The sequence below is a fragment of the Crinia signifera genome, chromosome 8 (genome assembly GCF_055691185.1).
Source record: "Crinia signifera chromosome 8, ASM5569118v1, whole genome shotgun sequence".
NCBI lineage: Eukaryota > Metazoa > Chordata > Amphibia > Anura > Myobatrachidae > Crinia > Crinia signifera.
Genome location: NC_139224.1, coordinates 17108555 through 17180643, shown reverse-complemented (window position 1 = coordinate 17180643; position 72089 = coordinate 17108555). Strand labels below are relative to the sequence as shown.

The 72089-nt window shown below is 49.7% G+C and overlaps 2 protein-coding genes and 1 pseudogene across 7 annotated transcripts; all 3 read right to left on the bottom strand.

The window, feature by feature from the left end:
- Nucleotides 1-1420: 1420 nt before the first annotated feature.
- Nucleotides 1421-5534, bottom strand: INKA1 (inka box actin regulator 1). The gene is made up of 2 exons (XM_083155855.1): nt 5171-5534; nt 1421-2363 (listed from the first exon to the last, which is right to left on the bottom strand). Exon 2 carries the CDS (start codon nt 2358-2360, stop codon nt 1485-1487), a length of 876 nt encoding a protein of 291 aa, XP_083011981.1. The 5' UTR covers nt 2361-2363; nt 5171-5534; the 3' UTR covers nt 1421-1484.
- A 22070-nt stretch (nt 5535-27604) lies between these two features.
- Nucleotides 27605-51948, bottom strand: RBM5 (RNA binding motif protein 5). Of its 6 annotated transcripts, none has more exons than XM_083155849.1 (25): nt 51795-51948; nt 46423-46492; nt 46148-46313; nt 45329-45493; nt 44549-44618; nt 43930-44003; nt 42612-42695; nt 42439-42499; nt 42166-42231; nt 41676-41854; nt 41367-41464; nt 41166-41253; nt 40733-40795; nt 39991-40051; nt 39834-39910; nt 39445-39547; nt 39276-39367; nt 39019-39195; nt 38798-38944; nt 38644-38721; nt 38368-38550; nt 38215-38289; nt 36774-36871; nt 36561-36690; nt 27605-28006 (listed from the first exon to the last, which is right to left on the bottom strand). In XM_083155849.1, exons 2-25 carry the CDS (start codon nt 46437-46439, stop codon nt 27881-27883), a joined length of 2478 nt encoding a protein of 825 aa, XP_083011975.1. In that variant the 5' UTR covers nt 46440-46492; nt 51795-51948; the 3' UTR covers nt 27605-27880. The 6 variants fall into 6 exon arrangements, with proteins under 6 accessions (XP_083011975.1, XP_083011977.1, XP_083011976.1 ...); XM_083155851.1 differs by having other exon boundaries at nt 38644-38718; XM_083155850.1 differs by having other exon boundaries at nt 39834-39913; nt 39997-40051.
- On the bottom strand, nt 29954-30072 carry LOC146028099 (5S ribosomal RNA; annotated as a pseudogene).
- Nucleotides 51949-72089: the final 20141 nt, after the last annotated feature.

Genomic DNA, 72089 nt, shown 5'->3' with positions numbered 1-72089 from the left:
TATATGTGTACCCACCGCACAGATGTACACCTATATATGTACCCACCGCACACATGTACACCTATATGTGTACCCACCGCACAGATGTACACCTATATGTGTACCCACCACCGCACAGATGTACACCTTTATATGTATCCCCTGCACAGATGTACACCTATATATTAAACCCCACACAGATGTACACCTATATATGCATGTAATGTGCAGTTGTACCCATGCAGACACACACAAGCTCTACATATATGAACTGTGCAGACACACACATATATACCGTGCAGACACACACACACATACACATATATATGTACCATGCAGACACACACACATTCACATATATGTACCGTGCACACACATACATATGTACCATGCAGATACACACACATATATGTATGTATTGCATGTACACACCATCATACAGGATAGACGGATTGTGCTGGCATATGAGCGCAGTAATGCTGGGTACATCTTGTGCGCCTAATGGCAGCACTAGTGGAACTATAAGTAAAAGCATGCTCTGACAGAGGCACGCCAATGTGCGGAGTATGATCTGTAACATGACAGACGGCACGCCCAGCGCAGGTTCTCCAAGAATAGCTGCATTGTCTGTATGTGTGTGGGTGCATATGTACCCCTGGTGTATACACACAGGCCGTGCCAACCATGTAGTCAGAGCTGCTGGTGCTGATGTATGTATGGCTGTAATAATACCCCTCCCACTCGCTGGCTGTAATGATGTCATTATGGTGTGTCCTCTCCCACTCGCTGGCTGTGATGTCATAATAATCCCAGTGACAAGCGACAGCCTCTGATGTCTGGCAGTATAACGGAGAGCTGCCCGAGGGTTGTCATATTGTGGTTACAGTTCTGTTACCAATAATGATATGTACAATATAAGTGCCCTAATCCCAATCAGATTTGACTCGGTACCCCCCTAATACAGGGCAATGCCTTTATGTGTAGTAAGCCCCCCAAATGGCCAATAGCCCCCTTATATGTGTTATCTCTGTGGTCCATGTTCTTCCTGCAGAGATAAATATCTGTCTTGTATTCCAGCTTCTGTGCTCTATACATGCAGTTATTATCATCATTGTAACAATGGGCTGGGGTCTTCCTGTGTGATTGTGGATTCGGGATCCCCGGTGACTGTTGGGCAGGCCATCTGTGACCCCCGTCAGGTGCTGCATTTACATGACAACAGGGCAGTGCGAGGGGGGTTGTGTATTGACTTGTGCTAAATTGGCTCGTGTAAGAGCTGCGATGTCCCTGCAGCATTTGTCACTCAGAAGACCCCCATTTGGCTGCAGGAGACACCTCCACCCCTGGCTGTACCCCCTCCCCCCCACCCTTGGCTGTAGAAGACCCGACAGGCAGACATAGATTTTATGAAAAACGTTTATTACAAAAAAAAAATTATTATAAAAATACAATAATATAAAAGCTGTATAAATAATAATCGGGAAAATCACGCGTCCGTGCAAGAGTCAGAAGAAGCTGGCGCCATCGCTGCAAATGATTGGCTGGCGACTGCGGCAATGTAAACCGCCGGATGACACCTCGGCAATGTCTGAGAGGGACTGGTGGTAATAAGGGGAGAGCGGCCGGCAGCCCAGCTGGGGACAGGATAAACGCTTTACAGCTTCTTGTTCAGTCCGCCCGCGGGCGCGGGACATGTTACCCAGCCGTTTCTTTACGTTACCGGACAGGCTTACCAGGAAGCCATGGGGCTTGTGTAGCCGGCGCGTCCGCTGGTCGTCTTCCTCTCCGTTCTCTGGCAGGTCCATCCACTGCTTCACCAGATCCGCAAAGCTGTTGTCTCCCAGTACCAGGGGCTGGCGGCTACGGCTTTGTGACAGCAGGCATCCCGTCCAGTCCTGGGAACCCATCCCCATGCCAATGCCCCCCCACTGTTCCAAGCAAACATCCGAGGTGGATTTGGGTCTTATTCTCCCTTGCCTGGCATGAAGTAACCCGCCAGAGGATAGGCGCGAAGAAGCCTGTGCGTTATGTCTGCGTAATACAGGCGGAGGGACGCTCTGCTCTTCATCTTCCACCTCATCCTCCTCCTCCTCTCCCCGCAGAGAGCTCCCGGACACCTCAGAATACCCCGAGTCCCATTCCAGGCCGCGCTGCCCGCAGCTGGCCGGAGACACATCGCTGGGCAGATCCATGCAGCAGGCAGAGTCCGCCTCTGATAGATCGGAAGTACGGTGGAAATTGCGGATGTCGCGCCTCAGGGGTCGGCGGATGGGGGGTGCAGGGGGTTCCCCGGTGGCAGGGGGCGGAGAGGAGCGCTTGAGATCCTGCAGGACGCGTAACACACACTCCATTGGCGTAGACGGAGAAGCGGGCGTCTTCATTCACTGCAGGAGAGACAAAGAATAGGAGATAAGAAAATGGCTACAAACCTCTCTAGTTACCCCATTAGTCAGCACCCCCTCTATGGGAGACAGCGTACATCAGCTCTTGGCTCACCCTCCTACACACGCGGGCGAGCTGAGACACGATGTGACTGGGCTGGTTCTGGCAGTGGGTGAGTGGGACTCGCAGCAAATCCCTGGCACACGCCTGATAGTAACGGGGAGGGGGAACTACATGCAGAATACATGGCCTGGGGCATAGAAAGGAGAATAATGCAGACCCAACCCCCCTCCCCGCAGGGAACAAGCAGAGACACGAGCCTACACATAGCGTTCAGCCTCAGGGTATGCGGACAGGCAATCCCGGGCCCACACCTATGGCAGCCATGGAATTAACCTCCTCACTGCCACAAGCTCCTGTTTGCTTTGGCTGCCTGAGCCCCATCTGCTGAACATCTGTGCGTCCCAGGCTTTGTTCTCTGGCAAATGGTAATATAGTCTGCAGACTGATGCTTATGGGCTCCCCGCCGTGGCTCTCTCCTACAGGCATGCAGATGCAGGGTAGCACAGTGGTCAGCATTGCTGCCTCACAGATCTGTGTGTGCGCAATATGAAGTCTAAAGCCAGGGAGGGGGTTATATAAGGGTGTTAGAGAATTTAGAGTGTAAGCTCCTCTGGCAAAGGCTCATATATGACAGAGGGAATGTCTGCCACGCACCCCACCAATCATCCTGCCCCAACCACATGTATCACCTGATGCAATCCCGCTCCTGGCCCGGGAGCATTTCCCGCGTTACTCACATGCCCGTCACCTTGTCTTCCTGCCCCTGTCATCTGTGCCATGACTAACCCTGTGCCAGCAATATGCAAGCTCTGACAGGAAGGCGGCCCAAGTGCATACAATAGATGGCAAGCTCTTGGGGTGCTAATGTGCTTTCTTATTAGGGTCACTTTGAGGCATGTTTTTGATTTGGCTGGACTGATCCCTAACCTCTGCCCCACTCAGACCTCCACCCTACTCACAGACCGCGGCCCCACTCACAGACCTTGGCCCCACTCACAGACCTCAACCCCACTCACAGACCGCGACCCCACTCACAGACCTCTACCCTACTCACAGACCGCAACCCCACTCACAGACCGCGACCCCACTCACAGACCTCTACCCTACTCACAGACCGCAACCCCACTCACAGACCACCATCCTACTCACATACTGCGATCCCACTCACAGACTGCGATCCCACTCACAGACTACATCCTACTCACAGACCACCATCCTACTCACAGACTGCGATCCCACTCACAGACTGCATCCTACTCACAGACTGTGGCCCCACTCACAGACCTCCACCCCACTCACAGCCTGCAACTCCTAATTGTTTGCTCAGCACACATAGTGGGGGTGGATGGCGCAGTTGGAGGGTTTGTAGTGTAACATTGAGTATGGATAAGAGGTGTATGGGGAAGGCTGTACGGACACTCACACAGCCACTGATAATGTACTCGCTGGGTACAGCCTGTATGGGACATTCCTCTATGCTGGTTGCTAACACTGTGCCCCTCTGTGGTGTCCATAGGAGGAGAGGGAGCATTATTAGGCTGCAGGGTGGACATGACCATTATAAAGAAGATTTCCAGAATCTACGTGCAAATCCCTGCACAGGAACATTCCCAGAGATTACACCCAGGAGTGATAGGACAGGCAGGGACACGTTCTCCCCTCATCCACCCTCCACACCTCACTGGCTGCATGCTCAGTCTCAGTATCTGCAGCAATGTGGCAGAGGCCCAGTACAGAGCAATGTCCCCCCCCCCCCCCCCTCCATAGGCAGCACACATGGGGCTGTTACATATACTCAGTCTCAGTATCTGCAGCAACGTGACAGAGGCCCAGTACAGAGCAATGTCCACCCCATAGGCGGCACACATGGGGGCAGTTACATATACTCAGTCTCAGTATCTGCAGCAACATGACAGAGGCCCAGTACAGAGCAATGTCCACCCCATAGGCGGCACACATGGGGGCAGTTACATATACTCAGTCTCAGTATCTACAGCAACATGACAGAGGCCCAGTACAGAGCAATGTCGCCCGTCCACCCCCATAGGCAGCACACATGGGGCAGTTAAATACATGTGACACTTAGTCTCAATATATACAGCAATGTTGCCCATAGGCAGCACAGATACCTACAATACTCAGTATCAGTGTATGTGACACAGTGCACAGTACACAGCAATGTTTCCTCCCATAGGCAGCAGTGACAGATACTCCTGTTCTCTGTATAAGCTTCTCCCCCTAACAGAATACATACAGGATGTATACGAGATACATACATACAGGCTACATCCAGGATACATCCTAGATACTTACAGGATACATTCAAGAATTTCAAGATACATAAAGGGTACATGCAGGATACATACAGGATACATACATGAAACACACAGGATGCATACAAGATACATACAGGCTACATCCAAGACAACATACATCCAGGATACATTCAAGATACATAAAGGATACATACAGGATACACATGGGATACATAAATTAAACACACAGGATGCATACAAGATACATGCAGGATACATTCAAAATGCATAGAGGATACATTCAAGATACATACTGTACATGATACACATGGGATACATACATGAAACACACAGGATGCATACAAGATACATGCAGGACACATAAAAGATACATACAATATTCATAAAAGATACATACAAGTAGCACACAGGATGCATACATGATACATAAAAGATACATACAGCCCACATGCAGCTATATAGTAACTTACCAGCTGGAGAGTGGGAGAACTCTGCATAGCCCAGATATCCGGAGTGCCAGCCCGGGGTGAGGGCACTGTGCAGGGCAGGAGGATCAGTGTCAGCCCGGGGTGAGAGCTCTGTGCAGGGCAGGAAGATCAGTGCCAGCCCGGGTGCTCTGTGCAGGGCAGGATGATCAGTGCTAGCCCGGGTTAGGGGCTCTGTGATGTGCAGGAGGATCAGTGGCAGTACGGGGCAGGGCTCCGTGCTGGGCAGTTGTAGTGGCAGTCCGTGGTAAGGGATCTGTGCTTGGCAGGAGGATCAGTGCCAGCCCGGGGTAAGGAAATGAATCTGCTGCTCTTGACTCCGATCTTCAATTCTCCTTCTTAAGACCAAGCCGGCCCCTCCCCTCTCCCATCCTGTCCCAACAGCAGCCAATCACTGACTCCGCCTCGCACCCCTCAGATTTGGGGATAATTTGAAGAAACCTGATCTAGGGGATGGGATGGAGGGGGGTGTAATTACATTACTGTTTATAGCAGCTGGAAATAATATAAGTGATGGGAAGGGGGGAATACTCTGCCTGTATCCCAGATGTGACTGCTGGGATACAGGCAGAGAGGGGACTGTTACCCTGCTGTGACTGCTGCTGGGATACAGGGAGAGAACATACTATTACTAAGATGTGACTGCTAGGAAACAGTCAGAGAGGGGACTGTTACCCTGCTGTGACTGCTGCTAGGATACAGGGATAGAGGAGACTGTTACCCAGATGTGACTGCTGGGAAACAGTCAGAGAGGGGACTGTTACCCTGATGTGACTGCTGGGATACAGGCAGAGAAGGGACTGTTACCCTGATGTGACTGCTGCTGGGATACAGGGAGAGAGGGGACTGTTACCCTGATGTGACTTCTGGGAAACAGGCAGAGAGGGGACTGTTGCCCTGATGTGACTGCTGCTGGGATACAGGGAGAGAGGGGACTGCTACCCTGATGTGACTGATGCTGGGATACAGGGAGAGAGGGGACTGTTACCCTGATGTGACTGATGCTGGGATACAGGGAGATAGGGGACTGTTACCCTGTTGTGACTGCTTGGATACAGGCATAGAGGGGACTGTTACCCTGCTATGAATGATGCTGGGATACAGGTAGAGAGGGGACTGTTACCCTGATGTGACTGCAACTGGGATACAGGGAGAGAGGGGACTGTTACCCTGATGTGACTGCTGGGAAACAGGCATAGAGGGGACTGTTACCCTGATGTGACTGCTGTTGGGAAACAGGCAGAGAGGGGGCTGTTACCCTGATGTGACTGCTGGGATACCGGCAGGGAGGGGACTGTTACCCTGCTGTGACTGATGCTGGGATACAGGGAGAGAGGGGACAGTTACCCTGATGTGACTGCTGCTGGGATACAGGTAGAGAGGGGACTGCTACCCTGATGTGACTGCTGGGATACAGGCAGAGAGGGGACTGTTACCCTGATGTGACTGCTACTGGGATACAGGGAGAGAGGGGACTGTTACCCTGATGTGACTGCTGGGAAACAGGCATAGAGGGGACTGTTACCCTCATGTGACTGCTGGGATACAGGGAGAGAGGGGACTGTTACCCTCATGTGTCTGCTGCTGTGTAGACGCATAGCAGAAGAGATTTATGACAGTCAGACATAGGCAGAGGAGATCCATGTGAGGCAGAAATAGGGCAGAAGAGAACCAAAAGGGGCAAAAAACATAGGGCAAAATAATAATAATAATAATTTTATTTATATAGTGCTCTTTCTCCAATAGGACTCAAGGAGCTTAACAGATAGAATAAATGAAGTACATAAAAGCTTTTCATAAACAATACTTAAGGGACTGAAGGAAACTCTTGAGTAAATAGGAAAGTCTTGAGTCTGTTTTTGAAGCATTCTAGAGTGGGGGACTCTCGAACTGTGCATACACAGCAGTTAATGATGGACATGATTGTGTCCATTCACACGGGACGGCCATGGGGGTGTCCATTTCCACCATTCTAAACTTCTGTGTGCGGCACAGCTTCTTGGCCGTGCGGGGTTTCACCACCCGGCAGGAGCCTGAGCGTGTGAAAGGGGTCTTAGGGTTGTTATTGGGTTTTCAGTGCCTGGAGAAAAGGACCAGTACAGCTACGTGTCATCTGCATAGCAGTGGTAGACAAAGCCATGGCACCTAATTATTTCACCCAGTGGCAGCATGTACACTTCAAAAAGCATGGGGGATAATATAGAACCTTGTGGGACACCGCACGGCAATGGCACGGATGAAGATGAGTATACTCCAGATGAAACTCTCTGTGACTTGCCAGTGAGAAATGATTTGAAACCAGCTTAGTACTGTGCCATCCAGTCCACATAAATTTTCCAGGTGCTCAATCAGAAGCCCATGGTCCACAGTATCAAATGCTGCAGAGAGATCCAGAAGGATTAAGATTGAACAGTCACCTCTGTCTCTTGCCATCACAAGATCGTTTAGCACATATACCAGGGCTGTTTCAGTGCTATGTCTTCTCCTGAATCCTGATTGGAATGGATCATACATATCATGAGATATCAGGCAGGTTTCTAGTTGATTTGCAACCACTTTTTCATTGACTTTTCCTAGAAAAGGAAGGCTTGATACCGGTCTGTAGTTGGTCATGCAGTCTGGATCTAAATTAGTTTTTTGAAGAAGAGGTCTAACAATCTCTTCCTTTAGAGGTTGAGGAAAAATCCCTGTCTGCAATGAGCACTGAACAATTTTTGCACAGACGGGGCCAAATATATCCATGCACCCTATTAGGAGCTTGGTTGGGGCAGGGTCCACATCACGGGTAGTGGGACGCAAAATCTGGACAATTTCAACAATGTCCTTTACATCCATTGGGTCAAAGCTGGTCCATGAGGATAGGTGGCTTACATTGTCAGGCTTGATAGTTTGGCACTCTCTGACGGAACTGTGGACCCAAGAGGGGCTGATACAGGGCAGAATAGACCCAAGATGGGCTGATACAGGGCAGAATAGACCCGAGAGGAGCAGACACAGGGCAGAAGAGACCCAAGAGGGGCAGACACAGGGCAGAAGAGACCCAAGAGGGGCAGACACAGGGCAGAAGAGACCAGAGAGGGGCAGACACAGGGCAGAAGAGACCTGAGAGGGGCAGACACAGGGCAGAAGAGACCCAAGATGGGCTGATACAGGGCAGAATAGACCCGAGAGGAGCAGACACAGGGCAGAATAGACCCGAGAGGAGCAGACACAGGGCAGAATAGACCCGAGATGGGCTGATACAGGGCAGAATAGACCCGAGAGGAGCAGACACAGGGCAGAATAGACCCAAGAGGGGCAGACACAGGGCAGAAGAGACCAGAGAGGGGCAGACACAGGGCAGAAGAGACCTGAGAGGGGCGGACACAGGGCAGAAGAGACCTGAGAGGGGCGGACACAGGACAGAAGAGACCCGAGTGGGGCAGACACAGGGCAGAAGAGACCCGAGTGGGGCAGACACAGGGCAGAAGAGACCAGAGAGGGGCAGACACAGGGCAGAAGAGACCAGAGAGGGGCAGACACAGGGCAGAGAGGGGCAGACATAGGGCAGAAGAGACCAGAGAGGTACAGACATAGGGCAGAAGAGACCAGAGAGGGGCAGTATAAACCCAGGAGGGGCTGACAGTGCAGAAGAGACCTAAGAGGGGCAGACATAGGACAGAAGAGACCCATGGGGAGCAGACATGAGGGACACAACACACATCCATAGGCCCAGAGGTGCTGGCTGACTGTAGCACAAATGAGGCAAGCATTACAGATCTCCCTGGGGCATTTGTTACTTTAATGGGATGGTCCCATTCATATGATAATACTCCTGCATCTACGGTAAATGTGGCCCCAGGCTGAGTGTATCTGAGGAGATTAACATCCTAATGGCCGCTGTAATTAGTGTACACATCACACAGACACATGGGCACTCGCTCTCCTAAACTGATATACGCTGTTGTTCTAGATATGGAAATTGACCATTCATGTTATTCTCTGTGTCAGAGAAGAATATAGGGGTTTATTCTAGTTCATTATTTTTGACAAAATCCTTCTTAGATGGACAAAACCATGTGCACTGCAGGGGGGCAGATGTAACATGTGCAGATAAAATTAGATTTGGGTGAGTTATTTTGTTTCTGTGCAGGGAAAATACTGACTGCTTTATTTTACACTGCAATATAGATCTCACTTTGAAGAAAAACCCCACCCAAATCTAATTATCTCTGCACAAGTTACATCTGCCCCACCCGCAGTGCACATGGTTTTGTCCATCTAAGAAGGATTTTGTCAGAAAGAATGAACTAGAATAACCCCCATAGAGTGAAGGGCCCTGCACTGACACATTGGATCGCCTGTTGCACTGACACATCGGATCGCTTGTTGCACTGACACCACGGATCGCTTGTTGCACTGACACATCGGATCGCTTGTTGCACTGACACCACGGATCGCTTGTTGTACTAAACATCGTATCGCTGGTTGTACTGACACATTGGATTGCTTGTTGTACTGACACATCGGATCGCTTGTTGTGCTGACACATCGGATCGCTTGTTGTGCTGACACATCGGATCGCTTGTTGTGCTGACACATCGGATCGCTTGTTGTGCTGACACATCGGATCGCTTGTTGTACTGACACATCGGATCGCTTGTTGTACTGACGCATCGGATCGCTGGTTGCACTGACGCATCGGATCGCTGGTTGTACTGACGCATCGGATCGCTGGTTGTACTGACGCATCGGATCGCTTGTACTGACACATTGGATTGCTTGTTGTACTGACACATTGGATTGCTTGTTGTACTGACACGTCGGATCGCTTGTTGTACTGACACGTCGGATCGCTTGTTGTACTGACACATCGGATCGCTTGTTGCACTGACACATCGGATCGCTTGTTGCACTGACACATCGGATCGCTTGTTGCACTGACACATAGGATCGCTTGTTGCACTGACACATCGGATCGCTTGTTGCACTGACACATCGCATCGCTTGTTGCACTGACACATCGCATCGCTTGTTGCACTGACACATCGCATCGCTTGTTGCACTGACATGCGCCTCTGTATGGGGGTGCGGCGTAACCAGAAGTTTCCAGGCCCCATTACCATCCAAGTGAGGCTGATTTACACATTGGCCAGGGGTGGCGGGAGGTCCCATCTGCGCTCATTACACTGCATACTACACACGTGTGCCACGTGTTCCGGGCTACAGAGAGCTGACTGTAGTCACAAGACAGAGCACAATGATTAGTGAGCGTTACAGGGCTGCTATGTATACTGCTGAGTGCTATATGTTGGGTAACGGCCTACAGAAGGCCATGTCTGTTATGTGCAGCCGTCTGCATCACCCGAGGCTCATAAAATGCAAAAAATCCTATTGAAAATCTTGTTGCAGCCTCCAAGCAGACTTGAGCGTGACGAAGGCACATTCCGCCATATTCCAGCCCTGTACGCCTTCCCTCGCACGCACAGGACACTCAATCGAATCTCTCTGCACGTTACATCTGCCCCCCTGCAGCACAGCATGGTGTTACCAAGTTGTTTATTTTGCTGTTTTTGCCTTGCTAACAAATCTGATCAGGCCCAATGTCTGGATTTTCTTGTTTTTCCGCTACGGGAAAATAAAGCGCTAGATGCGTTTTACCTGCGATTGAGACTTTGGGTCTGATTCAGAAGCGCGGGTAAATCACGGTTTCAGTGCTGTCAGGGGGAGCAGTCAGGACACAGGCGTGTCCTGGCTGCTCGGGGGGAGGAGCCGCGACTGCGTGACATCACACACATGGTTCAACTCAATGAAGGTCGACACACATTGCGTCAACCACTGAAGGTCGACATTCCTTAGATCGACACCTGAAATAGGTGGACATGGCTAAGGTCGACAGAGCTGGATCAACACAGGCATTAGGCAGACATTTAAAAGGTCAACATGAGATTTTCAATTCTTTTGACCTGAATGTCGGCAAAGTTGACATGGACACCGTCTACGCGTTCCATATCCGCTCGCCATTCTTCGGGCACGATGCTGCGCTACGCCCGGCGCACTATTATATTCTCCCACCACATTGTAGGGAATGGTAGCAAATTAAATACCGCCTGTTGGCACATGACCTTTTGTCTGTCGACTTTCCCATTGTCGACCGAATGATTGTGTCGTCCTTCATTGGGTCAACCTAGTGACCGTATCCTGCACACATGGCCTGCGTCTGTCCAGGTTCTGCCCCGCGATGTGCCCCTGGGGCAGGCAGGGTGGCCTTGCTCTATGCTGGGCGGCCCTCACGCCACCTAGCGCCAGGAGAATTCCCGACATTGGCCCATGTCATAAAAACCGTCTTCCCTGCCCGCGCTACTATCCGTATTCTATGTCACAATCACCAGTCATTCATTACCGGCAGACAGCGTCACACTGCTTGTCCACTTGGGACACCGGGAACGTGGCCACAGACGGTTCCATTACCACAGGCAACCAGTAACGGGCAGTATTGGGGCTCATTCTACCAGGTCAGTCAGCGTTTCCTGAGTGCTGTCCTGGTCCTCAGTCCATTCTCCTACACTACAGGAGCGGCATCCCCTATATAGGCGGAGTTATGTGCAACAACGTTCCATCCCTTTAGCGCTTCTACGTTGTTAGGGGTTTTCAGTGTTACTATTGCTATTCTCCATTGGTTGAGTGTTTTGCTCTATCTTTTTTTTTTTTTTGGGGGGGGGGGGGGGGGTGTCATTTATTAATGGGGGTATAGAGGCTACTGCAGCAGGAAGACAGCTTTGGCGTAAGTACAAAGATCCTCCTATTCCTCCTCACAGCTATTTACTCAGATCTATAACCGCTTACTCCATCCCTGTGACCTCAGGCTTGTTTGTATACTACTGTATCAGGGCGCCATCTGCTGACAAAGCAGAGTATGACATAAGATGGGAGAGCGAAACATTGGTGTAGGATCACCTGGCCTCAAAGGGGGTCCTCAGAACCGCAAAGAGGTCACCGAGCAGGAGCACAGGTGTAGTTATTACTCATGTTTGTAATCGGTTCTTAGGGCCTTATTCTAGTTCACTTTTTCTGACAAAATCCTTCTTAGAAGGACAAAACCATATGCACTGCAGGTGGGGCAGATGTTACTTGTGCAGAGAGAATTAGATTTGGGTGGGGTTTTACTTCAAAGTGAGATCTATATTGCAGTGTAAAAATACAGCAGCCAGTATTTACACACACACACACAGAAACAAAGTAACTCACCCAAATCTAATTCTCTCTGCACAAGTAACATCTGCCCCCCCTGCAGTGCACATGGTTTTGTCCATCTAAGAAGGATTTTGTCAGAAAGAGTGAACTAGAATAAGGCCCTTAGTGCTGCGTTCCACTCCTTGGTGTGTGTGGTCATGATGACTGTTTGAAATAAGGTGCTCAAAAACGTTACTATGAAAAGGTGCATAGACAATAACGCTAAACGGTACGTTGTGCAGGTACATAAACACACAGATATTTGACCCTTCCCTATGTCATGTAAAGTATGTTGTGTACTGTTTTTATTGTATGGTCGAAGCTGGAGTTGTATTGTATTGTAGCTGGAGCAGCCATCAGAGTCCCCAATGCAGTTGCCTGAACAGTGGCAGCCATCAGTCACAAAATGTCACAGTGAGTGGTAGTTAACGGAAACAAATTCCTGTGTATTATCCATTGTGTATTGATACACCTGGCAATAAACTGATTCTGAGATTGGTGTTGTGCGATGGGGTTGTGGGTTGGGATTAGGGGTTTGTGTGAAGACGGCCACTATCCAGATACCCTGTGGGTGTGTGTGGTTATTTCATCCAATGGGTGACACGGCTGTCGGCATGCTTGTTGTTACTGGGGGTGGGAGAGAGCGAGTCTCCTACTCGGTGGGGCAGGGATGTGGCAGTCGGAAAGGGATGGCGGTAGTGGCGGGTCTGGGCGCGCCGCGTGTCCGTTCCATGGCTGGGTCTGGCAGCCTGGAAATAAGTGTATAGCCATCTGCATGCAGCCAATCCCTAGCTGTACGCCTGCCTTGTGCGCACTTACACCAGTGTATACTTACTGTATGAGCCCAACCTTATACGGCCATTGCCAAGTACTCCAGGGTGCCGGATGACGGTCCGACAGTGGGGATCCTGACACACAGGGGCTATTCTCCCTTGTGGGGGTCCACGACCCCCATAGAGGGAGAATATAACCTGTAGTGAGCCACCGGGTCCGCACCGTGGCAAGGGCAGCGAAGGGGCTTCTTTGCGATCGCCCCCGTCGGAGCCTCATACCACACCCGTACTCCATGGAAAAACATCACATTACCGGCACCGAACCTACTCTGTATTATAATATGGTGTCAGATTCTAGAATCACTTCCCTCAGACAGTTTCAAGAACATGTTGATATTTTATAGAATCCGTTGATCACAGCAATCATCCCACATGAGGGTGACTGGAAGGCATACGCTGCTCCTTCTACATGTATTTTCTAACATCTCTCCTGATGTACTCTGTGCTGCTGGGAAATCTCCTATTATATAAGTCTCAGTCTGTGGATTCCTGCTGCTTCCATTCCCCTCCTCAAATCATGTCACTGCCCCTGTCACATGCAGCCCTGTCCTCACTGACACATCCCCCATCTCCTGATATACTCTGTGCTGCTGGGGACCCTGCTCCTCCCACTATATAACTCTCAGTCTGTGGCTTCCTGCTGCATCCATTCCCCTCCTCACATCATGTCACTGCCCCTGTCCCATTCAGCCCTGTCTGTCCTCACTGACACATCACTCATCTCCTGATATACTCTGTGCTGCTAGGGACCCTGCTCCTCCCACTATATAACTCTCAGTCTGTGGCTTCCTGCTGCCTCCATTCCCCTCCTCACATCATGTCACTGTCCCTGTCTCATGCAGCCCTGTCCTTACTGACACATCACTCATCTCCTGATATACTCTGTGCTGCTGGGGACCCTGCTCCTCCCACTATATAACTCTCAGTCTGTGGCTTCCTGCTGCCTCCATTCCCCTCCTCACATCATGTCACTGTCCCTGTCACATGCAGCCCTGTCCTCACTGACGCATCACTCATCTCCTGATATACTCTGTGCTGCTGGGGACCTTGCTCCTCCCACTATATAACTCTCAGTCTGTGGCTTCTTGCTGCCTCCATTCCCCTCCTCACATCATGTCACTGCTCCTGTCACATGCAGCCCTGTCCTCAATAACACACCCCTCATCTGATACACTCTGTGCTGCTGGGGACCCTGCTCCTCCCACTATATAACGCTCAGTCTGTGGCTTCCTGCTGCCTCCATTCCCCTCCTCACATAATGTCACTGCCCATTGCATGCTGCCCTGTCCTCACTGACACATCACTCATCTCCTGATATACTCTGTGCTGCTGGGGACCCTGCTCCTCCCACTATATAACGCTCAGTCTGTGGCTTCCTGCTGCCTCCATTCCCCTCCTCACATAATGTCACTGCCCATTGCATGCTGCCCTGTCCTCACTGACACATCACTCATCTCCTGATATACTCTGTGCTGCTGGGGACCCTGCTCCTCCCACTATATAACGCTCAGTCTGTGGCTTCCTGCTGCCTCCATTCCCCTCCTCACATAATGTCACTGCCCATTGCATGCTGCCCTGTCCTCACTGACGCATCACTCATCTCCTGATATACTTTAGCTGGGGAGCGCAAAAATTCTAGTTATGCCACTGTCTGAGCATGAGCAGATGTCAGTCTCCAGGGCAGTGGCTGCTCCCGCTCAGCATTATGGAGACACACTGCCACCTACTGGCCACACTGTGCAGAGCACCCTGACCCCCAACCCACGCGCCAACATCCTCTGCATTACGGAGACATGCTGCTACCTACTGGCCGCACTGTGCAGAGCACCTTGACCCCCAACCCACACTGCCATCCTCTGCATTATGGCTGGCTGCATTGTTCAGAGCAAACTGACCACCAGCCCAAACGCTGGCATCCTCTGCAAGATGGAGACACCCTGCCACCTACTGGCCGCACTGTGCAGAGCACCGTGGCCACCATCCTACGCTCCGGCATCCTCTCTGCATGATGGAGACACTGCCACCTACTTGCCGCACTGTGCAGAGCACACTGACCACCACCCCACACTCTGCATGATGGAGACACCCTGCCACCTACTGGCCGCACTGTGCAGAGCACCCTGACCATCACCCCACACACTGCCATCCTCTGCATGATGGAGACACTACCACCTACTGGCCTCACTGTGTAGAGCATCCCTACGCTCCGGCATCTTCTGCATTATGGAGACACTCTGCCACCTACTGGCCGCACTGTGCAGAGCACCCTGACCCCCAACCCACGCTCTGGCATCCTCTGCATTATGGAGGCACTGTCACCTACTGGCCTCACTGTGCAGAGCATCCCGACCCACCACACTTCAAAATGATCTTGACAATCTAGATGAGTGGGCAAAATAGTGGAAGATGAGGTTCAATGTGGACAAATGCAAGGTCATGCAACTCGGGAGACATAACCAGTGTGCTAGGTATAACCTAAGCGGGGATGAATTGGGTAATTCAGTACTCGAAAAGGATCTAGGAGTCCAAATAGACAACAAACTAGGGTGTAGTGCTCAATGTAATATAGCAACAATAAAGGCCAACAAAATTCTCGCATGTATTAAAAGGGGCATGGAAACGGGAAGCGGTCATCTATTAGAATGAACTTAGGTCTACAGTGATTAGGTCGACCCCACTAGGTCGACTGGCAGGAAGGTCGACCTGACTTAAAGTCGACATGGGCCAAGGTCGACATGACTTAAGGTCGAATTTGCATAAAGGTCGACATGAGGAAGGTCGACTGGTCATAAGGTCGACATGGGTTTTTCACTGTTTTTTGAGCTGACATGTGCCGACAGGCGGTATTTCATGCCCTACCATCCACTAGGGCGTGGTGGGAGAATAAAATAGTGTGCCGAGCGCAGCGAGGCACCGTGCCCGAAGCATTGCGAGCGAAGCGAGCGATGCGAGGGTCCGATTCTCATTGCCAACTGTGTCCATGTCGACTGTGTCGACATTCGGATAAAAAAACAGTGAAAAACCCATGTCGACCTTATGACCAGTCGACCTTACTCATGTCGACCTTTATGCAAATTCGACCTTAAGTCATGTCGACCTTGGCCCATGTCGACTTTAAGTCAGGTCGACCTTCCTGCCAGTCGACCTAGTGGGGTCGACCTAATGACTGTAGACCTAAGTTCATTCTGACAGATTTACCGATTCCCATGGAAACTAGGGACTCAAAAGTAATTATGCCACTGTATAAATCATTGGTTAGACTGCACCTCGAATACGGAGTACAATTCTGGGCCCCACACTATAAAAAGGACATCATAGAATTAGAAAAAATCCAAAGAAGAGCAACAAAGCTTATTAGGATAATTTAAGCTACGAGTAGATGTTAAGCAATTTGGGACTATTTACACTAGAGAAGAGACATTTAAGGGGGGACATGCTCAACATGTATAAATATATTAGGGGCCAATATAAGGAACTGTCAAACACCCCTTTTTCTACTAGAAAGGAATCTAGGACGCGAGGGCATGAGTTTAGATTAGAAGAAAAAAGATTTTGTTCATCTAGAGCAGTGGTTCCCAACCTTTTTTCGCTCCCGTACCCCTTGATTAGGCTTTACATTTATGAGTACCCCTCCTCTCAATTTGAAATATCCACAGAACTTCTGAGTGAAGTGGAAGAGAGTGGTATGTGTGTACTTATATTAAGGAGTAGCGGAGGAGTAGAGTGCGGTCAGGAATCCGTTCCCTCTGTGTCTGGCCACTGGCTGTGTCCGGGGTTCCCAATAACGCCTGTATTTATTATTTTGATTTATTTACAGTTTCTTATATAGCGCAGCAGATTCCGTTGCGCTTTAAGAATTAAAGCCACTGTTTCCTCCACCCGTGTCAGATCGCTGATGTCTGAGGGCAGCCGCGGGTAGCTACCAGTGGATTGCTGGTCAGGCCAAAGCAGGAGGAGATGCTAATGATGCTGCCGTTTGAACCAAAAGTGACGCAATGTGGTTCGTCTCAATGGCAATGGGAGATTTTTTCCACCATCGGGAAACCTTTTTATTTTTCCGCCATTATCAATATTATTTTCAAGTACCCCCAACAGGTCTGCAAAGTACCCCCAGGGGTACTAGTACCCCAGGTTGGGAACCACTGATCTAGAAGAAAAAATTTCTTTACAGTCAGAGCAGTCAAACTTTGGAACTCTCTTCCTGGAGAAGTGGTGTCGGCCGACAATAAATACGTTTAAAATAAGTTGGATAAACATTTATTGGTTAAAAACATCCATGGGTATGAATAAGTAACATAATCTGTCTTTAAAATATCAGAACATACTATACAACAAGGGATAAGCTACTATAAACATAGGTTGAACTAGATGGACGCAAGTCTTTATTCAGCTTCACCTACTATGTAACTATGACCCCCAACCCACGCTTCAGCATCCACTGCATTGTGGAGACACGCTGTCACCTACTGGCCGCACTGTGCAGAGCACCCTGACCCCCAACCCATGCTTTCGCATCTTCTGCATAATGGAGACACACTGCCACCTACTGGCGGCACAGTGCAGAGCATCCTGACCCCCAACCCACGCTCTGGCATCCTCTGCATTATGGAGACAAGCTGCCACCTACTGGCCGTACTGTGCGGAGCACCCTGACCCTTAACCCACGCTCTGCCATCCTCTGCATTATGGAGACACGCTGCCAACTACTGACCGCACTGTGCATAGCACCCAGACCACCATCCTACGCTCTGGCATCTTCTGCATTATGGAGACACTCTGCCACCTACTGGCCACACTGTGCAGAGCACCCTGACCCCCAACCCATGTTCCGGCATTCTCTGCATTATGGAGACTCCATGCCACCTATTGGCCGCACTGTGCAGAGCACTGACCCCCACCCCACCCTCCGGCATCCTCTGCATAATGGAGACACGCTGCCAACTACTGGCCGCACTGTGCAGAGCACCCAGACCACCATCCTACGCTCCGGCATCTTCTGCATAATGGAGACACACTGCCACCTACTGGCGGCACAGTGCAGAGCAGACTGACCCCCCCACACTCTGCCATCCTCTGCATCAGCGGTTCCCAAGCAGTGGTAAGCGTACCCCAGGCGGTATGCGTCCACCCACTCGGGTGTACTCGGTGGCCCGGACTGTAATGGTGGCGGTCAGGGAGGAGGGAGACGGGTTGCTGGGGGTATGCAGTGTAGTGTCATGGCGGGGGGGTCGCGGAGACGCTGGGTTGCTGGGGAGACAGAGGCAGAGCCTGATCTAAAGCTGAAGCAAGTCACTTCCGCCATTATCTCCAGGAATCAGGGCGGCTCCTAGGAGGCTCCTCGGCAGCATTGATGGTGGCGTGGGTGGCAGCGCGAATGAAGGGGACATTTTTCTACAAGTGCAGGTATATATATAAATCATTAATTTATTTTTACTTGACCCACCTGACAGAACACATGGCTTGGACACTTGGGAATTAACCCCTCTGCACCAGCACTCCTGCACTGGCTATATTTGAGCTGCTACCATCTGCCATCCAGCTCCTGCCTGCAGCTCTCGTGATTCTCTCCTGACCATGATCTCCCCATGCTTAGACTCACTGGGTGACATTCTATGGGATGAGATAAATGCGCATTTTTTTATCTCGCACCACATCGCCGCTCTTCGCACTTTTTTAAAACGCATTTTTTGGTAATAATTCACATATTTAATGGGATGCGATTTGGAGGCTGAAAAGTGCGATGTAGTGCGATTTGCGGCGAAGTGGTGCGATTTTATGACACAAAAAAGTGCGATTTCTTCCGCCGGTCATGTGCGAGTTTTGGACCAACCGGAGTGCGATTTACAAGACTGTCTCCGCATGACTAAGAACCCCCTAACCTATTGGCCCACCTCTGTCCCCTCCATTATGCATCACACCCCCTATATAAACGGGTACTGGTGCCATTTCTCTCTTTGATAGGAAGTAAGGAGCATGGAGAGGAGCAGTGGCAGTGTGAGCAGAGGAAGTGGTGTTGGTTGCAGAGTGAGGAGTGGCAGAGGGCTAATTGCCTCAGAATATAGGCGTCATGGCAGTTCCCAGGGAAGCCTGCTACAACACTTAGGATTTTGAGATGAGCATCACATACCACCTGAACGTTCAAAGAGTGCCGCCCACGCCGATTGACATAGACGTATCCCTGCACGTGCGGTGCCCTAATCCCAATGTGTGTGCAGTCTATAGCTCCCAGCACGTGAGGGAATGCTGAGAGTCTATAGAAAGCCACCTTGTGGTCCTGCCACTCCAACTCAGAACGAGGGAATCTGATGTATGTCCGCCACAACTTCTTTAAAGCAAGTAACACTTGAGTAAAATGCTTAGAGAAAGTGGGCTGTGATACCCCCAAGGACCATGAGGTCACAGACTGGAGCCTGTGGCCAAATAGTAGAGGGTACAAATTAATTTCTGCAGCCCAGATACTGCATAGTTGCCACCCCCGAAAGGGTCCAAATCATCTCTCACCTGCTCATATAAGTCCAACAGGTTATTGCGGTTCAGCCTAAACATCCCCACAACCTGTTGATCTGAGAGGGAGTCCAGGTACAGCCGAGCACGATACATACGTGGGGTACGCAGTAGTCGGGGGGCTACCTGGATCTGGTGTGCAGCTTCCTCCCTCCTGCGCAGCTCCTCCAAATGGGCCACATCACAAATCAGCAACTCCAAACCACTCTGCAAAATCTCCATGTCTCAAACCCTCGCAGGTGTCCTTAATGATGTTGGGGTATATGTAGGGGTGTTTCTGAGTGAAATTGAGTGCACCTGTGTTGAAATTAACCATTTGTGCACTTGACCAAAGTGAGTTCTGGGCCAAATCGCCCAACAGAACCTGGTCTGAAAAAAGTGCGATTATTAGACACCTTAAAAGTGCGATTTGCGAAAACGCATCCCATTAAATTAGCGATTTGTATACTTTTCTGTACGAAAACATCTGGATGCGATAAAAATGCGATTTTTTTTTCTCACACTTTCGGTCCGCATGAGTTATCGCACATAATATGCGATATCCGTCCCTTAGCGCATCCTATTAAATATGCGATTTCAAGGAAAATGTGATGTTGCCTTTTTTTTTTACTAATATTTGCCAAAAAACACACATCTCATCCCATAGAATGTCACCCTATATTCCCTGGACCTACCACATGCACACACACATTCTAGGGTTAATTTTGTTGGGAGACATTTAACCTACCAGTATACAGTATATTTGGAATGTGGGAGGAAACCGGAGTACCCGGGGGAAACCCACTCAAGTTCGACCGGATTCGGTGTTGTAGTGAGTTGCACTTGTCTGTGGGAAGCGACATCCTCAGTAACTGAGTATCCAAAAGAGCTCCCAGATGCAGCATCTGTTGAGAAGGGATCAGTGAAGACTTCTCCCAATTGAGGAGCCACCCGTGTGATTGAAGAGTCGTGATTGTTATCTGAAGGTGTGATAACAGGACTTCTGGGGACTTGGCCACCAACAAGAGGTCGTCCAGGTATGGGAATACTCGGATTCCCAGTTGGTGGAGAAGTTCTGCCATAACTACCATGATTTTTGTAAAAATCCTGGTAGCTGTGGCTAGCCCAAACGGGAGAGCCTGGAATTGGAAATGACGGCTCTGAATAGCAAACCTGAGGTATTTCTGGTGTGCTGGCAGAATGGGGACGTGCAAGTAAGTGTCCTGAATGTCCAGGGAGACCATAAAATCCACCTTTTCCAGGGCTAGGATTATTGTCCTCAGGGTTTCCATTCGGAACTTCGAAACCTTTACCACTTTGTTGAGTGATTTTAGGTTAAGGATGGGCCTGTATGTTCCGTTTGGTTTTGGAACCAGGAGAGTCGAGTAGTAACCAAGTCCTTTCTCGTGTTGAGGGACTGGAACTATAACTCGAAACTGTAGCAGATCTTTAGCAAATGTTCTGCTTTGTGTGGATCGTGAGGTATACCCGTGCAGAAAAACTTGCGTGGGGGAGGCTTTTTGAACGAGATGGAGTATCCCCGGGACACAACTTCCCTTACCCAGGCATTCTTTGTTGTGGATAGCCACTGGTGAGCAAAGTGGAGAAGTCTGCCTCCCACCTGGGGATCCCCCTGCGGGAGGCAGGTCCCGTCATACAGAGGGCTTGGCAGGGGCCTGTCTAGTGGCCCAGGCCTGCTTAGGCTTTGCGGTACTTTTTTTTTCTAGCACGGCGCCCATCTCGTTGATTGTATGCCTTAAGTTTAAGGCACTTAAGGCATACAATCAACGCGATGGACCCGATTTTGTGTCAATCACCAGCTAATTTGCCGGTGAAAGACAAAATCACGTTGATCGCGGCCCCTAATAAGCGATGCGACCGACGCGATCAATGCGATTTTCCCATAGGGAACAATGTTAAATAATTTTTAACGTGAAAATCGGGTTGATCATTATAATGGCCCGCGATGCGATCAACCCGACTTTACATAGGTGACAATGAATATGTTTAAAAAGTATGTTTAATGCCCCCCCCCCTCCCCCCTCATTTTTAACGCCATCCCACTATTGACGCCAACCTGAAGTGTGGCGAGCGCAGCGAGCCCACGAGGGGCGGCGGTATGCGTCCTCCGACCTTTTCATACCCCTACTATCCATGTCGGCGTGGAGTTGATTTTATAGTGTGGTGAGCCACCGAGCCCGAAGCAGCTTGCCCCGCGGATACCTGTGAAGCCCGCGAGGGGACGCGGATACCTGTGAAGGTATCCGCGTCCCCTCGCGGGCTTCACAGGTGTGTTGCGCTCGCCACGCTTCGGTGGCTTATAAAATCAACTCCACGCTGACGTGGATAGTAGGGGTATGAAAAGGTCGGAGGACGTATACCGCCGCCGCTCGCCACGCTTCGGGTTGGCGTTAACAATGGGGGGGGGGGGGGTTGGGTATAAAAATGGGGGGTTTGGGGGCTTTTTACATTGAAATCAATGTAAAATTGGGTCTCAGGGACCATTTTACATTGATTCCAATGTAAAAATCGGGTCGATCGCGTCGCATCCTATTTGGATGGCATGCGATGTGGTCGACGCGATGGATACAATGAAAATCGGTGGCGCCGTGCTAGGAAACAAGTACCGGCTTTGCCTTGCCTGTCTTGTTGGAAGGAGCGTTCCTGGGATAGGATTGCCCCCTGACTTTTCCTTGGGGAAGAAAGGAGAAGGTCCTAGGTTTCTGTGGCAGAGCTGTAGGGAGACAAGCCATTTTGGCAGCTGCCAGAGAGGCCACAATCTTATTAAGCTCTTACCCAAATAAATTCTCGCCCTTAAAGGGCAACAGTTCCAAGTTTTTTTTGGATTCTAAATCCGCTTTCCATGGCCTGAGCCAAATGATGCGGCGGGCCTGAACAGAGCTGGCGGACACCTTGGCCGCTAAAGAGCCTGCGTCTGACATGGCTTCCATAATGTATAATGCCGCTTGTTTGATGTGTACACATAACTTGGCATCCTCAGAGGCATCTGGAATAAGCTAGTCTTCCACTACCTGAACCCACGGCAAAATGGCTTTTGCCGCCCAGGTTGCAGCTATAGTAGGCCTCTGGACCGCGCCAGTGAATGAAAAATGAGATTTATGTCTTACCTGGTAAATCTCTTTCTTTCAGGGGCCACAGCGTTACAGTGGGTAATAGGAGTGGGAGAGAGCTCCAGCACCCTAGAGGTTAACTTTAACTGCCTCCCAGGCAGCCAGGCTCCTCCCCTCCTATACCCCGCCTCTAGGCCAAGGACCTCAGTTTTTTTAACAAGCCATGGCAGGAGACAAGAGAGAAGGAAGAGAAACACCACACAGAGACACATTCTGAAACATGTTAGTACCCTCAACAAAGGAATAATATAACCAATGAAACGTAACTTTAACGTAACTGAAGCAGGCGCGGGAGGGAGGGATCCCTGTGGCCCCTGATGTCCTTGAAGAAAGAGATTTACCAGGTAAGACATAAATCTAATTATCTCCTTCGGGAGACATCGGGGACTTGTCCCAATTGATGATCCAGCCGTGTTGTTCCAGGAGCTGTATCACCACAGTCAGGTGGTCCCGGAGAACGTCTGCAGAATGTGCGAGAATCAACAGGTCGTCCAGATATGGGAGTATCCGGATACCCTGGGTGCGCAGACTGCTGCCCATTACTGCCATCACTTTTGTGAACACACTGGGGGCAGTGGATAGACCAAATGGTAGGGCCCTGAACTGAAAATGCCGGTCCAGGATGTCAAAGCACAGGAACCGTTGAAGTTTCGGACGGATGGGGATGTATAAGTACGCATCCTGTATGTCCAAGGATGCCATGAAGTCCCCTGGCTGAAGGGCCAGGACAATGGAGCGTAAGGTCTCCATCCTGAACTTGGGAACACGTACAAACTTGTTTAGCTTCTTTAAGTTGAGGATGGACCTGTAGAAACCGTTTGGTTTCCTGACCAGGAAGAGGTTGGCGTAAAACCCCGAACCCCTTTGGGCCAAAGGAACGGGTATGATGACTCCTGTTTGAAGCAAACGTTGAACTGCTTGTTCTAACGCTTTGTGCTTTTCCAGGTCTGATGGTATACTCGTGGAAAAGAACGATCTCGGTGGGCGATGCCAAAAAGTGAAGGAGTAGCCCCGAGAGACCACCTCCTGAACCCAAGCGTCTGTGGTGGATTCCAGCCAGATGGGTGAAAACCCCAACAGACAACCGCCCACCTTGGGATCTCCCAGGTGGGGGCCCACCCCGTCATGCGGCAGGCTTGTCCGCAGGCTTAGGGTCAGGGCGTCTGGTGGCCCAAGGACGCTTGCCTCTAGGACGGGAGGATCTGCCCCCTTGGAAAGATCTGGAGAAGGCCTGTCCCCTACCACGACCCTGGAACCGAAAGGACTGAAAAGCCGTCCGGGGCCGTGTAGTCGGGGTGGATGGTAGGACGGCAGTTTTTGAAGCTGCCACCGTAGCGACCATCTTATCCAGCTCGGGACCGAATAAGAGGGAACCGTCGAATGGAAGAGCTTCCACAGCCTTCTTAGAGTCAGTGTCAGCCTTCCCGGAACGCAGCCAAAGTGATCTGCGGGCGTCCACTGCTGAAGCGGACACCCTGGAGGAGAGAGTAGCGGAATCAAGAGCTGCCTGCCTGCTGCCCCAGCTGTGGTGTAAATAAGCTTCAGGAAGTTTTACAACTTCCTATCCGTCTGGTCCTTAAGAGATGCTGTAGGAATTGGCAACAGAGAGGCTTTTACCAGTTTTTCCACATGAGCGTCTACCCTGAGGGCAGTCTCCCAGGGAGTCCTATACTCCTGGGGGAGAGGATAGAGGGAGGAGAAACGTTTGCGAATGACAAACCTCCTATTGGGGACCTCTCAAGCCTCCCTAATGACCTTTTCAAGATTATCCGACTTGGGAAACAAACTTAAGGAGCGTTTAGGGCGCTTAAATATAGGGCCCGACTCCGCAGGCGGATCAGCGTGGTCGTCTATTAGAAGGACCTTCTTAACCGCTGTAATCAGGCCTGGCACATCAAGGTGAGACGGGGGATCCTCTCTATGAGACAGGGGGTCCTCTCTAACGCAGGCGTCCCCTACGTCAACGGCGGCCTCCTCCAAATAGTCGTCATCCTGATTGTCTTGCTCCTCCTCCTCATCATCATCTGAATCATGCATGAGGAGGGGCCGGAGTGCCGCAGGTCTTTTAACTAGAGACCTGCATCTATCTGCGGGCAATGAACCCTCTCCCTGAGCATCCAATGCTGGGGGGGGCTGCACCCGCTGCCGATGAGGACGGCACGGGCTGCGGGGCATCGCAGCTGAGACTGTATCCACTGCACAAGGGATGAGGCCCAAGCAGGTTCCTGAGAGGAGGCCGTAGGCATGGGCAGCGCCTGCGCATTGTAGCAGCTTGCGCATAAGCCTTCCTGTACGTAGTCCAGGGGAGATATGCACAGCCTGTAATGCGGGCCTGACAGCAATGCTGGGGCGTCCCCCTTCTTAGACCTGCCCTTGTTGGGCATAATTACTGTAAGTACAGGAGGGCTAAGTACAAAATGACACCAAATACACTGCAGCAGCTATTGGGTTAATAAGTACACATATACAGCAAGCATACATAGGCATACAATGCAATGACAAGGCAAATGGCACTAGGCTCTTGCAGCAGCTATGGCTGGCTGGAGCACTCAGTAACTGTGACCTGTGTCCCGCAGGAGAGGTACAGGGGGGACTTGCCCAAGCCTCCTGGCAGTAAAAGAGTGGAACCCCAGGTGGCAATGGAGCTTCTCTGTGTAACTCCTCACGTGCAGCCAGGAAGGGATGTCAGTGGCAGGAACTCTCTGTGCACCAAGCACAGTTCCCTGCCTACTGTTCCGGGGGAGGGTCTGATGTGGGGGGAGCCACCGCCCCCTGCTAACAAATGACCGCCAGGGAAGAGGTCCACCTGCAGCGCCGGTAAAATAGCGGGGATCCGGCGCGCGCCGGGCGGCCCCGCATACCAGCGCTGCTGCCCACAAACTAGGATCCCTGGTGCTGCAGCTGGACGGGCGGCGAGCCGGCCGCTTGCTAGCACACCCGGCGGTCACCCCTCGCAGGATGTAACAGCTACTCTGTGCGCCTCGCTGGGCTATCGCACACGCTCCCGGCGGGGAGCGTGTATACTCAGTGTCATCGCCTGTGGTCCCCGTCGTCCGGCTGTGGCTCCCCAGTACCCGCTGCAGGTCCCCACCCGCGGGTGGCGATGCAGCCGGCAGCGCAGGAGTATGCTCAGACCCCGAGCGCTGCTGCTCTGACACGGAGTTCCAGTGTATAGGAGGGGAGGAGCCTGGCAGGCAGTTAAAGTTATCCTCTAGCTAGGGTGCTGGAGCTCTCTCCCACTGTAACGCTGTGGCCCCTCATGTCTCCCAAAGGAGAAATATGGCCCTAAGGGAATGCTCCAAGCGTCTGTAGGATCCTTTAAAAATCGACCCTGAAGTAACCGGGAGGACCGAAGGTTTTACCAACCTGGTCACATAGGAATCAACCGAAGGAGGAATCTCCCATGGTTTATAATCCTCAGGAGGTAGTGGATACCTGGACAATAGCTTTCTAGGGCTATTTGACTTCTTTCCCAAAGCCTCCCCTTGATCCGTTCTGATCTCCGTTAAGTGATCAGAGTGAGGAAATTGGGCCTTGATCACTTTCTGCTTTTTAAAAACATCTCTGGTTTTGGCAGTAGGTTCCGGCTCCTCCGAGTCTGAAAATAGTACTTCACGGATTACGTGAATGAGAGCTGCCACGTCAGGTGTCTCTGCTTGTGAAGCAGGAGTGTCAGTAGGCATAAGATCATCATCCTGATAGTCATCAAGATTGACGTCAGGTTACAGTGCACAATAGGTAAATTCAACCAAGGAAAACCTAGAGTGATATCACTAAGTACGTGACCCTTGAGGCTGAACCGCAGTAATCTTCCTCAGAAGATATAAGAAAGACAGTGCAAAAATACTGACAGTGAGATTAACAGAACTAGCACAATAGTCACACACACACACCAATAGCCTAATAAAAGCTATCACACCGTGTTATCAACTGCTTTAACTATGGCGTAAGGGGGATTTAGGGTGGCTGTGAAAGCAACTACTTAGCCTGTAGACTGTTTCACAGGGGAGAATGTGCCCGGTCTCTGGAAGACTTCGGTGCCTGTAGAAATGGCGCTGGTCTGAGAGAAAGGGGGCACAGGCTTAACACAGCTTGTGGATGGCAGATCTGCTGGGAGATTGGCGCCAAAGCTGGGGGAGGGACTGCAGGCCAAGCGCCACCTCGCCTTGCTGGACTTCCCCCACCAATTTGCGCTCCCTAAGGGAGCCTTACCTGCTCCCGGCCACGCTGTCCGGCAGTGCTAGGCGCGGTTTACCTCCCCCGCCGGGCTACCCCGCTGGACAGAGGTCGTGGGTGGAATGTTGGCGCCGGCAGGAGTGACGCGGCTGCTCGCTTCGCCGTCAGATGATTGAGCGGCAAATTCAAAAATAAAGCAGCTTCTTATGGGATTACCTCAGTGAGGTAATCCCTGCTGATAAAAGGTGCGTCTGCTTCCTGCAGGCACCAAACTAAAACTGGCTGCCTGTGCCTGGAGGAGAGGTTGTGGGGGAGAGGGCTCTGAAAAGGAAACAAATTTAATTTTGTGTAGAGAGATGGGTGGGGGTGATTTGACATGCGGGATACAGGAGACAAAAGGTTGGGGAAAAACTGCTCTGCATGATGGAGGCACTACCACCTACTGGCCGCATTGTGCAGAGCACCCTGACCACCACCCCACACTGTGCCATCCTCTGCATTAAGGAGAGAAGCTGCCACCTACTGGCCGCACAGTGCAGAGCACCACGAGCCCCAACCCACGCTCCAGCATTATGGAGACACCCTTTGGATTTTGCTTTCAAATTTATTTCGTTGGGGAAAAACAAAAAAACTGTACAAAGTTCATCATCCGGCAGCAGAGCGACACCACCACTACCGGGAGGAAACTCACACCCTTCACATAGAAATAGAAACATATGTACACTGTACAGAGTCTTATTATACATATATACAGGGGCCACAGCCCCTTCCTTCTCAGGGGTCAGTACAAGGCTGCTAAATGCAGATCTGCTGCTGCCCCCTAGTTGCAAAAGTTCAAGCATTTTCTTCCCATCTGTTGTTCATTCCATCTCCGTGAACCGCGCAAACATGGCTTTCCTTACTGCGTCCTTGTAAGAATCTGATGTGTTGGCGCCATACGAGCTTCCTTTAGCGCCCAGTCCTGCACCGCGCATCCTGACCTGGGCCTGCAAACAGAGAAAGACGTTCAGTACCTGCATACATCACCCTGTAAATGCCCCCTCGGACAGGGTACAGCGGAGGGGGCCTATTCCTCCAATACGTATCTAAGCCGAGATCATACGACAGACATGTGCAGCCACCATAACGAGATTTATGTCTTACCTGTTAAATCTCTTTCTTCGAGGACGTCAGGGGCCACAGGGATTACAATGGGTAGAGAGTGAGGTCACGACCTTTCCAGCACCAGAAAGGATAAAACTTCTGGACTGCCCAGAGACAGCCCTGGCTCCTCCCTCCTCTACCCCGCCTCCTAGGCTAGCTTACTTTCAGTTTTTCCCAAAGCCAGGCAGGAGACAAGATAGAAGGAAGAGAAACCCATACAGTAACACATTCAACCAATATATGTGTGTGTGGTTGCTCAACAGAGAAACCATAACTGTGACATGTGTAAGTACCTCAACAAAGGAACTTTTAACTAAGTTCACTCAACGGAGGAACTATGAACTTCAATACCATGAAGCAGGCGCGGCAGGGAGGGATCCCTGTGGCCCCTGACGTCCTCGAAGAAAGAGATTTAACAGGTAAGACATAAATCTCGTTTTCTTCTGCGGCAGACGTCAGGGGCCAGAGGGATTACAATGGGATGTCCTAAAGCAGCCACCTAAGGGTGGGGACGCGCCTGTGCCGCGGCCAATATATTGTGGCCGAATGCCGAGTTCTGAGAGGCAAACATAACAAACGCAAAAAAGCGTAAGAAATCGTTGGCAGACGACCAAGTTGCCGCCTTGCCAAGTTGCTCTGCCGTTGCACCACCTGTAAAAGCCCGAAACACACCCACAGATGTAGTGGAATGAGCCCGTACCCCTGCAAGAACGGGGAGTGAGGTGAACAAGGAATCCTGCTTGATAAACGACCGCAGATATCGGCTGGCAATAGTCTGCATGGTAGCAGACCAGCCCCTCTTATAAATTCTCTAGTGGCTAAAGAGAGAGTCAGATGGCCAAAGTATTACAGACGTGCCAAGCACAGACCATCTCCAGTTGATGCCCAGGAGAGACCGCCGGCCTACAAAGGGCAGGGATCACTATCTCCTGGATGACCTGAAATTCAGGAACCACCTTGTGAGGTGTAAAGTAACGTTTCAAAGAATCCGTTCTATGAGAATGAAAGACTATGAAAGGCGATTGACCTAACAGAGCCTACCGGGCAGACACCCAGCAGCAACGGTCAACAGGAAAACCGTTGTCCCAGTTAGCCTGTAAAGAGCCGTAAAGGGCCCAAAGAATCAGAGAAAGATTTTATCAAACCACCATGTTTGTAACAACCAGAGGTTGGATCTGCAGGACCCCCTGCAAGAATGAGCGGAGATCATACCACAGAGCTCATAGGCTGTGGAATACAAAGGAGAGAGCCGAGCCCTGTTGCTTTAAAGAAACAGGCGGAGGCCAGCCCCCACTACTTCTACCGAAAGGACAAAACCCTAGACAAACGGTAAATTCTGGGATTGAATTCAATCCCGTGGCTCTTAATAAGGTTGTCTTAACAGCCCTGTGAGCAGTTCTGGCCCCAGAGGCAGACAGATAAGAGAGACCCCTAACAGGGTTCACAGATCCGAGAACCAGATTCTCCTGGATTAAGGTGCCCCCACCTCCACTTTTAATGTACAAATTACTTTGAGGAGGAGCAAAAATGGGGAAAAGCCTACCTCCGAACGAATAGCCACTGGACTGACATAACAGAGCGTGGACTCTGTAACCTGCAGGGTCTCGAGACCTGGACACATACAGGGTGACCTGGTAAATGTGACGCAAAGCCATCAATCCACCATTGGTCCACCCCAATGGCCTACCAACCACAGGAACACCTCCGAAGGGAGGGTCCATCTGCCGGTATAGTTTTGCCAACAAGGCCGGGATCTTGCGCTGCACCCATTGGAAGAAGCGGGAGGCCTAAACCTACAGCACCTGGTATTCCCAGACGGCCTCCCATCCAAGTACTAACCAGGCCTGACCCTGCTTGGCTTCCAAGATCAGACGAGATCAGGCGTGTTCAGGGTGGTGTGGCCGTAGGCTCATAGCCGGCCCACTCAGAGTGTCGCCCTAGTGGTTGATAACAAACCACCCTTTTTGCATCACCCGACTGGACCTGCACAGGGTGACCTAGAAACCAAGGTTCTACCTTGCAGAAATCCCACAGGACTGTCTTTTTCACTTCGGTTTCAAGACAGAAGCATCTTTTCTATAATAGCATTAAGTCTATGCCTTAAGATGTACTGTTGCGTGTATAAAACACGGATTTACCAAAAGGATCAGTTTTGGTCATAATGTATGTGTATGTAGATACATTAGAAAACAAACAAACAGGAAACTATATCGAACCGCTGTTTGAATGTAAGAAGCGAGAATGCTGACCTAGCACCGCTATATATATCCACATATATATATATATATATATAACATATATATATATATATATTGTGTATGTACATGTACTGTATATATATATATATATATATATATATACACACATGTACATACACAAATGCCTACAAGCATAAACATATGCATTCATGTACCCCTATACAATAGGTCGTACAGATTAAGAGGCAACATATTGGTATATAGCATATGGTGGCGCTGATATGAACAAGGCCATCAACATTGGCAACCAGTAAAACTTCTACCAAAGTGAGATTGCGTCCCTGAAGAGATGCGTAGTCAAGGCCATATTAGCTTTTAATTATAAAAGCTACAGCCAGTGTTACTCCGCTAACATAACTTAAAGGAGAACCATAAGAAATGACAAACCGAATTGTTTGTGGGAGAAAACGGGAGTACCTGGAGTAATCCCACGCAATTACGGGGAGAATACACATAAACTCCACACCGTTAGGGTAATGGCATTGTTTGAATGGAACCCATGTTATCTACAACAGCTGGTGTTCCCATGTGATCTCAAACGAGATTCGGCATATCCAATGTGGTATGAATATAGATTGACATCAGTGCCGTGAGGTAGTAATGTTAACCATTACACAGTTCGTACTGCACCTCCACAGCTGCATCTCCCAAAAATGCTACCCCGCTGGGGTGCAAGGCTACTAGAGGCCTGGAGGAATACTAAGTCAAATTATCTCAAATGTGCGATCTGCATGCTACATGCATGTGATCCTAATGTAAATCCGACTACATAGTCAGATCCCACACTGGATTGTATTGTGCGTACACACCACAACCAGCTCTGTATGTGACAGTGCAATGTTCCAACTTCCAATGACCAGGAATACCGAAGGTTATCCTGTGGAGAAATTACACTTTAGAATCCACCGTTGGTGACGTTTGCCATAGTGCCCTGTCAGAGCATGAAATAACCCCTCGTATTGTGGGGACTGAATCCTTATAGCCGTGCGCCTTGTCTACTTAAGAGTTGGGAGCGTTGCTGATTGAGCTATTGCTCTATTAGGGTAAAACAGGCCTGGACTATGTTCCGACAGGGTTTAAAAGTTAGCAGAGGTGTCTTACACTAAGTGTCTGGACCAGAACTGTAATGGCTGCACACACTGTGATTTCTGATTGACTTGCTATGGAAAACTTTGCTAACTCATGAGTTAGTAACATACAAGTCATGCTATCTGCATTAGACATTGCTGCCCTTGCCTTTGATTAATGGAGTGACCTCTGTGTCACTCTGATAGCAGGGTATAAGACTTCCTGCTGTCCTCTGTATGACCTAGCTGGCAGCAAACTGTCCCCCCATAAACTGTAATCTGAGAACACAGTATCTTTCTGGAAGAAAGCAAGAAGGGGTTTTTATTTTGTCAGCCAGCAGATACACATTGCACATTTAGAGGCTTATTGCAGAAATCTAACGATCTCTATGTCACAGAGGAAAAATACATCAGGGAAGGCAGCAGAGACCTGCCTCAGATGACAGTGTAAACGGAGTTATACACTTTCCACCTGACAATATATACACTACACACACACACAGAGAGAGAGAGAGAGTAGGTATAGGTAACCAGAGATAGAATCACTGGATAAGAGAGACAGTATAAGGAGATGAGCTGCCACAGGCCAATCAACAACACCATGGTATATAACACAGGAGTGCTATGACCTAATTTACATACAGCCCAATACTGTTCCACTATGCTCTAAACCCCACTGTCTGATCACAGAACCCGGGGGAGCTACTGCATTCAATATGCAGTTAACCAGGACAAGCTTGAGCACAGCCCTGGCATTAGCAGTCAGGAGCCTCCAGCAGCGTGCAATGGCGGCAAGTATGTTAAAATGACCGCCAGAACCGCGTGATAGCTGGGGAAGTGTCATGGTCTCTGGGAGCAAACCCTGCGGTAAGCTTCCCTCCTGACCAGCTCCGTCCTTACAATGGCGTCCCTTTTTGAAAGGGTAGCCGCGCCATCAGGCTATACTCATATGCCCAGGCTGGCCGGTGGTACACGGGCCAGCCTTGCAATGTGTGCAGGACACCAATATAGGAGTCCCTGTGTCACTATCGCTGTCCTCTAAGATTGTACAAGAGGCAGCTAAACTGGTACAGCTAACACCTATACTTCTGACATGCAGTGATGGTGTTAACACAGTTATGAGACATAGCACAATGCAAATAATAAAGTGGCACTGAGCTCCGCAAAGCACAAAGGCCGGCAGGAGCATAAAGTACTGTACCCTGTGCTCCAGTAGGAGAGGTACAGGTGGGATTTGCCCATATGGCCCGGCAGTGAAGAGATGGAACTCCAGACTGGCAGAGAGCTCTCTGTGTCCTTCTTACACTTGCAGCAGGCAGGCAGGAAGAGATCAGGGCTGGAAACCCCATGGGTACATCCTAGCTCCTGTCTCCGGGAGAGGGGCTGTGTGAGGAGAGGCTCCCTTCCCCCTACTAGCAAATGGCCACCGGGATTTCATGACTCATGCGGCGTCGGTAAAATGGCAGGGATCCGGCGCTTGCCGGGCGGCCCCGCATACCGACGCCGCTGCCCACACTCAAAGTCTCCCTGGTGGTCCAGCGGGTCAGGGTGCACACCTAGTGAAAGGCGGCGTTCTGGCCGCTTGCTAGTGCAGCCCGGCGATCCCCCCCACCGGGCTGCTCAGCCGCTATAACTGCGTGCGCATTCGCACTCCCGGCGGGGAGCGCGTTACCTGAAAGCGGTTGTCCCCGCTGATGTCCCGGTCCCCGTCGCGGCTGTGCTCTCCAGTGCTTCAGAGCCAGCCGAACACCTCCGCTTGTGGAAGCCACGTGGGTGGTGTTGGGCTGCCGGGTCCCGGGTGATGGAGCGCAGTGCAGGGGTCTAACAGACCCCCAGCGCTGCTGCTCTGTCACTGACCAATAGTCAGTGTAAAAATAAGAATAAAATAAAATTAAAAACGAAGTTTAAGCTGCTTTAACAGCAGCCCTTTCAAAATGCGTGTTGGCTCCTGCCAGCACAATCAAAACTGAAAGTAAGCTAGCCTAGGAGGCGGGGTAGAGGAGGGAGGAGCCAGGGCTGTCTCTGGGCAGTCCAGAAGTTTTATCCTTTCTGGTGCTGGAAAGGTCGTGACCTCACTCTCTACCCATTGTAATCCCTGTGGCCCCTGACGTCTGCCGCAGAAGAAATCCATGCCGTACAGAGGGAACAGCCTGGGAACATATGCAGTGACCGGTACGGAGGAGCGAGTGCAGAGGTAACAGCCTGGGAACATATGCAGTGACAGGTAGGGAGGGGCAAGTTCAGAGCGAACAGCACAGGAACATGTGCAGTGACAGGTAAGGAGTGGTGAGCGCAGAGGAAACGCACATGAATGGGTATTCTTGTCGTTAAAAAAGGATTTTGGTACTTACCGATAAATCGCTTTCTCTGAGTCAAGAGGATACACTGCTAGTCTTTACTAATGGGGTATGGATGGGCGAATAGTGGAGCCGGGCACTTTACATTGTTTAGTGTGTAACTGGCTCCTCCCCCTCTATGCCCCACCCCAGTTAAGAAACGCCAATACGAGCAAGGGGAGGATACATAACAAAATATGAACCTGAACAACAGAACCACCTCAGGAAAGGAACTGTAGCCAAGTACTCAAGTCGCACTCAGTGACACCTACCAACCTGCTGGATGAACAGCGCAGAGGTGGGCGCCCAGCGTATCCTATGGACTCAGAGAGGACAGGATTTTGGTACTTACCAATAAATCCCTTTCTCTATCACCCATAGGATACACTGCTAGTCTTTACTATTGGGACGTCACAGAGCCCAGGGCGGCCAAACTGACTATACGCTGTTGCAAAAGTATCAAATCAGTAACACTTTATAAATGTGTTTTCCCACCCAAGTGGCGGCACGCGCAGGAAGAACCCACCGAACACGTCGAATGAGCACGAATGGAAGCTGCCACTAGATGAGAAGCCCCAGTGTAAACCTGAAGGTTTGCAAACCTTAACCAACTTGCTATAGATACCCTCCGAGCAGAAGCGAGGGCAAGCAACATGGCGGTCTTCCACTATAGATACTAACTCTGTAAACTCTAAGGGCTCAAACAGTGGTGACTGCAAAAACTACCACAAAGTAGGTCCCACGGAGCAGGAGGGACAAAAGGCGGTTGAAGCCTAATGACCTATTGTCTACAGCTCGTCAGAGAGTAATGACAGAAGATCAGCGTACCATGTCCTTCGTGGCCAATCTGGGGCTATGAGAATGACCGCCACCTTCACCTTCCGCACTTCAGAAATCTTTGTCGCAGGAAAGGTTGAAATGCATAAGCAAGGATAAACGGCCAAGGTGCCGTCAATGCCCTCAGGTCTCTGGTCCTGGAGATGTACAGATGTACTCGGGCATTCTGCCTGGAAGCCATGAGGTCTATTTGAGGAAGACCCTAACGAGCTACCAGTTGCTGAAACACCTCCAGCTGAAGAGACCATTCCCCTTTGTGAAAAGCTTGTGTGCTTAGATCAGTGATGGCTAACCTTGACAGTCGAGCTGTGGCCATGCTAAAATTGATGCAGGGGATGCTGGGATGTGTAGGTCAGCCATCAGTGGCTTAGTTAGATAGTCCGCCTCCCAGTTTTCTATGTCGTGAATGAATACGGCGGACAATGCGAATTGTTCTGCTCAGCAAATGATGGGTCTGACCTCTCTCATTGCAGCTCTGCTCCTGGCCCTGCTTGTCGATATACGCCACAGCCGTGGTGTTGTCAGATTTAATCTGTATGGCCCTGCCTCTGAGAAGAGGAGCAGCGCAACAAAGAGCTCTGTAAATTTCTCGTAACTAGAGCACATTTATGGGGAGAACGGATTCCTGAAGAGACCAAAGACCCTGGAATGTCTGAGCCTACGTCACTGCTACCCAGCCGCGAAGGCTGGCATCCGTCGTCTGTAGAACCCAACTTGGAAGATCAAAAGGACAGCCCTTTCATAGATTCTCATCCTGTATCCACCACAAGAGAGAGTGACTAGCTAGTGGAGACGCTCATGCAATCCCGACCATTGGGAGAGCAGATCCAATTGAAAAATCCTGTAAATGGAACCCTCCGTACTGTATAGCCTCAAATGTTAAAACCATCTTTCCCAAAAGCCTGATTGAGAGATGTACAGAAACCTTCTTGGGATACATCAGATGGACTAGGATCTGAAGAGCCTGCACCCTGTTTTCCGGCAGATAAATCCTCTGACGGACAGTGTCTAGAATCATCCCAAGGAAAAGAATCCTCTGGGTTGGAACAAGATGAGATTTGGTCATATGGATTATCCCCCCATGCGTCACCAAGGCCTGGTAAATTAACAGAAAACTTGGATGGATGAAGAGCCTCTAAAGAAGACTGCTTCCGAAGCAGGTCATCCAAAAAGGGAATTATATTCACCCCTTGGCTATTATCACCACCAGTACCTTGGTGAATACCCGTGGAGAGCACGAAGGGCAACGCCTGGAAAGGATAATGGGATAACATTACTGTGAAACGGAGGTTCTGTTGATGTGGCCTCCAGATAGAAACATGCAGATAGGCGTCTCTGATGTCTAACGACATCAGGAACTCTCCCTCGTCTAGGCTTGCAATGACGGAGCGTAAAAGACCCCATCTTGAAACTGAAATTTCCTATAAAAGAATTCAGAGACTTCAGATTCAAAATTGGACGAATGCAGACTTTCGGCTTGGGAGCCACAAACAGACTGGAGTAAAACCAAAACTGAGGAGCGGAGTATTGAGGCAGGGTTGTAGGGGAAAGAAACCGTGCATTCTGGGAAACTTTTAAGCTTCGCTGATTGGTGCCACATTCCTCTGGATCCACCTACAACCCTGATGTCCCGTGGGGACTATGAAATCCCAAATAAGTAATATTTTCCCTCTGGAGCTCCAAAGTATGTGGCCGGATCTACCGGGCACATTTCTAAGGCTGGTCTGGGGTGGGGCATAGAGAGGGAGGAGCCAGTCACTGTACACAATTTAAAGTGCCGGCTTCACTAATCACCCACTAGTAAAGAGTAGCAGCATATCCTATGGATGATAGAGAAAAAGGTAATAGGCGCATAACTGCTTACATAGACCTAGTATATGTGTGTATGCAGAACCTCACCTGAATAGGGGCCGTGATTCCTTGACTCTTCCGCCCCAGACCGGAGCCCTCCTTCCAGCCCATGGCTTGCAGCATCTTGTTGCCGATATTGCTAGTGTCTATGCCATCCTTGGTGGGCTGCTCATAGTTCCTGCCATACAAGAGGGGATGTGGTTAGAAAAGTGCACCAACTGGAGGCTAGATCCGCTCTACACCCCGGGGTCAGACACTTACACCACAGTGGGATCAAACTGCTTCTTCCGCTTGGGCTCTGGTGGTTCCGGGATGCCGTACTTCTCCCGTCTCTCTGCCGCCCGGTCCCTGTACTTAGACTGGAGGAAGGAGAATCCCGATCACTAATGTCCACAGGTTCTGGCCTACATCTAAGGTCACTAACCCCCAGCTGCCATACCATGAGGGAGACCATGGTCAAAGTCTCTACCCTCTGCAAACTACCCAGCCAGGCCGCAGTGACCTGAAGGATCTGTCCGAATAACTTCCCACCAGAAGCCTTAATCATAATGCCCGCACCATTAGATGTTTGCTATATCATTAGGATTCCCAGCACCCTTAACGCCAATAGCCTCACAATCATTCCTACTACCAAAACCAAACTCATTAACTGACAAGCACACCCTTAATGGGCAGACTTGACGGGCTTAATGGTTATCTGCCATTTTTTCCTACATCAGTGGTATACGGGGAAGGGACAGGAAGCATTCTGCGGGCAGCGTACAGACAGAGGAGCAGCATTATACTGTCCTCACTGTTATATCCGTCAGTGGTATACAGGGAAGGGACAGGAAGCATTCTGCGGGCAGCGTACAGGCAGAGGAGCAGCATTATACTGTCCTCACTGTTATATCCTTCAGTGGTATACGGGGAAGGGACAGGAAGCATTCTGCGGGCAGCGTACAGGAGCAGCATTATAAGGTCCTCACTGTTATATCCGTCAGTGGTATACAGGGAAGGGACAGGAAGCACTCTGCGGGCAGCGTACAGGCAGAGGAGCAGCATTATACTGTCCTCACTGTTATATCCGTCAGTGGTATACGGGGAAGGGACAGGAAGCATTCTGCGGGCAGCGTACAGGCAGGGGAGCAGCATTATACTGTCCTGTTTTATCAGTCAGTGGTATACGGGGAAGGGACAGGAAGCATTCTGCGGGCAGCGTACAGGAGCAGCATTATACGGTCCTCACGGTTATATCCTACATCAGTGGTATACGGGGAAGGGACAGGAAGCATTCTGCAGGCAGCGTACAGGAGCAGCATTATACGGTCCTCACTGTTATATCCGTCAGTGGTATACGGGGAAGGGACAGGAAGCATTCTGCAGGCAGCGTACAGGAGCAGCATTATACGGTCCTCAGATCAGTCAGTGGTATACGGGGAAGGGACAGGAAGCATTCTGCGGGCAGCGTACAGGAGCAGCATTATACGGTCCTCACGGTTATATCCTACATCAGTGGTATACGGGGAAGGGACAGGAAGCATTCTGCAGGCAGCGTACAGGAGCAGCATTATACGGTCCTCACTGTTATATCCGTCAGTGGTACACGGGGAAGGGACAGGAAGCACTCTGCGGGAAGCCTACAGGCCCAGGAGCAGCATTATACTGTCCTCACTGTTATTTAGCAGGTAATGGTCTGTATACAGACAGGGCCGGTTCTCACCTCTCTCTCGCGCTGCTCCAGGGCATCCAGATCCTGCTCAGACAGCTTCGATCTTCTGTACACATCCAGATTTTGCTGTAAAACACGATGAGAGAAAGGATATAGAATGATGCAGCACAGAGCGGTGATAAGAGTCAGTGACATCAGACGCACCTTGTGCAGGTCTGACAGCTGCTGGTGTCTTGTTAGAGCGTCCTTGTTGGGGAACTGTCTACGGCACAATAGACACGCCAGTTTCTTCCAGTCTGTTAGTTTCTCCTCATCGACCGTTCCTTGCAGCCGCTCTGGTTCCTCTTCATTGTCACTGTCACCGCTGTAAGCTGCAACCAGCGCCCTCTACACACACAGACACACAAGGGAAAGAACCCGCTTAGTCAGAGCTACAGAACAGCAGACACACTGTAAGACACACAGTGGGCTCATTCTCACCTTGGGGGGTTTTTCCTCCTCAGCAGCCACCATCATCATCATGTCTGGGAACAGTTGTCTCTCCAGCAATGCTCCCTGCTGTGGAGGATAGGTTACATTGTGAGTGAGAACAGACCTGCTGTCACAGGACACAGACCGCATGGGGACAACGCACCTTCTTCTCGAACAAAGCAAAGCCAGCGTCTGCCGCGGCAGACTCCTTCCGCTCCTCATCACGAGCGCTTAGGGGCTGGAAACTGTTCTTGAAGTTCTCCTTTTGTTTGTTCAGGCTCTTTGCCCAGCGCTCCATGTCTTTTGCAATCTGTACGAGAGACAAGACGTTAGGGTGCCAGGAGATTGGAGGGTGGCAGGAATCGGAGGGTGCAGAATGCTTACCTGCTGAGCAGTCTTGCTTTTGGGCTTTTCCTTCTTCTCCTTGCCCTCCTTAGTGCCGCTGGTAGTAGCACCGTTGGCCTGTGCCCCACTCTGTGATGCCCCCTCTGCAGCTGGCAGGTACGTCTGCTTCTCCCCGTCCCAGTACAGGTACTGCTGTGTCAAGGAGTTGTAGTAATACTATGGAGACAGACAACATGCGGTCAAGAACTTGGCTTCCTATAACAAAGCCGCAGAAGCAGGAGCACCCCGATACTTACTTGGGAATTGGGATCGTAGTAGAGACCAGTTTGAGGATCATAGTAATAGCCAGAGGACTCATCGTATTGATATGTGGACGTGTCTGGAACAGCTGTGGGAACATAACATTCTATAACTGTGTTCTAATCCCTCGGGGGAATACAGGCTGGAAGAGAACGCCGTACTTACAGTATTTTGCACCAGGTATAATGGCATTTGGGGGGGCAGCCTCTTCTGTGCTTGTACTGGTGCTGGGCGCTGAGCTGGCAGCGGTACTGGAGCTGGCCTGTGTCTGGAGAGGCAGAGTAAGGAGCAGTCAGTTACCCATATATATATATAAGGGCTGAGAACTCTACACCAGAACCTCAGATACGCCAGGAGTAATTGTTCTACCATTAGGCCATACTGGACAGGTCTAGTGCAGAATAAATGCCATGGGAGGAGACACCAGTAATGGAGGGTGGTGATCCCCTTATTCCTTTCCCACCACTACCAGTTATTCACCTACTGTCTGTGCACTACTTTGTCACTCGTATTATCCTTGTACATTAACACCTGCCCCCGTTAAGGACACTTACCGGAGAGCCGGGCTGCTGGTAGAGCTGTGGACTCTGGCACAGCACAGCAGCACTGGTGCTGGCAGTGGCGGCACCCTCTGTAGAACAAGCCATAGGTTAGGACACCACTCCAATACAGGCTGCCCATTATATTTCCCATACCCTGCTCCCTACTCACCTGCTGCTGCTGTGCCCGGTTCAGATGCCCCACTCTGACTCGTATAAAACGGCTGGCCGTCCTGTGAGGGGGAGAGGGGGTCAGTCACATTGTCCCGGGAGAGGGGGGTCAGTCACATTGTCCCGGGAGAGGGGGGGTCCAGTCACATTGTCCCGGGAGAGAGGGGGGGGGGGGGGGGGGGGGGGGGGGGGGTGTCAGTCACATTGTCCCGGGAGAGAGGGGGGGGGGGTGTCAGTCACATTGTCCCGGGAGAGGGGGGGTCAGTCACATTGCCCCGAGAGAGGGGGGTCAGTCACATTGCCCCGAGAGAGGGGGGGTCAGTCACATTGCCCCGGGAGAGGGGGGGTCAGTCACATTGCCCCGGGAGAGGGGGGGTCAGTCACATTGCCCCGGGAGAGGGGGGGTCAGTCACATTGCCCCGAGAGAGGGGGGGGTCAGTCACATTGTCCCGGGAGAGGGGGGGTCAGTCACATTGCCCCGGGAGAGGGGGGGTCAGTCACATTGCCCCGAGAGAGGGGGGGGTCAGTCACATTGTCCCGGGAGAGGGGGTCAGTCACATTGTCCCGGGAGAGGGGGTCAGTCACATTGTCCCGGGAGAGGGGGTCAGTCACATTGTCCCGGGAGAGGGGGTCAGTCACATTGTCCCGGGAGAGGGGGTCAGTCACATTGTCCCGGGAGAGGGGGTTAGTCACTGCTGTAATAAGTGCGCAGCACAGGGATGGTCAGATGCTGAGTGACTCACTTGTGAGTATCCTTCCTGTCCTTGAGCGTATCCATATTCTGCACCCTCCCCGCTCTGCTGAGCCTACACAGGGGAGAGATCGGCTTACTACAAGCACATGGTAATGGTGTATTATAAAAGATCAGAAAGTCAGCAGGTTGGTTCCATAGGGTCAATTACAATCTACCATCTCCTTACAAACCATCAAGGAACACCACGACGACCAGCAGGTGTCAACCTAGTTACTGTCCATCTTCCATTTGGATACCCAGAACAAATGCTATAAATTCAGTGATGGGGAACTGTGGCACTACATATCCCAGCATGCCTTGCAACAGCTTTGCCTTTTGTCCATGCTAAGTGTTGCAGGGCATGCTAGGATGTGGCAAGGCTCTCCATCCCTGCTATAGATGAACATTAGATGACAATGCACGTAGTGGACACTGGGCTTTACCTGTGTAGAAGACCATTGAGCTGCGGCAATGGCTGTGCTCGCTACAGAGAACGCGCTCACTCGGTTTCCATCCGGCAACACAAGATCCCTACAGCGAGGAAACAAACCGTGTTAGAGGCGTATACCGCACCACCACCCATTGTGCACCATATGTCCTTATCCCTACAAGCACTAGATCATCGCACCCGACACGGGACTCACTTTCTAGCACTTTTGGCAAAATCAACTCCGATTGTCTTCCCATCAATTTTGAGAGGTGGATGTAGAGTCTGGAGAATCTGCAGGAGCTGCGAAGCTTCCTGTGAGGAGAAACATGACAGGTGGAAAGAGCCCAGCAACGCACGTGCTCCCTCAGGCACAGCGACCCACACGCCATCGCCCCCCCCCCCCTTTTACAGAGACGCACACACCTCCCCCAGGCACATCGACGCCCACCTACTCCCCCCCCCCCCCCCCCTGGCACAGCGACATACACCCCCCCACAACAAGGCTTGCCCCTCGCTCACTCACCAGTGCAGAAGGCAGCTGGACGAAGGCGAACCCTCGGTTTTGCTGGGTCTGTTTGTCTTTGATGAGCCGGATGTTACTGATTACCAGTGAGACATATGGAGCCAGGGCAGCCAGGATGGAATGCACCACAGTGTGTGGCCCGATGTTCCGGAGGATTATGGCTGAGGATACATAGCCGCCTAATAAGGTTACACCTAGCTGTCTGGAAATAGGGATCCTCTGCACAATATCTGTAGCTCCCTAACTACCCCACATGTACAGCGGTATACATAGCAGCTCACCCAATAACTACCATATACCATGCCCATCTATAACTGCCCTCCAACAGCACCACCACCTTATGTATAAGTAGTGCTCCCTTCTTCCATGTCATACACCCCGCCCCCTCTACATGTCATACACCCCACCCCCTCCCCCGGTTACATGTCATACACAGTGACCCCACTACAAATTTAATAACAGCAGCCTGCGCAACCTTAGAAACACTTACTGTCACTGTAGTAGTCAGCTGACTGCAGAGATTCAGAGGCCCCTGAAGGTGCTTCCATATCAGAATCTGAAGGGACACAATGAGGACACTTAACCAGAGCAATCCTGGAGTCTCATGTTCTCCTCTACAGAGAACAGTCCCAGCTCATAGCCAGAGACCATAGGGGACTAGCCACTAACTATAGGATGACAAGGCGTCACGTGCTCAGAACACATGGGAGGATCTCTGATACAGACATCATTTAGGCATACAGAGAGCAGAAGCTAAACTCACCGGTCTTGGCTGCCCCGCAGCGGAAGCATTTTAGTCTTCGGCGAAAGTTGTAGAGGCCACACTATAAAACCAGAGAGCTTTGTACTTAGTGGTCACTGTTCAGCTTTCCCGGCATGCCACCCACCCACCTATCAGCTCCCATGTTATTACCATGCACCCGACTGAGCGCTCACCTTATTGCACAGCCAGTCCTCAAATTTGGGGCGGGGATTGCTGTAGTGCATTGCGATGGTCTTTCCCTGGATTATCAGCTTCTTCTGCAAGAAGATAAAAGACGACAAGTTATTCCCGGCATCCTGGTGTGCAGACATCTATCCTCTGGCGGAGGGGAGTGAGCTCCCGACTGTATAACGGACAGCAACGTGGGGAAGGACCACCCACTGCCAGCTAAATGCATTGCCTGGCCAACCCCCACCACAGGGGTGGATAGAGGAGAGGGATTCAGAGGCGCACAGAGCTGCCGAGGGAAGAAACAGAAAGAGTGAGGGGTAGGTATAGCCAAGGGCATGGGGCTCCAGAAAGATGACAGTCTGAACACTGCACGCGCAGTATTACCAATCGGCATAACAAGTCTGCAAATATGTGCGATTATCGGAGGTAGCCCCCATGGCCCAACCACTTCAAAGCCATAGGGGCAACTGTGCAACCTCCTCCGGCATTAGAAGGGTCAAGATGAGGGAACTATAAAATGATGACCATCAGGTGCACAAATATCCCTGCTCAATCAGAGGCTTCACCCTCCACCCTGGAAACCCCCACCCTGTAATCTGTATGGGGGTGCATAATATTACTTGTCCTCCATCCAGGACATAATGCCAATAAATCGGGACACTCAACGCTTATCTGCTGGGGATCCATCAGACCCGTTCTAGAACAAGGCCAAATTATCCGACGACTAAACATACTATTCTCTACAGATACTCTCCCACGCAATTACTATGTGGGAACTACACATTACATGCACGGTCTACAACCCAGGGAGGTATCTGTGGAATAACAGATACCCATCTAACCTGGACAGTACCACCAGTCACTGGTACCTCCCACTGCATTACCAGGCCGTGCCGCCTGTCTGGTACTAATACTGAACATGTGTCTGTCCGATGTACTCAGCAGTAACCCGGGAGAGGGAGGGGACCCCACCTGCACATCACACAGACCGAATAGCAGCGCTGTGTACATGAACGCCCCCATCCCCCAATAGACACTAAGAGTCTGCTATGAGCAGTACTGGGACATACAGGAAGCTAGGCTGGCATGTCTCCCAGGAGTTGGAATTAATCCTTTATACTGATTACGAGGGATTGGCATTTCCCTACCGATATTAGTGACATAGCGTTAATGTACACAGAGCTGGCCCCCATGGAACCTGAAAGCCTCTCTCCCTTCACCCCCTCCCCCCCCATCCTCGTTCTGCTTTTCGATCTCGGTTACAGACATATGTAATGTGCCATTTCTCAGGAATATTCTAGACTTGGCGAGTGAAGCAACCTGATTGGCTTCCATCCAGCTGGTAGCATCTTGCAAGTGATAAAACTCCACGAAGGCGAAACCGCGGCTTAAACCTAGAGACAGCATTCAGATATAGACGGGATACTAGTGTTAGTCAGTTCCTTTTACATAAAACACAGCTGCATCTCTCCAACTGAAAAAGCCCATGGATCTAGCAGTGCTTTATGGCATGGCCTCCATGGTTGCAGTCCTCTGGCCTGTCTTAAAGTGGGTTGCCATGGAAAGGAGCCTCTGAACTAATTAGCGCCACCAAACCACCTATTCCGCCACCCAAGTCTAGAGGCCGCCACATGGTGACAGCCCACCTGCTGAGCAGCGCGTGAGGGGCTCACAGGGAATAAGGCTGGTGGAGCAGACTACAGACCATGCAGCAGACATTACACCAAACAGGTTTACTTACCAGGACCAGACAGAGGAAATACGCAGCATATAAAATCAAAGCTCAATACTACAGAGGTTCCTTAGCCATGGCAAGCCCAATCAATACCTGATGGTGTATGGGGATGGAGAGGGGCTAATCCCCAAGGGACAGCGATCTGAAGGGGTGGGAACAACAAACGAGTGAGACTGTACGACATCACGCCGGATAGAACCTCACCTGTTTTTCGTGTCATCAGCCTCACGTCGGCAGGCTGTGGCCCCTCAAAGGACTCTACCATTTCCCGAATCTGCAAATAGCACAGCATTATTCCCAAATCTCTGGGTAACATAGTAGGTAAGGTTGAAAAAGACTTCCGTCCATCAAAGTCACCCTTTTACAGGACCCGTTAGAGGGCTGTCTAGAAGTTAAATCTTTTTTTTTACATAGATCCTACTTTTTGGGCTAAATTCTGTTTTTCGGCCATACCACTGAACGGTTTTTATCTAACAAATGCTTGTCCAACCTTATTTAACTGTACGAAATCTTCTCTCCGCCAGTCTGAGCGCATGCCCACCTGTCCTAGTCTCTGACCTCCCAGTAAATGTACATGCTTAGCATGTCTCCCCATAAACGTCTCCTCCAGCGAAAACAGTCCTTATAGCTTAAGGACGCCAACCCTGGGTGAAGCAGCAGAGCATCATGTTCCCTGCACAGCCATACTACATCCATAGATCACCCATAAAAGTCTATGTTGGTAATAAATACCCACAACACACTCAGGAGTTCTCCTTACCAAACAAGAGGCCTACACACAGACTCTGCCTTCCCAAACACACATACAGACAGACAGACTCTGCCTTCCCAAACACACATACAGACAGACTCTGCCTTCCCAAACACACATATAGACCGACAGACTCTGCCTTACCAAACACACAAACAGACAGACAGACTCTGCCTTACCAAACACACATACAGACCGACAGACTCTGCCTTACCACACACTAATGTACTCACATCATTTTCACTAATGTTTATAGGGAGACCTCGCAGCATGATGGTCTTGCTTTCCTTTTCATCCATGTAATGATCATTGCGATAGTCGTGGTCCATATAGTCACCGTCAGAGTGGTAGCCATCTTCTGAGCGGTCGCTGTTTCTCCTCTCACGATCTCGGTCACGCTGGAAGACAAAACAAGCAAAGATCCAGGAGCCCGAAAACACCATTGCATTAAAGGGGGACCGTGCTCCTCCCACTATATAACTCTCAGTCTGTGGCTTCCTGCTGCCTCCATTCCCCTCCTCACATCATGTCACTGCCCCTGTCCTCACTGACACATCACTCATCTCCTGATATACTCTGTCCTGCTGGACAGGCCCACATTTATTTATTAACAGTTTCCTATACATATTACGCAGCACTTTACAGAGAATAGTTGAACATTCACATCAGTCCCTGCCCCAGTGGAGCTTACAATCTATATTCCCTACCACATGTACACGCGCACAGACATTCTAAGGTTAATTTTTGTTGGAAGCCAATTGACCTACCAGTATATTTTTGGATTGCGGGAGGAAACCAGAGTACCCGAAGTAAACCCACGTAAACACGAGAATATACAAACTCTGCACAGTTACGGACATGGTGGGTATCGAACCCATGACCTCAGCACTGTGAGGCAGTAATGCTAACCATTACACTATCCGTGATGCCACATGTGAAACACTACACAGCTTTCAACATTTCAATGATCCCATTGGCAGAAGAACAGGATAGATATGATGAAGAGATGGAGTGTATTCATCCCTTATAATGAGCTTCTGAATATTACTTACATCGGGGCTGTCATAATCCCTGTAATCATCGTATCGATCATCGCGATCATCACGGTATCTCTTGTAATCATTCGATTCCCTGCGTCTGTTTCTGGAGACTCTGTCATCACGCTCATCTCTATCAAATGCTGACCCATATCTTCCACTGCGCTCACTGCGACTTACACTGCAGGACAATACGAAAGATACAAGTCGGCCTTCATGTTTAGGATCACTTAATATAAGCCTCTGATACTGTATACACGCTGAATACATGTAATGTGTGAGCTACTTACCGCTTATCCGAGCCCATGCTTCCCCACGTGTACAGTCTGGATCCTCTGAGGGTTGGTATGGCTGAGCAGTCTGCATAAGAAACAAAAAAACTTTTACTCTGATGCCTGACTTCCAGCCTCACTAGTCCCCCATGGCCGGCCAGCGACAAAACATAGGTGATGGCTGCTCCCTGCACAGCTACAACGGGTGATGACATCTCTGCATCACATACACAGAACCCGCAGCATTGTACACGCAGTACGCCGACTCCAGAACCACAGCATTGCACACGCAGTACGCCACCGACTCCAGAACTACAGCTCCCGCAGCATTGCACACGCAGTACGCCACTGCCTCCAGAACTACAGCTCCCGCAGCATTGCGCACTGCCTCCAGAACCATTGCAAACGCAGTACGCCACTGCCTCCAGAACCACAGCTCGCTGAGCATTGCACACGCACTACGCCACTGGCTCCAGAACAGGTATAAAACATGTTTGCTGCTCTACACAGATGCCACAGCACCTCGGTTGCCAGTAGAGTAATACACATCAGTGGGTCTCGTATATAGTTGCCGGTATAATACACATCAGTAGGTCGGGTATATAGTCGCCAGTATGGTAATACACATCAGTAGGTAGGGTATATAATTATCCATCTCCAGCTGCTGCCCCCCACCTGCTCGGCCACTGCTGCCGCTCCCCCCAACACCTGCCCGGCCACTGCTGCCGCTCCCCCAACACCTGCCCGGACTCTGCCGCCGCTTCCCCCAACACCTGCTCCCAGCCACTGCTGCCGCTCACCCCCTCCCAACACCTGCTCCCAGCCACTGCTGCCGCTCACCCCCTCCCAACACCTGCTCCCAGCCACTGCCGCCGCTCACCCCCTCCCAACACCTGCTCCCAGCCACTGCTGCCGCTCACCCCCTCCCAACACCTGCTGCCGCGCCCCCCCCCCCAACACCTGCTCCCAGCCACTGCTGCCGCTCACCACCCCCAACACCTGCTCCCAGCCACTGCTGCCGCTCCCCACCCCCAACACCTGCTCCCAGCCACTGCTGCCGCTCCCCACCCCCAACACCTGCTCCCAGCCACTGCTGCCGCTCCCCCCAACACCTGCTCCCAGCCACTGCTGCCGCTCCCCCCAACACCTGCTCCCAGCCACTGCTGCCGCTCCCCCCCCCCAACACCTTCTCTCAGCCACTGCTGCTGCTTCCCCCCCCCCCCAACACCTTCACTCAGCCACTGCTGCCGCCCCCCCCCCCAACACCTGCTCCCAGCCACAACTACACAGTGTCTTTCTGTGTAAAATTCCCAAAAACCCAAGTAGCACCCTTTCAGACAGTATTCGAACTGGGTTTTTGGAATTCAGATCCGGGAAAAACCCTGATAAATTCCAGGGTCGAAGCCTCCTGACCAATTCCTGGGATGATGCTCTAGAGGTCGAGTGAAACTGTGCCCATTTAACCATGTTGAACATCAATACCATAAGGCCCAGGATCTGCATTGCCAGGTGGATGAAGACTCTGGGACGTTGAAGGAATTGGCATATTCTTTGATGCAGAGTCTGACATTTTTCTGGTGTTAGAAATAGCCTTGGTGCATGGGAGTCGACCAGTGCCCCCAGATGCAGCATCCATTGAGATGGCGCTAGAGAGGATTTCTCCCAATTGAGAAGCCATCCATGCTGCTGAAGAACAGCTATTGTTGTCTGCAGGTGTGCGGACAGAACCTCCGGTGATTTGGCCACTATGAGGACGTCGTCTAAGGGAATACTCTGATGCCCTGTTGTCATTGACAGGCGGCCATGACTGCCATTATTTTTGTAAAAATAATGGGTGCCGTCACCAGGCCAACTGGGAGTGCCTGGAATCAAAAGTGACGAGACAGGATAGCGAAGTGGAGGAACTGCTGGTGTGAAGGTAGAATAGGGATATGCAATTAAGCAAACCATATATACCGACACACCATATAGTCCACCGGCTCCATTGCCAACACTACTGTCTGCAAGGTTTCCATGCAGAATTTTGGCACTTTGACTAACTTGTTTAGTGCCTTTAAAGTTTAGAATGGGCCTGTTTTGTTTCAGAACTAGAAACAGGGTCAAATAAAATCCGATCCCTCTGATGTTGTGGGACTGGTACAATCACTTGAGATTGTAACAGGGAGTGTAGTGTTTCCCTTAGCTTTTCCGCTTTTTGCAGGTTGGATGGAAGGCCGTGCAAAACACCCCCCCCCCACACCTTTTCTGGGGTGTGCCATTTGAATTTGGGGTCCCCCTGAGGGAGGCCCACCCCATCACGCTGTAGATTTGTTACGCTTAGCTAGTGGCCCAGGCCTATTTGGGCTTTGACTTGGCTGGCTTAGATGCACTGGAGGTGTGAGGGAAACATTGGCCTCTGGCCTTGCCTTGGGGATGAAAGGACGATGTGGGAGAGCTGATGGGAGACACGCGGTCTTAGCAGCTGCCAGAGAAGATACAATTTTATTATGCTCCTGCCCAAAAAATATGTTCCCTTTAAACTGTAACATTTCTAGGGTCTTTTTTAGACTCTGAATCAGCCTTCCAGGCTCGTAAGCACAAGATACGACTTACCAGTACAAAAGTGGCAGAGGCCTTTGCGGCCAATACACCAGCGTCAGACAGAGCTTCCACATTATACAATGCCTCCTGGCTGATATGAGAGACAGAGTCTGGCATCCTCTAATGCGTCAGACGGCAACTCATCCTCAAGGGAGGTCGTTTCCCCCAAAGCTTCCCGTTGATCCGTTCTTATTTCCATTAAGTTATCAGAACGTGGAAAATGTGATTTAATAACACATCAGTTTGTTTTGATGCTGGTTCGTCTACATCGGATAAGAGCACAAGCCCATTTATCAATTAAGGCTGGTATGTCTTTTACCTACGTAGCATGTACCTCAGGTGCCCCTTACCCTGAGAGAGTGGTATCCTCCTCCTCACTCATCTCCTGTAGTATCGTCTTCCTCTAAAGCTGGCCATACATCTACAGTTCGATTGTCAGATTGGGCTGGTTGGAACAAAATCCTGGTAATGGATGAGAGCAAATGACAGTTGACCATTTGCGTTGAAATGCTGGAAAACTGCCAAAGACTGTCATTCAGATATTACCAGGTTTTTGATCCAACCAGACCAAACTGACAAATCTATCTGTAGATGTATGGCCACCTTAACTCTGGAACTGATGGGGAGGAGGATATGGGGAGTTGGGGCTTAGTAACAGTGTGGCAGCTGGCGGATATTTTTGCATTGCTACAGCAGTCTGCACCAAGGTTTGTACCGCCATAGTTAAAATATCCACCCATGGCAGAGGAGCCTGCACAATGGGTGGCATTACCACAGGGGGCACATAGGAGGCGATCTACTAAAGCACCAATAAGCTGCTGAAAAGTTGCCCAAGGAGGCTCCTGTACAGCCGCCGGGGCCGAGGACTGACCAGGAGGGATAAAGCAGTTTACACACAAACCTTCCTGGATAACATCCTGCTCAGACAGACCTGCAGAAAAAGCCTTACAGGATAAGAGCTTGGGAGACTGCCTGCGTGCGCCCCCATTTACAAGTTATGTTAAAACACAGGGGAGCGCAAATATACAAAATAGGTAATGCCTGGTAGGGAAACCTAGAGTGATATGTATATCAGTATGTGACTAGTGAGGCGTTTAACCTGGTCACAGAAGGTAAAAGAAATAAAGTGGATAGAGAATATATATAGGATAGAGAATGCATATGGTGATGTAATGTACGCTGCACAAATATATCTTGTTTAATCAGATCGTGGAGTGCCGCCCGTTTCTTACAAACCATTGGTGGATGGAAGTGAGTGCATTAAGGGAAGGCAATCCAGCAAATGAAGGTTTTGTCCAGAGTGTCTAAAGCTGGGGGGGGAGGTACCGCAGGCTTGCGTCGCGTCACCCCCCCCCCCAGTTGGACTTGTCCCACCAGTGCAAAATGGGTGAATAAACAGAGCCTGCACTCAATGGCTGTCTAGTGGAGTCCCTGCCGCAAGCAGTAGTGTCCACACCAGCCGCTGCTGGCTGTCTCCCTGACCCACAGCAATTTGTGCGCTCAGCCTTACCTGCCCCTGTAATACCTGTCCTGTCCAATAATTTAGTTGCCAGTATAATAATGCACATCCGTCGGTCTCTTAAATAGTCGCTGGTATAATAATACACATTACTAGGTCTGTAACATCTTCCGAGGACTCATGTGCACACGGAAGCATTAATAGTCAGACACACAAAGCCTATTCCCCTCACATAGCCCTGATTAGCACACACAGGTTTAAGTATCAGCCCAAAGCTAACATATGGGAAAACTTGCTAAGCAGCAATGCACCAGTGGCAGTCAGACAATGGCGGGCTGCTGGGACGTGGCCACGTATGTCAGAGAAACAGGGCCATACACCACAGGGAGAATGGTAGCCACAGCACTGCTGGAACTTCAGCATCGGTGCCCATCACTGCCACATAATACAGTGTGCAATGTACAGGCAGTCATGGCTGCCATATGGACACTCACCCTCCAAACAGCCTCCCCCACCTAGAGAGGGACTCACGCCACAGACTTCAACACCTAAAGGGGGTTCATCTATGCATCCAACCACCCCTCATCACACCGGGGAGAGCACCCCTGCATCCCCCGTCATCCACACACGCCCCCCCCCCCCCCCCCCCATATCACACTGGGGAGAGCACCCTGCATCCCCCCATATCCATACACGCCCCCCCCCCCCCCCATATCACACCGGGGAGAGCACCCTGCATCCCCCCCATATCCATACACGCCCCCCCATATCACACCGGGGAGAGCACCCTTGCATCCCCTCTCATCCAAACACGCCCCCGATCCCCCTCATCACACCGGGGAGAGCACCTCTGCATCCCCTCATTTAAACACGCCCCCCCCCTCATCACATCAGGGGGGGGGGCACCCCTGCATCCCCCCTCAACCAAACACGCCCCCCCCCCCCCCCATCGGGGGGAGCACCCCTGCATGCCCCCTCATAATCACATCGGGGAGAGCACCACTGCATCCCCCCTCATCCAAACACGGCCCCTCGCCCCCCCACCGGGGAGGGCACCCCTGCATCCAAATAGCCCCCCCTCAACCCACCGGGGAGGGCACCCCTGCATCCAAATAGCCCCCCCTCACCCCACCGGGGAGGGCACCCCTGCATCCAAATAGCCCCCCCTGGCAACACCCCTGCATCCCCCCTTCATCCATACACCACACCTGGGAGAGCACCCTTGCATATTTCTCTCCCCTCTCCCTCCCCGGATAACCCATGCTGTACACTCGGTAACCGCGGTAGACATCCCGCGGCCGCCATACTGATAATAATGAAGCTGAGGGCGGTAGGACAGGCATGCACTCACCGTCAGGCCGCACCTCGGGCGCAGCGTCCTCCACAGTGACTGTTTGCACGAAATGGCGGCTTCAGCTCCACCCGTCTCCTCCCCAAAGTGCACCGCGCGCCTGGAAGATTCCAAAGAACAGCACGCATGCGCGATCGCCCGGCCAACCAATGGGAGCGCAGCGCGGCACGGGAGCGGGGCATGACGGGAACGGTAGTCCAGGCGCTGTCGCTACTGCGACGTTGTGTGTCCTGAGGTAAAGCAGTCACTCACAATGCAAACGGCTTGCGGCATTACAAGTCCCAGCATTTCCCCACAACAGTGTGCCCTCCGTCACCAACCCCTGTGTCAGGGAGGAGGGTGATGTCGGTCAGTTAGTGTGTGTGTGTGTGTGTGTGTGTGTATGTAGGGCGGCCACTGTACTGCGGGGCATGGTGCGTCAGGCTCAAATTGCCCGCACATCATACTTCCCAACCTGACACTCTCCTGGGAGAAAATGCTCTGTTCCTGGGCTTCCCTGGTAATGGATGATTGCCATCACCTGTGTGGAGCTAGGTAATTGATAAGAAAGGTGTCACCCCAGGTGATGGCCATCATACATTACCAGGGAAGTGCAGGAACAACAATTCTCTCATGGAGAGGTTCAGCTAGGCATGTAACTATGCGCACATATGGTACAGTGTCCACCATAGCGAGCAGCATGGTTGGTGTAATGGTTAGCATTATTTGTCTCAAAGCACTGAGGTCATGGGTTTGATTCCCACCATGGCCCTTACTGTGTGGAGTATGTATATTCTCCCCGTGCTTGCGTTGGTTTCCTCCGGGTACTCTGGTTTCCTCCCGCAATCCAAATATATACTGGTAGGTTAATTGGCTCCCAACAAATATAACTAGAATGTCTGTGTGTGTGTGTGTTAGGGAATATAGAGCGTAAGCTCCATCGGGGCAGGGACTGATGAGTGTTCTACTGTAATACAGTACAGAGCCATAGTAGCGTTTTCTACTATGTTTGCAATCAGATAGCAGCTTCCAGGAAGAAGAGACAGGAGCCATGAGGTGGGAGAATGTAAAGGTGCCCATACACGGTTGCGATGATCTCACCCATTATGAGCTAATCACAACGCATGCGATGTGAGGGCAGTACAAAAAGTATGTGCAGCACTTACTTTTTGTACTGTGCGATGAGATGCCCGCAGGAGCGCGCATCACACGGTGCAAAACGCACCATCTTTGGGCACCTTTAGCTTAAAAAGTGCAAAGCTAATTCTATTATATTTGTGTATTTCGTACTTGTGTAGTTTCACGGCGCCACTAAATCGTATGCGATTTCACATGCCATTTACTATCAAGTTCATAACTCCACTATCCACTTGGGCGTGCAGTGGATTTTATATAGTGTGGCGAGCGCAGCGAGGCAAGCAGCCATGGAATATATTCCACGGAATTGCATGCAAATGCCATGCGATATCGTGAGTTGCTGTGAAACAACACAAGTAGCGTAATCCGCGTGCGCTCACCACGCTTCGGGCTCGGTGGCTCACTGCGCTCGCCACACTATATAAAATCAACTCCACGCCCTAGTGCAGGTATGTCCAACGTTGGCCCTCCAGATGTTGTGAAACTACACATACCAGCATGCTTTGCCACAGTTTTGCTATTAGAGAATACTAAAACTATTGCAAAGCATGCTGGGATGTGTAGTTTCAAAACATCTAGAGGGCCAACGTTGGACATGCCTGCCCTAGTGGATAGTGGGGTTATGAACTGGATAGTAAATTGCATGCAATTTAGTGGCGCCGTAAAACTACACAAGTACCGTGTATTTTTATTTATTATGGGATATTTAACCTCCTATAATATATATATATATATATATATATATATTTCTATTTTGTCCATTCTGGTGACACAGCTTAACCATAGGATATAGTTGGGTCCAGAGGAGCCAAGGAACATATGCTATGTCTTTAAGAGGCAGGCTTTTCCCCTGCTGCAACCCAGAAGACCATTTTGTTTAGGTGCCCATAGGAGTGGGTGTATATGCTATGGGGCTGCGTGATGCAGCCAATTAGAGTTAGGTAGGATGTGAGCACTACTACTTCTTCGAGTCCTCCGGAGACACAGGGCTATGCTGGGTATAGGTGGTGTGGTCCAGGCAGGCACCAAACGGGTTAAAACCTTTACTGCCTCTTGGAACAGTGCTCCTCCCCTCCTATACCCTGCCTCAGGCTACCCAGTTATTTAGTTTGGTGCGGCAGGAGCAGAACCTTCTTAACGGGGGGCTGTTTTTATGTATTTACACTGGGCTGGCAGAGCTGGGCGTCTCAAGGACGCCTACGCTGCTGCCCCACCACCCCTGGTGCCGGCGGCCGCAGCACCGCGACAGGGTGAGTGCCTCGGCCGGGATCCCCAGCAGCAGGACCTGCAGTCACCGCCCGGAAGCAGGTAAGTGGCGCTGGGTGCCTTTCAAAGGCTCGCAGCCCGGTGGGTGGGGGCCCCCAGACTGGGCTGACCGAGCAGGGACCGGGTCGCTCATTTCCCCACTAGACCACCTGGGTGCAGGCAACGGATCCCCGCTGCTTCACTCTCCGTTGGCCCCTCCCCCAGGCCTACAGGTGCCAAACTACTGAGGTTTTCGCGCCGCAGGCTTTCTCTTCCCTTCTCCCTCACTGCACTGCATGCGGAACAGCCATTACTGCCTGGTTCAACTGCCTGCTGCACCTTTGGAGAACCAGGGCTGTCCCCAGTATACCTCCACAGGACAGGCTATACTTTCTGCCTCCTGCCACCCTTGGGGTTTCAGGAGGCAGTTGAAGGCTGCTGCATTTATTATTTTTCATTTATTACTGGCATTGTATGTACTGCTATGTGCTGGGGCTGCTGTGTGGGTGTTAGCTGCTGCTTCAGATCCTCCTTGCGCTTGCAGCACATTGCTCAACCTATATTCTCACACCAAGGGGTGTTGCGTAATTATTTGCCTCCCATTAATATGTCTAGAGGTAAAGCACCCAAGTGGTCTGTCCCCTCAGGATGAGGTTCATGGTGACCTATGCCCATGCTGTCATACTTGTCAGCAAGAGCTGGCGGCTGCCTCATCTAATTGACGAAGCAGCGGCAGGGTCCAAGAAACTATAACCAGTGTCTGTTCCCAGCAGACGCCGGCTATTTATTCAAAATTACCGCCCCCCACGGCTGCTGACGTCTGCCGAACTGAGAGACGCTTGCCGGGCGGAAGTTCGGGGACATTGCCTAGCAATGCCCCGGCGGAAGGAAGCGAAGAAGCAGAAGTCCCCGAAGCTCCTCCACTACACTGTGCTCGCCGCCCGTCCTGGTCTTGTTAGTCGCAGGAGACGCACCAGACCGGCGGCGGCTAACAGTGGGAATCTCCTCCCCATGTAGATGCGCATGTAGCTCACTTAGGGCCTTATTCGAGTTCACTCTTTCTGACAAAATCCTTCTAAGATGGACAAAACCATGTGCACTGCAGGGGGGCAGATGTAAAATGTGCAGAGAGAATTAGATTTGGGTGAGTTATTTTGTTTCTGTGCAGGGTAAATAATGACTGCTTTATTTTTACACTGCAATATAGATCTCACTTTGTAGCAAAACCCCACCCAAATCTAATTCTCTCTGCACAAGTAACATTGCCCCACCTGCACTGCACATGGTTTTGTCCATCTAAGAAGGATTTTGTCAGAAAGAGTGAACTAGAATAACCCCCTTAGTGAGGGCCTCTACCTTGCCCATCCCTAATACCGCTTCCTCAAAGGAACCTACGGACAGGAAGGTGGAGATCTTTCTAAATATTATTTATGCGCATGCCGGTGCAATTGCCAGGCCTACCTTGGCCTCAGCATGGGTAGCTAAGGCTCTGATGGAGTGGGCGGAGTCAGGGGATTATCCAGCGGCACCCCTTGAGAGGAATTGCAAGTAGCGTACAACAGGCTGCCTCTTATTTGGGAGAAGCAGCCTTGGATGCAGGGGTCCTGGCTTTGAAGATTTCTGCTTCTGCAATCTCTGCCAGACGGGCCTTGTTCTTGGCCTTTTACAGGTACGATCCTCTTTGGTCCAGATTTGGACAAGATAGTCCGACAAGCCCGCCGCCTGACAGGCGGACCTCCACCTGGGGGACCCCAGAGTGGGATGTCGTCTGCTGAGATTTTCTGCCGCATGGCTGGACACAACAGACGGTTGGCTCCGCAATGTAGTCACGCAAGGTTATGCTCTCACGTTTCGCCATCGCCCCCCCCCCCCTCTCAATTCTTTTTTCATCCTTCTACCCAGGGATCCCATCAAAGCATGGGCCCTCAGGAAGTCCATTCAGTCCCTCCTACAGTCCAGGGTCATAGTCTGGCCTAGGATGCTATGCCAGCCTATTCCTGGTTCAGAAACCCAGTGGGGCGTATCAGCCAATACTCAACCTCAAATCCCTAAATCGTTTCCTCTGGGTTTCAAGGTTTCGGATGGAATCCTTACGTTCCATCATTCTGGCCTTGGAACCGGGAGACTTTGGCATCCCTGGATATCCATATTCGTCTTGAAAAAGTTTCCAGCAAACAATTGGTTACAAAACGCGTTGACGTCAGTCTACATTCTCCGTGGGGTCTCCTGTTTGTTTGATCACACTCTGCCGGATTACGCTGTATAATGTCCCTACAATTGGAGGAACTGCTAGATTATAGCAGCAGCACGGCTATTACACACTTCCCGGCAGCTTGCGGCTTGTCACACAATGATTACATCTATTGCCGGCTTTCCTACACGAGCAGCCGCCGAGCGGTGAGGTCTTCTTTGTCCGACGGGGACCGGCTACTGCACAAATTGGATGAGCAATCTACCAATTTCTATGATCCCTATCTTTATTCTACAAGGGCCGACTAAAACCATCTATATTATTGCCTATTATACTAACAGACTTTCTGCCAACCAACACTTCTTTGCGTGTTATGCCTACATGCTAAAGTATTGTCTCTCTTCATTATTTGGGCATATTAACTCTGCTGTATTAACCCTTGACTGTGCTGACCTTCAAATTTTGCATTGAACTGCTACTACTATTTGCCGCTAAACTGATGCCGCATCTTGGGGGGCGTGGCTTGACCTGCACTGAGGACGGACGCTGGGGGTGAGAGCTCCTCTCTTATCCTTTGAAAATATCCTGCCCCAGTGTCCACAGACATCCTACCCTTACCTCACTCTCTTTCTAAGACTCTTCTGTGCCCACTGTGGCTCTCGTGGACAGCCCGTGGAGACGGTGGTGACAGCTTCGGCCTGCTGCATGCGGCGCTCCCTGTCCTCCGGGTGTAGGCGCCATCTTGGATCTCCCTTACCTCCTCCTTCGATCCTGCCTGGCCGCCGCGTCGGTGTTACCAGTCGAGTGGCGCCGCAGCCACTGATGACCCTTTTCTGGCAGTATTTTGCGGGGAGACTGAACGAGAGGGACCTGTATCCACCATTGGCTTTGTTTCAGCAGTGGGACTCCGGTACTGCTTCTGACACAATACACATGGGGTTCTGTTACGCGGCGCCCTGCTGGTGGGCGATCAGTGGACGAGAACAGTGTGTCCTGAGGTCTCTCCGGAGTGTGTAGCGGGGAAGGCGGGAAGCGGGCACCTCTGTGTCACGCTGCTGCTGTCTGCACGGAGGGAGAGGGCACCATCTTGCCTTACTTACCTGCTCGCTGAGCTGGGGTGCTCGCGTTGACACTCATTAGATCCTGAGATTGCTGCTGGAGCCTCTGCTACTTGGAGGTCCCTTCCAAATTAACATTGCTCCTTAGTGTGACTCTCTGGCGACTGCTGAGCGATTTGTACCCTATATGATAGATCCTGTGACCTGGGCCATGGAGGACTCTCTACAACAAATCCTTGATGCCATAGCCGCTTCAGAACAGAGGCTCATCCTAATGTATGTAAGTAGTATAGATGGTTGGCGCTAATACAGATATGTTTAACACTCGAGCCGCTGGTCCTCAGTAAAAGGGGGGCTGCCCTTTCGAAATAGTAATGGAAGGGGGGGATGTGAAGATCTGCACTCAGGGTGTGCAATAAGTAACTGACAGTGTGTGATTGAATAAATGCAAGTTTTATTCACTAACAGTATATCCAATATATGCTGCGTGCAGCTGGGGCAAAAAATGGGTGAAAAGGGGGGGGGGGGGTTTATTGTGCTTTACCCCATGTAAAGCACACAAGGGGTGGTGGAATAATGGCAGTCAATGGGAGAGAAAATAAAGTCACAAACATTTACTCCCTGAAAAAGACCCAAGAGGGTCGCAACGCGTTGGAGCTACATTGCCACCACTACAGACACCCTTACAAGTCTCCTCTCGGCTGGGAGTCGAGCGCACGGCACTCGCTACAGACGGACCCCGGCGCCAAGTCCCGCGAGACGCGAACCCGGAAGTCCCGTCTGTGCTGAGGCTGTGGAAGCCGGCGAATCGAGCGGTCAAGGCGCCGATTCAGCCGTGGTGTAACTGAGCAAGCAATCGGAAGGAGGACAGAGGACCAGCATCACCCGTCCGGTGAGAACAGGTAAAGTGCACTGCGGGTGGGACGGGACGCCAGCCCCCCGCACCACTTACCTGTGTGTTTGTGACTTTATTTTCTCTCCCATTGACTGCCATTATTCCACCACCCCTTATGTGCTTTACCCCATCAGCACAATAAACCCCCCCCCCCTTTTCACCCATTTTTTGCCCCAGCTGCACGCAGCATATATTGGATATACTGTTAGTGAATAAAACTTGCATTTATTCAATCACACACTGTCAGTTACTTATTGCACACCCTGAGCGCAGGTCTTCACATCCCCCCCTTTCATCCTAATGTTTGATGCTGCACTGGGGGGTGGCACCCCAACGTACCTAGATGGGCCATGCTACCCTGGAGATGTGCAGGAATTTGATCCATTACCTGGCTCTGTACTAATTACACCATCTTTACCTGAGAGCGATGAGGATCCGGCAACTCCATGGGTCAAGCCTACAGCCGACTAATAGTTGTTCCACTACTGGTCACCCGGCACTACATCCTATAACTTACTCCGGACATCTGCAGGAACCTAGAATAATGTCTGCTTCTACACAGCCAATATATCCTGTGTCTAAGGGTGACATGGAGCTTGAGCTCTTTCCCTTTGTGCCTGCAGCCAACCTTTTAAGTTGTTCTATTATTAGATGTTCTTGTCCGACTGCTATCCTTTTCTTAAATATGGCAATGTTGATCCTGGTAGAATGTTGTCTACATAGCCTCGACTATTTAAATACTTGGTATCTACATACTGTAGACTATTGGCCGGACTAATGGATAGTATTGTTTCATATACGCTGACATATGCTCCGTATTGGCATATGTACATATGATGTACTCTACACACAATTGGAACTGCTCATACTTATACTATGGAACGTATTCTGTTATTTTTCCAGATGACGCCTTAAATCCTGGTCCCTTCGCAAAATAGCCGTCACGATTTGATGCTGCTACTCTACTTTAGCCTGATGGTTCAATATTTTTGGTACTAGGCCAATCCCCCCCCCCATTAGCCCATATGTTCTTTATCCGGCACAGGATGGGTGGGCTGGGTATTAGTAGTTCATAGTTTGGGGTGGAGGGGATGGTTTTAGTTAGTGTAGTTAGGGGTTAGTGGGTTGGGCTCCAGGTATGCCTCAGTTGGGGTTAGGTTATACAGGGTGGGTGTTTATGGGGAGGTTTGCTTTGGGTCCTTTTATTTGGGTACTGTTAAAGTCGAGTTGCACACACGCCATTTTAGGATAGTATGGCCGCCATTTTGGTTCGCGGGGTTGCGCTAATAAAGTTTCCATACCCGAGTCTGTGTGACAAAGTGGACCAGAAGCGTAGCCATACTATTACACATAAATTCATAAGAACATACTGACACTAAATAAAATATAGTTAAAGGTTTAGAACGCCACACATCGCTTAGTTAGCATTTTGCATACATCTGTCTGTATAGTGTTTAGTACCGTTCCGTTTCTTATGCGCAGAATTCCGGTCATTGCGAATATTTCGCAATACACACGGCCCGATAGTTATGGACATAATCCATATTCCCAAGACAGTTTCTGTTGAAAAGTATATAACAAAGGAACCTACTAAAACCGGTTTTGACTGCTATTTACAACTCCTGACGACGATACCGACAAACAAAGGACTCCTAAAGTCACTCCCCTGCACCTATTCAAACCAGGTGCATCACCTAACCCCCCAATCACAGTGGACCTGACATACGATCTCTGACCAATAGGAATGGCCTTTGACCTCCCCCTTCTGACCCTATAAGATAGGTGACCCAGGGCGGCCTCGGTCACTTCGGCACATCTTCCTTTCCCTGACCATTGACCGGACTATGTTCAAGCCTGAACATAGTGAGCTCCGACCGGACTGCGCTGCGCTATTTCCCCTGAAGGTAACGTTCGTATTCCCCTTTTATGTGATGTGGCTGATTATGATTGTATCCTGTATCTGTTTTTCTTCCCCTAGTAGAGCCTGTTTATTATACTCATTGTTAGACTATTGTATCACTTGTTATACCTGTGTTTTCTATTTCTGTAACCCCCTTTTGTCCATTAGGGACTTAAATACATCTTTTTACGGAGTTCTTATCTCCTTACTTTAATACAGTGGTTGTGTCTGTTTATTCGTACATAGCGACAAGGTATATTACGGACACTGTCCTTGAAGGTATATTCGCAGATTAGAGTCAGATTACTGCGAAAGGATCTCTTATTAAGGTATTAGTTCTTTGGTGTAAAATACACAATAAAGGTACGCTACGCTGCACTACGTTTTGTTCGCACGTAGCTAGGTATAAAGGGTACGCAGGTTACGGACATATTACGTAAACTGCACTTTTCACTCATTGTTTCTTTGGTCATATTTAATAGCCTTTTACAATTGGGGGCATCGTCCGGCCGTTTCACATTCTGGAGCTCAGTACCAGGCGCGCGGCTTGACCTATACCAGCAAAAGGGTGGAAGTATTTATTATCCATTGTTGGATAGGCCAAGTCCGCGGCGGTGCGGGGTTCAAGAAGTGCTAGCGTTGAACCCGAAGTACAATAAGTGAAACATTAAACCACGTGTTTTAAAGCATATATTAAGTGTTTAGTAAACTGTTCTTCTGCCTGCCACAAGTAGTTTTACGGGGTATAGTGTCTTGGGTTGCTTGTTTATTACAGTATATGTGCCACGTGCGATAAATTTCGCACACGTGGAGACAAAGGACTGTGTTTTATTATAGTACATAGAGGATCCCCTCTGTGCAAAACTATAACTCTTAGTGTTAGTTACTGCAGGGCCAGGAACCCAGCCATGTGGCGATAAGTTCTGAGCCTTTTACAGTAACGTAAAGTGTCTATTGTGTATTACGCAAGGTGCGCGCGCACGTGCCCATATCGGGAAATTTTCGCATCTTTGTACGTGATTTACGGATTAAGTGCGGGATTTATTTCGCATCTTGATACGTAACTTTCGGACGAAGTTAAGGGATTTATTCCACATTTAGGCGCAATTACTGCGTATAGCGAAACTCGAGCGCAACCTTGCAAATACACTATAGAACACGTGGGTGGCCGATTCATCGGCGGCCTGTGAACAACGCACGTACACACGTGGCTGTTCATTGGCACTGCGCATGCAGCACACATAGGAACTCAAAGGTGAACAGTATTAAACCAATAGCTTTATTTAAACAGTATAGTAATATACTGTGGATAGGGCGGTGATTAATAAAAGAAAATAGACTTCCGGTTCCGGCTCTCTGATGAGAGGAGGCTGAACGCTGCAGCTCCGCTCACGAGGCCGCCCAGACCACGCTTTTCAAGGCATATTTGCCTCCCAGACGCCGCCATCCACCAGCCCTCCCTCCCCAGACACCTTACGCTGCATGGAGACGCAGCCACAAACGATGCCTGCTCCCAAAAGCCGAACACAGCGTGACGCTGAAAAAAAATCCAAGATGGCGCCCGGCACATCAGACGCCGCGCCTGGACCCTTCCTGGTCCCTCCAGACACCCCAGCACGCCGATCGCCGACCCCCCATAGCGGGGACACCAGCACAGCACCTCTCCAGACGGAGGATAATGCTCCAGATCCCATACAGGTACTCCCAGCACCCTCACACCCAGTCACATATGGGGACATGGTTCAGGCCATAAGAGCTGCTATTGGACCTTTACTTAAGGAGCAGACTGCTGATATCAAACAGCAGATAGCTCAACTAACACAGAGGACACTAATTAACGAACATAGGGTGGGAGAGAATTTTATGGCGATTGCTGAACTGAAGCAAGAATCGCACAGACATACTAAAGAACTATACCAGGTTCACAACAAACTCCAGGACCTGGAGAACAGGTCCAGGAGAAATAACCTGAGAATCATCGGCCTCCCAGAAACAGTCAAGGGCCAAAACCTATATGACTTTATAAAGCTCACACTCCCCAATCTGCTTCAGATACAAGACAGATGTACAGATATGGTCTTGGAGAGAGCTCACAGATTAGGTCCCCTGCGGCCTCAAGAGGGAGCCAGACCCAGGGCAGTGATCTTCAAGTTACTGAACTATTTACATAAGGAATTAATCTGGAGTGCCTCCCGCAGACACAGAAATATTGAATGGGAAGGAAACAAAATTCTCCTATTCCAGGATTTTTCAGCTGAGGTCGCAAAGGCTAGGAAAGATTTTTCCCCAATATGTACCAGGCTGATAAAGGCTGAAAGAAAATTTGCACTCATATTCCCGGCCAAACTGCGTATATTTGAAGGAAATTCATTTAAAGAGTTTTCTACCCCCCTCGACGCAGAGCAGTACCTAAATGAGGACTCTCAGACCCACGCATCACCCCGCTCTGTGTCGGAAGGTGACTGAACCTGCCACATACTTAACCTTAGAAAAGCTGCAACATCTCCATTTACCTTCAAGCTGCAATTTTCTCCCCCTTCCCCCCCCCCCCCTCCCCTCCTCGCCACCAACCTTACAAAGATCTTCAAGCAACTATACCCATACACAGATAAATCGCAGTGAGCAAAGGCTTTGTGAGCTGATTGAGGATTATACCCTATAAGTTCTCAGAATGTCGACCACACTTACAGAGGAAATGATCGCAAAGACAACATATCCATGCAAATACACTTCCTCCTGATTCTATGAACCTCTGCATGGACGCAACCTGAAGAAAAGCATACATACCCCCCCCCCCCCCCTCCCCCCCCCCCCCCACCTGCTCAATCATCCAGCCCAGAACCACCCCACAACCTCCAGATCCAGAATTCTGAACTCAAGGAAAGACTCCTGAATCATGGGCTCCCCTATACCACTCCCCCCCCCCTCCCCTCCCTCCCCTGTTGGCGTTACAGTTATTTCGTTTATTTCTATTGGGCCGAAGTGCCTTGGGAGTTTATGAGCGTTCCCACCTAAGATGCACAGAACTGCATACCTGAACTTCATTCCTCCCGGAAGTTTACATGTTATAATATTTCTGGAAATGTTTTCCAGTTTTTTCCCCCTTTTACTCTCTCATTTTCTATTCTGTTCCCTATCTTTCCTTTCCTCCCCACCTCCCTCCCAAGCACATCGACGAATCCTTATATATGACAAGTCACCCTCAGTGAGTATGAAACTGATTAAATTCCTATGTGAAAATGCTTAATGTCGGTTAAAATAGCCTCTTGGAATGTAGGGGGCATCAACTCCCCCTGCAAGAGAAAGAAAATTCTGATATATTTGAGGAAATTACATGTGGATATTGTATGTCTCCAGGAGACACACCTGACTGCCACTGAGTCTCTGAAATTATCATGGGATGGAAGGTACAAGCCGCAGCCCCATACACCTCCAAGGCAAGAGGCCTGGTGATACTATCCAGAGGCTCAGTCTCAGTAAAGGTTGACCAGGTAACGCCTGATCCAGAAGGCCGTTTTCTGCTGTGCCGTATCACGATTGCTGACAAAGTTTATATGTGTGTGAATGTCTATGCCCCAAATGCCTATTCAAAACCATTTTTAGATAAGCTGGTCTCCCTAATTTCCCCTCACTTACATCTCCCTATATTGCTATGTGGTGACCTAAACATGCTGGCACACCCGGTACTAGACAAACAAATAAAGACAAATACAAAGAGGCGACAGCCCAAATTTGGGGTCTCAGCATTTGCTTCTAAACTACATCTTATTGATGTGTGGCGCACACTACACCCCACAGACTCAGAATTTACGTGCCTATCAGCATCCACGGGAGGGCTCTCCCGCATAGATTATATACTAACGTCATCTAATATGCTGCCAAATATTGAAGAGGCTAACATAGAGTCCATTACACTCTCGGACCATGCAGTCGTATGGATAAAATTAGCCCTATCCCCGGAACCCTCCTCCTTTATCTCATGGAGATGCCCACCTTCCTTAGCCTCCTCGATCCAACTCAGAAACCCTTGAAACCAACCCAGTGCTTTACTGGCAGGCATCTAAGGCCGTCCTCAGAGGCGTAATAATTTCACTAACCACACATCAAAAACGTAAACTAACAGCAGACTATATTTCAGCCCAAATCGCCCTAACAGAAACATACCAAACATACAAATCCCACCCCTCCCCACAAAATCGCATCACCTATAACCAAAAGAGAGCCCAATTTGACAAATTACTTTCCAAACTTGAAGCAAGATTCACCTTTAAAAGGGAATATAAATTCCACAAATATGGAAATAAATCGAGCAGACTCCTGTCGAACCTTCTACAGGGGCAGAGACCACCATCCACGATACATCCTTTAATCAAACCTGACGGTACACATACAACAAACAATAGCCAAATAGCAAAAGTTCTAAACGAATTCTATGCCAACTTATACGCCCTCCCAACCTCAGCAATCCAACACCGAGATCAATTCTGGAATAACATCACACTGCCCCAACTAGATGAAAAAATAAGGGAGACCATCATAGCTGATATCACCTTAGATGAAGTAACCAGAGCCATAGCCCAATTAAAGACAGGTAAAGCCCCTGGCCCTGATGGCTTCACGGCCGAATACTATAAACTTCTTTTACCCCATATAGCCCCAACCCTTACCTCTATGTTTAATGCCCTCCTGAAATCAAAAACTACCCCAATGCTATTTAATTCTGCTAATATTAGAGTATTACCCAAACCAGGTAGAGATCTGTCGGACCCGGCCTCATACAGACCTATTTCCTTGTTGAATCTGGATTACAAGCTTCTAACTAAAATTTTATCAGACAGACTAAAACCAGTGGTCCCTAACTTGGTCCATCCCGACCAAACTGGTTTCGTCGCCGGGCGTCACCCGGTGACGAATATTAGGAAAGTCCTGGCAGCACTTTCCCAATCCCAGGGTTCCGTGTCGGGGCCTTCAAAGGCAATCCTTTCGTTGGATGCCGAGAAGGCCTTTGACATGGTTCACTGGGATCACCTATTTCACACTCTGGACCGATTTGGTTTTCCAGAGGAATTTATATCATGGCTGCAAACTCTGTATGAGGCCTCGTCCTCCAGAATCATATGTAACGGCTCTATTTCAGAACCCTTTCAGGTACTCAGAGGTACAAGACAAGGATGCCCCCTATCCCCTCTCCTGTTCGCTCTCGCCCTAGAACCCCTAGCTGTTGCTCTTCGCACATCCCCAAAATTCACAGGCATCATGGTAGGGCACACAGATATACGGGTGTCACTCTTTGCAGATGACATGCTACTTTTCTTGTCAAATCCCCAACACTCCATCCCCGCTTCTCTAGAAATTATTAATCAATTCGGAACATTCTCAGGCTACAAAATAAATATTGCAAAATCTGAACTACTCAACATTTATGGGCCCCCCCCAGAATTCCCAGATAGCCTAGACCTGAAAACTATCAGAATTCAAACCTCCCATATCAAGTATCTTGGCATCCTTATACCAAATAAAATTGAAAATATATATAAATTGAACTTTACCCCTACTATTCTGAAAATAACAAATTCTCTAGCAGGATGGAAAGATCTTCCTCTATCCCTACTGGGACGCACTGAAGTGGTAAAGACCATACTACTCCCAAAACTTACATACATTATGCAGCTACTCCCAATTAGTATTTCCAGGAAAGACGCCATACATACCACAAAAATATGTAGCTCATTCATCTGGCACTCAAAAAAGCCCAAAATATCTATGAAAAAGCTGCAACAACCAAAACACCTTGGAGGCCTTGGCTTCCCCGACCTACTCCTCTACTCTAAAGCCCTCCTCAACAGATACGCCCTAGACTGGATCCTCGACAGAGACAATTACACTATCCCTGACCTAGATAAAGCCATACTTTCACCTTACTCACCCTGTGCACTGTTGCACTCCCCTAAAAAGCTAATACCAACCCGGATACACTCTAATATCTTCTTTAGAGACACGTACGAAGCATGGCTCTTCCTATGCAAAACACTCAAAAAAGACCCAGCAAATTCCCCTTGGCTGACATTTTGGGGCAATCAAATGTTTACCCCGGCTGTAAACTCTGCTGTGTTTAACCGTATCAAATCAAAAGGATTATGCCTCACTTCCCAAGTCTATGACCCAGGAGGAGGCACTTATTCATTCTCACAGCTACGAGAGGACTTTGGACTCCCCCACAATGCTTTATTCCCTATCATGCAACTCACACACTATGTCAAATCACTCCCATCAGACACCTTCCCCCAAACTCCTCTAGATCCACTCTACAGGATCACCTCCAAATTTCTATCCAAAAAATTTAAAACAAAGATGATATATGCAGAACTATTAGCTCCACACACAGAAACCCTTTGGTCCCAAATTACACAATCGTGGAACCGAGACCTACCAGACACCCTCTCCCATGATACGCTATTTAAATACCACTCGAACATAATGAGTATATTGAGAACTTCTTTATTGCAAGAAACACATATTAAGACAATAAATAGAGCCTATATATCGCAATCACAAAGAAGTCACTATGTAGACGGAGAGACTGGGCAATGTCCAAAATGTAAAGGCAATCCCGCGACGATCCTTCATAATCTGTGGACCTGTGGACACATTAAAAAATTTTGGAATAAAATTATAAACTATATCAAGATAAATTTTGAAATTACCCCCACCCTACATCCCATACCCATGCTCTTTGCCAATTTTGACAGGTGGCAATTAAATACCTACCAGGCCAAACATATACCCTTCCTTGTCATATTGGTTACAGCAGCGAAGAAGCTGATTCTTAAAAATTGGATAACCCCGCACACCCCAACTTTACAAAACCTACTCCTCATGCTAACCAAGATGATGCACTTTGATAAATACGATTCCTCCCTCCCGAGGGCCTCCAGCACAGGATTCCTCAGAAGATGGGAACACTATGAGAAGATCTCAAAGTAGTAGGATACAGGTCCAAATATTCCTTTAACCCCTTTACTGGAATAAGGTTTTGACTCACGAGAAATACAAAACAGGTTGAAAGTCAATCAGAGTGCTTGTCAACCCAAGTTACCCCCCCCTACCCCCCCTCCCCCATTTACCCTCCTCTATCCCACCTCTTCAACTCTTTTTCACTCTTTTCTTAATGTTTTCAGTGTATTTCTATATTATGTAAATAACATTTGGTAACGTAACATGACCCTACTTGAATATAACAAGGATACTTGGGACAGATGTGGGAATACAGGACATCGCAATAACTAAAAGAAAGCTGATGGCTTCTGAGCGGGACTGTGCCCATACTCCTCAAATGCGATGCCCTGGATATCTCAATATCTCAATACCCCTATGAGTCAAGTGTGGTACACAAAACCACACGGATCCTGAAAACCAAATACATACGCCCAAAGTAAACTTGTGTTATCAAATGTGACCACTACGTATCTCACCTGTATGTCACCCATTTTGATATAGCGACCGTGTTACTGTACTGTCTAAATAACTCTATTTTTATTTATATGCACTTTAAAATCAAATAAAATTTGTTTGAAAAAAATAAATAAAAAAATAAATAAAAGAAAATAAGTTTTTTTCTTTTTGTTCATTTTCCAAAAACAAGCAACTCAAGCATTATTTTAATAGATTCCTATAGCCTTTTATAAGGGATTTATACCTGCATAAGTATCTAGTGAAAAGCTACCAGCCTGGGAAGATTTTCTGTACAGAAATATTTCAAATATAAGCATAAGACCAAGGTGTAACTAGCGCCCAGTGTGAAACATAACTGTGGCGAACGGGTGTGTGACGGCACGACTCAAGCGCAGTGTAGTCCAGTGTAGGACAGTCCAGTTAGGACAGGGTGCACGTGACGACGTGCCCATAGGAACTGCCCCTTCAGTGGAACTACCTATTTTGATCCACTAGGAGGGTACAAGAAGCTACATCGGAACCCAGTGATCCGATTAGCTGATTTAGGAAATCCAGTTTTTGGGGGTACAGGAAAACAAGTTTGTTGTACCCTGGAAAAATTAGGCCGCACCTTGCAAGTTGACTAGAAGTTCGCTGCTAGTTGAAAGACTTGGTGATTGAGTACATTACCTCGCATAGTGGGCTTCACGCTTGATTGCGGAATAGTGCCATTTTGTGGAGAAGTGAGTGGTTGGGGAGCTCTCAGACAAGTAATAACCCACCGGTATCTACTAGCTGTGAACGTCTATTCCTGTAATTATGGGTAATAACGGGTCACGCTGTGATAACGTGCCAGTTAGGGAGGAAGCGAGTCGACCAAAAGGATCGGCGGCTTCCATAATGTGTTGCAGCACAGTGAACGAGCAGTTGTTTACAAAAAGAAATGGAGAAAAATGACACAAGGCAGCAAGTTAGAATTTCCCAGTGTTGGTAGCTTTGATCCAGAAATCTTATCGGCAGTAAAAGATGAAATATGTCTACTCTCCAGTCGTAAGAAGAGAGTGAAGCACATAGAAATTCTTAAATTGTGGCAGAAGGAAAGTACAACCCAAAAGGAACATAGTTATCTGTCAGATGCAAGTATAATCAGCCACAGGAATACGAATGTTTCCACTCACCAATATGTAAAAAAAAAAAAGGGGAACAATTCAAGTCCGAAGTGAAACCAAAACTAACCTGAAAATGAATAACTTGTGTACTGTTTTTACCCCTATAAGCAAGATACAGATCCACAGGGGGGATTCCTGACATCAGCCATCCCTTGCGAAGCTAGCGGAAAGGAGAGAGAGGCTGAGACAGCCCAAGCTGCTGCTGCCATTCTGGTCGAGGAGATGGCTGATGCCAGGAACACGATTGGAGACACAGGTAAGTACACACAACACAGCACAGAGATAGTTGTTCCTGGGATGTTGTCCAATGGTGCAGGGGAGATACAGATCCACCCTCTGCACACAGTGGAACCTCCTTGTGGACGGGGAGACAGGGATGAGGTAATGCTTGTAAAGGATAGTGACATGCACAATACGTGGACACGCTCAGATATGGGTAAGTGGAATGGTTTAAATGTAAAAGTTTTTTTTGTATCAAACCCATTAACAACATCCCCTCCTGGTCTAGGTTGTGCCAAGCAATTAGCAGTTACGATTGGGGTAACAGGAAAGGTGCAGCATTACCCATTGGTAAAACAAATAGAGATCATAATCGGGCCCTTACATATCAAATGCTCTGTCTTATTGACTGCAGCGGCTACGATTGACCTTCAAATTACAGAACTATCTTGAAATATAAGTTATGTCTGCTACTGGACTCCAGAGAATTCATAACTTAGAGACAACAGGATCAGTATGCACGAACTAGATGCAAAATTGTTAGATATACCCCCATGACTAATGCTGCACTGTACTGTTATAGATTTTTTTTTTTTTTTAACCCATCTAAGGTAGCTAAAAACTACAGCACAAATACTGAGTTCCCTTTGAACTAAAGATGGGAAGGACACAGGATCAATGGCAACAATAGCTTCAATAGAAACCCTGTTAAAAACAGAAAGTATAGCGCCCCAAAGTACAGCTTCACCATTTGAAATTTGAGGTTGAGCTGGAAAAATACCCAGTGAAATAACAAGGTTCCCAAAAGAGAACTTTTAGCAAAATACCCCTAGACACAGCCTATAGTCACAACCACACTGGGAAAGAGAAAGAGGGAGGGCTTACAAATCAGAACAGAAGTTGAAAAGGGTAAGAACCTAATAGTTGAGAGCCAATTCCCCCATAGTGCTAAATCCTGGTGTCATCAAAAAAAAAAAAAAATTTTCCTGTTGAAAATAAATGTACACATTACTGTCATTAATATTTTCTACCCTTTTTGAGTTTTTCGCTCTCTCTTTTTCCAATTTTTTTTTCTCCTTCCCCTACTCTTCTGTTCCAGAAACCTCAGAGAGCCACCAAGCCCCTCCCCCGGGTCTTGCAAAATCGCACACTGTCCTTACGGCCCACCAATGGGTAAATACCAATACAATGGGTTAATGATCTATTGTTATGTCCTTTCCTCATCCACAACACCAGCAGATGGCGATAGACAACTTCTGGTGTATCCTCCTGAGGCAGGACATAAGGTATCTCAGGACGGATTGCGGTTGCGCCTGAACAAAGGGGGGGGGGGAGGGAAATCTGGGACACATTAGTAACCATAAACCCACAAATCATAGAAAAATAGTTCGAAAGATCTGTCGCACTCCCAGCAGAGAAATACCTATTGTGAATATGCGGTACCCCATAAAGCGAGTAGTCAATATATATATTTTTCAGTAAATCTTGAACAAAGTCCCAGTAACTTTAAGCATTGCTCCTAATGTTACCCAGGGCAACCACAGCCACCATCTTGTGAAAAGCAGTCCAAGTAATGCACAAAGCATTCCCCTTCTACAAAGAATGAAAAGGGTTGTAAAATGCATTTACATATAAATAGGTACAATCGCAAAACCCATGTCTTCACAGACAGATGTGGATAGTAAAGAAGAAGAAACAGGCCTGATTACAGCCTTTTGCCATGGGTAAAACTGACACAAGAGACCATGTGATTTAGAATATTAGACCTGCTGAGGGGGCGACAGATATAGTGACGTAAGAAACCTGGTGATGCCAGCCTGACCAATGTCGTACTGCAGTGTACAATTAAACCCTATTACTTGAGCACTTCATACTTGTCTACACAGTGTAGTTGCCATAGCACTACTGGTAAACAAAACTGAGAATGTGGTGTTGGGGTATGTTTTAACTGTTTATGCTCATATAGTCTGGACACTCCTAAAATTCTGCCTAAACATGTGAAAAATATTCATCAGCCAAGTTCACTAAATGGGAACTTGCATTGATGTTACCAGTAAAATGGGTAATATTGTAAACCCAGCAACACTCTTACCAGGTGTGCCCGCCAAGGCACAAAGGGTGGATTGGTGCTGAGGTTGCTGGAATGGTGGAATTTAGTGGGAGCCGAGACGAATATGATTGCATGACATGTTTGAATCAGACCTTTGCAGCATGCCCCCAAAGGGTGGTAACAACCCATTGGAAGAGGTAATTCATTTTTTTTTTTTTTCTCTCTCCCTCGTTCTTTCCACAACACCGAGAGGGGAAAATTGTACACTGGCTATACCGTAATAGATGGAAAAGGCATAGTAGAGGCTGAACCCATTGGGCGTCTCACTCAGCGACAGCAGTCTCATTAGTAGTACTGCGGGCTGAGAGAAAAACAGCCAATATTCATGCCGACTCCAAGTACGTTTGTTGGGGTAATGCAGAAGATCTTAGGCCCTATGGCGCCTCAGATGTTTTGTTTCAGTAGCTGGCACTCCAGTGGCGCAAGCGTTGTAAGTTTAAAAGATTCCTGACAGTCACACAGCTGCCGGACAGAGTGGCTGTTATCAAGTGTAAAGCCCACACCTTCGATAAGGATTCAGTGTCACTTGATAATGAACATGCTGGCAAGGCAGCTGGGTGAGCCATGCGCTCTGCGGATAATGTTTGTGTTCCCCCTGTAAATGTCAGTGTATTCACATAGAAATACAAGATTTGTGTCCCCTGCAGGAGAAGCAGTCTGGAAGCCGAAGGGATGTGGACAGGAATAGAAAGATGGACAAGGAAAACCAGTGACTCTGAGAACATGCCAAACTGTCAGGGCAGAGATAGCCCATGGCCTGACTTGTCTTGACAGGGAAGGTATGTGGAAAAATTAGTCCGAAATTACTGGTGTGCCCACAGACAGGTAAGACGACAGGATCATGCCTTACCTGTCTGGGGGACGAAACTGCAACGGCTGTTAACACAGAGCCATCTCCACATCCCTCCTCCAGCAGGATCCTCTGCAGGTAATACAAAATTGGCTTTGTACAGTCCACTCT

Bases quoted from the DNA above. Each gene is read 5' to 3' on its own strand.
- INKA1 (XM_083155855.1), bottom strand. From the start codon at position 2,360: ATGAAGACGCCCGCTTCTCCGTCTACGCCAATGGAGTGTGTGTTACGC.
- RBM5 (XM_083155849.1), bottom strand. The intron at 42,500-42,611 runs GTGAGCGCTCAG...CTGGTTTTATAG, and splicing joins AGGACTGGCTGTGCAATAAG to TGTGGCCTCTACAACTTTCG. The intron at 38,290-38,367 runs GTGCGTCTGATG...CGTGTTTTACAG, and splicing joins AGCTGTCAGACCTGCACAAG to CAAAATCTGGATGTGTACAG.